At 41.3% G+C, this 72,089-nt stretch overlaps 1 protein-coding gene across 1 annotated transcript; it reads left to right on the top strand.

The window, feature by feature from the left end:
- Positions 1–18,438: 18,438 nt before the first annotated feature.
- Positions 18,439–38,065, top strand: LOC138883176 (uncharacterized). The gene is made up of 4 exons (XM_070163840.1): positions 18,439–18,684; positions 23,164–23,241; positions 24,246–24,356; positions 38,036–38,065. Exons 1-4 carry the CDS (start codon positions 18,439–18,441, stop codon positions 38,063–38,065), a joined length of 465 nt encoding a protein of 154 aa, XP_070019941.1.
- The last annotated feature ends 34,024 nt before the right edge of the window (positions 38,066–72,089 follow it).

Genomic DNA, 72,089 nt, shown 5'->3' with positions numbered 1-72,089 from the left:
CCTAAACTAAGGGTTATACGTATTGAACATCAAAATTTAAGTTAAATTGTGTATGTTGAACACATATTGCTGACATGGAACAATATATATAATACAATCTCCTCCTAGAGTGTGAAAAGCCATAAACTTCTATATTTTTTGCTTGTCTCCTCCAGCCTCAACCTGACACTACCATTTCCAACACTTTCGCCACCTCCGACCATCGTCTACTTTTCGTCTTTCTCCCCGTTATAATTGTGACCACTACCATCCAATTTTCCATTTCCTTTCTCTTTTCTCTCTATTACCAAATCTACCACAAACCACTACCACATGCTCCTCTTTCCTCGCCACCACCAGCACCTTTAGGCCATAATAGTCCATAGAAAGAAGAGGCATTGGCCAAAAATTGATTGCGTTAAATAATTTGATTGGGGAAAGAACATGAATGAGGATAATAACTCACATTAAGTTTCAGCATTCAAACACATGCAACCAAACAATGCTTTCCTTGATTTTGTGGTTAGTAAAAACTCATTATTTTGAGTTAATTTCTTAATTCTCAAATTGTCGATACACTAAATTTGGTGCCAAACCACCAGAATTAAACACATCCCAAAATAAAACAAATAGAAAATTAAATGGTAAATCAGTTTGCATAGTTTTTAATTTAGTAATTACAGTCCAGTCAAAATTGTGAGCACTCAAGAATACCAATAAGGGAAAAGAGTCAATAAGTAAGAAATGCCTCTTTTTTCTCCACTCAATACCCCGTCCACCCCATCTTGTCCCCACCATCCATATGCCACCGATGCTACCTCTCTGTCCATATAAACCTGTCACGACCCTAAAATGGACCCAGTCGTGATGGTGCCTATCATGAAACTAGGCAAGCCGACACAAATCCCAAAACCAGCCAAACAATTATAATAAGTCATTTAAAGTCATTAATAAGCTAACATCCCAAATTGTAAGGTATAATAGAACAGTGCGGAAACAAAACATGGCCCGACAACGGGGTTTCACCAATCATGAGTAACTACAACTCATCCAGAAATGTGAAAGGACAACATAGTCTGAAACAAAGCTAATACAAAGAGGAATAAAGATAGGAAGGAGAAGCACTAGGCTGCGAATGCTAAACAGCTACCTAGTCAAATCCGAAAGCCTGCTAGAAGACAAATCAGCACTCGCTAGCGTGACCCAAGACTCATAGATCTGCACACATGGTGCAGGGAGTAATGTGAGTACGCCAACTCAGTAAGTAATAAAAGTAAAGGCAGCTGAACAGTAAAAAAACACGTAAACCACATCATAACACTATATCAAAACAATATAAGTCTAAAACAATGTAGTAAAGCAGTAAAACACGCAAAAATATTTCAGTTCAACAAAACCTTTTTAAAACATCTTTCCATAGTTTCAAACGAGTGGTGAAAAACAGTGAGAAAAAGGAATGGAAAAATAAACAGCCCCTCGGGCAAAAACATATACCACAACCACCTATCGGGCAAAATATCAACCGAACCAGCCCCTCGGGCTACCTCACAATCACTCGTGTCAGCCCCTCAGACAACAACATGAAATAACAATAGCCCCTTGGGCAATATCACATCTCACACTGGGTATCCGTGCTCACTGGGGGTGTTCACACTCCGGAGGGACTCCTACAATCCAAACGCTATAACAAGCCATCTCATGTCATAATCAAACTGGCCCTCAGCCTCATAACAAGCCACCTCGTGGCATAACAAATTAGGCCCTCAGCCTCATAATCATGAATCAGTACAACTTGCTGCGGTGCGCAGCCCGATCCCATAATATCCTCACAACACGGGCCCTCGGCCTCACTCAGTCAGAAATCTCTCAAGCCACTCGGGCAATAGTAAAACATGATACTTAGCCCAAAATATCTTTTAAAATGTTAAAATGGAGTAAATATGGCTGAGGTATGAAAACAGTAGAATACAACATGATTGAGTACAAGTATGAAGTACAAACAATGAGGAATAGTAGTAAAAATCCCCTAAGGGTCCAAAACAGTTGGCATGAGGACCAAATAATGCATTCAACCCAAAAGATGATAATACTTTCCAAAACACAATGATATCAAAGAGTTTTCCAATAAATTACGTGACTTAACAATCATATGGGATGAACTAAATCACAATACCCAACGGTGCATGACCCCACGCTTGTCATCTCGTGTGTGCGTCACCTCGAAGTAGCACAACGATGTGAAATTCGGGGCTTCATACCCTCAGGACATCATTTACAGCATTACTTACCTCAATCCGGTCCAACCCGCGATGCCTTTTCCTTTCGACTTGGCCTCCGGATGCTCCAAATCTAACCAAAAATAGATTTATACCATCAAAATATGCTAAGGGAACAAAGCACACTAGAAAATAACCAATTTATATCTAAAATCTCGAAATTGGCCAAACCCGACCCCCGGGCCCACATCTCGAATTCTGATAAAAATCAACATACTAGAATCCTTACACTCTCATGAGTTCGTACATATCAAATACATAAAAATCCAACCACAAAGGGCCCCTCAAATCCTTAAATCAAAGTCTCCAATTTCAAGCCCTAACTCCCCAATTTTAGGCTTCAAATCCCATTATTTTCATGTTTAAACAAGTAGGAATCAACATAGGATCGAGTATTAAGTCCATAAATCTTACCTCAAAGAAGTTCTCTTGAATTCCCCTTCAATCTCCTCCAAGAAGCTCCAAAACCGACTCAAAAATGGTGAATTATGGCCAAAAATCGCGAAAAATGGCATTTTAAACCTTCTGCCCAAAGATTTAAATTCCTTAATCGTGATCGCAGAAAATGCCTCGCGATCGTGAAGCACAAAACTCCCTGTCCTCATTTTTACCCTACGCGATTGCATAAAACTCCACACTATCGCGTAGCACTACCTTAGCTACCTTCTGCGATCGCGGCCTTGCCCACGCGATCGCATAGAACAATCCTATACCCCTCTCACCAGCTCATTCCCTTCTACGCGAACACGACCCTGGCCATGCGTTGGCGAACAACCATTTCACAGCCTGATGCGATCGCGCCCTGACCTCTACGATCGCATAGAACAATTTTCACCCCTACCGAACTGAGCCTACGCGATCGCGAACACTCATGCGCAATCACGAAGAACAAAAATGCCTGCAACTGAAACCAGAAAATCTACAACGTTTCAAACATGAACTTGATCTGTTTAACCACCCGAAACTCACCCGAGGCCCCCAGGACCCCAACCAAACATGCCAACATATCCCATATCATCATTCAAACTTGTTCCAACCTTCGGAACAATCAAAACAACATCAAAACATCAAATCAACTACGGATTCAAGCCTAAGAACTCCAAAAACTTCCGAATTCCGATCAAAAAGTCTATCAAACCTCGTCCGAATGACCTGAAATTTTGCACACACGTCACAAGTGACATAACACACCTACTTCAACTTCTAGAATTTTATTCCAACCCATATATCAAATCTCCCCTATCAACTGGAAAGCACCAAAATTTCAATTTTGCCAATTCAAGCCTAAATCTATACCGGACCTCGAAAACGCATTCCGATCACGCTCCTAAGTCCCAAATCACCTCCCGAAGCTATCCGAATCATAAAAACCAAATTTCGAGATCGTTTACTCACAAGTCAACTTCTGGTTGACTTTTCCAGCTAAAAGGCCAACTTAAGAGACTAAGTGTCTCATTTCTCTATAAAACCACTTTGAACCCAACCTAACTAATACGATGCAATGACATACAGCCGAACGACATATAAAAAAGTAGAAATGGGGGAAACGAAGTGGTAACTGTGAGCACGTGATTTTTGCCCTACATGAAATACTCCCATAAATTCAAAACAAAGTAATTTCGTTTCATTATTTTCAATTTTGTGACATTTGCTGTTAATTATTTGCATTTTTTTCCTGTGCATTTTGTTTGTTAATTAATGAAAAATACAAAATATGCTGCATTTGCATTTAGGATTTAATTTTTTTTGCATGTTTGAAATAATTAGTAATTTAGTGTTTTATAAAACGGAAAAATCACAAAAATAGTTCATTTTTGCATTTTAATTTCTCGAATTTTTTTAGCTTTCTTTAATGTGGTATGTAATTAGTTATGGTAATTATTTTTAGAGTTTAATTAGTTCAATTTGATAGGATAATATTAGTTTTAATAATTAATTTAGGTTTTATTTCTAATTTTGAAAAGAAAAGAAATTTGGAAATTGGGAAAGAAAAAAGACTCAAAAACAAAGGGAAATTCGGATTTGGGCCATTAAATCTCCTTCAGCCCAATTGCCCCCCCAGATCTGTACAATTCCAGCCCAAACCCGCCTCTACCCAGTCCGGATCCCCCTTCAAGCGAAGCGACGCCGTTTCGACCAGTGTCAATCTGAGCCGTTGATCCCCACTTGATCGAACGGCTCGAAACTAAATCCTGTGGAGTATATATATGTCCGAACACACACACCCCCTCAGTTCATCGTCCCAACACCCCCAACTTCAGAACCCTGCCCCCAAATCCTAGTAGCCGCCCCAGAATTCCCCACCGTCTGGTGGTGGCGCCGACGTCCAAAATTCTGCGGTTAGCGCCTGAAACCCTAAAATTCCCAGATCCACCCAAAATCACACTATGCAACCCCTCATCTCCTTCCTGACTCAAATACGGGTTTGTTTCATTTCAAAATGGTCCGTCAGTGGTAGAGCAGAGGTCCGGATAGCTAAGTCTCTCCCTGGGTTCCTTTCAGGCTTAACAAGGTCAAGTGAACCCAAAACCGTCATTAATCGTTTGTCTTTTGTTAAGGACAACCGATTAATAATCGTCAAAGGTTCACTTTCTTCTTCAAGGTTGTTCGAGTTCATGCAGTTCTTGCCGAAGCAGGTTTGGGATAATTTCCTTTGCATCGATTGGTTTTCTTTTGATCTCTTCTGTTTGTTTGCTTGGTTGTTTGTTTTTTCAGTTTTCGTCCTTTAGAATTTTTGTTATTGCTTAATTGCATTATGTTCTGGTTGTAATTTCGTTAGTTGGCTTGTTTGCTTAATTGTCAATGACAATCGGTTTCGTAAGGTTTGAGTTTAATTTGGTTTCAATTCATGAGATTTTCTTCTTTCCGCTGGGTTTCATTTCACATTTGTGAATTAATTTTGGAACTAAAGCATTGAGATTAGTCAAGTATAGTTCATCGTTCGCATTAATTCTTGTTTCAAGAACATTTTCTGAATTCATGTTTATGTGTGAAGGGTATTCAATCTAGTTTCTCATAATTTCAATATTTGTTTTGAATTTTAATTTGTTTGAAAGTGTCAACCTGTTTGTTTACTGTTATTATGATTGTGAGCATTCGGAATTTGAGGGGGGTAAGTGAATAATGGGAACTTTAGGGGTAATTTTGGAGATTGTTTCAACTTGAAGAATCTTTAATAACTGATGGGAAGCTTCCTAAATGGACAGCTGTCGAAAATGGTTAGGGAAAACAGGCTTTAAATTGAAGGAAATGGACAACTGTCCAAAAATCAGTTTTAAAATATGCCCTATGAGGGTATTTTGAAAAAAATCTGGCTGCCTTGCCTTGGAAGGCACACAGCAGACCCTCAGCCTTTAAAAGAAAGCCTTCTTCTCATTCAAGACAATTTTTCTTTTTACACCTTAGAGAGACCAAAAAGGCTGAAAGTACAGGAGAAATCAGAACAACTGAAAAAAAAATACTGTTCCATTGAAAGTTTTCCTGTAATTCTTTAGGCTCTCACTTCTGAAATGATATATGAACAATCGAGGGCTAAAATGGCTTGAGACTTAGTCATTAAGTCTAGGTTTTGGGTGTTTTCTTTTTTGAAAGTGTGTTTGACACTGCAATCTGGTCTGCTGAATTGCATTTTCTAGGGTTTTGAGCTGTTTTGGTACACTGTTCCATTAGATTCGAGTTCCACTTTGCTGCTTGTTATTGCTGCTGGGTTTCTGATTATCTTGTTGTCGTTTTCTTCACATTTTCAGGTATGTAAGGACATTTGAACCTTGAGTAAATCTAGACCAGAAGCCTATGAAATCAAGCTGAAATGACTATTTTGTTCTTTCAAGCAGAGGCTATTGGTCTTCTTGTGATTTTTGCACATTTCTCTCGTTAATCATTATGAGTAGTTAGTCATATAGTTTGTAGTCTATTTCCTTTTCAGACTTGGGATTTGCACCAATGTGTTATAAATAATGTTGGACTATTGGACTATTACGGTGTTGTAAGTCAGTGCTAAGCTTAGCCACACTTATGTCTTGTTCATGAATATCACTCATGTCTTTGGGAAACTGTTAGAATGTGTAGAGTAGTTTGACCTTCCCTTTATCATGTTCACCTTTAATTGTTTAGCTGAAAATCTGCCCTGTTTCGCACTGTGCAAGCAGTGCATCTAGTCATTCTTCTGAGTGCAAATTCTGATTGTTGGCTCTCATTAGTTTGATTTGCTGGTTAGTCTCATTGGGACTGATTTCTTGCGTTCGTTTAACCTTTCCAAAATGTGAAAGTGTGGTTCAGTCCATGCTCCTCATGATATAGGTTTGGTTACTGAGAAGAATTTGCCCAGGACCTATCTGCATTTTCAGAGACTATGCATTTGTTTTAATGTGTTCATTGTAAGGTTTGGCTTAGCCATTTTAATGGGTGAATGGTTAGATAAGGTCCACCTTAAAGTTGCAGTTTTGTTTTGTTGTCTTTGTCCTTTCTTATATCGAGATTTTTTTTATTCCGCTAAAGTTTGCTGGATTCAGATTGTAGCTTAACTTTTAGTCTTCATGATTTAATCCTTAGTTCTAATACATACCCTGTGGTATGATTCTTTGCGAGGGCGTTTCAAATGAATTATTGGAGAAATAGCTTTGGGCTTTAAGAAATCAGGTTTTGGACAATGGTTTGTGCTGATTCTTGGGGATTATGTCCAGCCCGATTGGATCTTTGAACTGGTCATGTGGCCAAATTTAAGAGAGTAATTTCAAGCAAAAGACTATGGTCCCAACAAATGAGCTACCAGGCCCTTTCTCCACGTTAATATTTCTGGGCCGCGTATCCATATGCCTTGAGTTAGCCCGTTTGCTTTTCAGTGTAGTTAACCCGTAACTCATGGCCTTAGCAATCCCGACTCAATTTTAGGAATAATTGTTGAATGTTCGTAGAAAATCTTTAGGGTCGTTTACATTATTATCGTGGTTGTGGACACGTTCGCGTGACATGACTACGATCTTAAAAACATCACGAGGGATGCGTCCTCGCCACCTCAACCAATTTTACTTAAATAAATAAACAAGCGTTATTAATTATGGACATGTTCGCATGACATGATTCTTGACGCACCAAAGGAAAAGAGTATACATACGCGTAACTCAATCCTTTACGAATAATCAAGTGATTTAAAAGCGGTTAATAGACAAATGCACATAGGATGTAAAATCAGTAATTAAATAATTTTAATAAGCCAAGTATGATTAGAGTGACCGTGCTAGAACCACGGAACTCGGGAATGCCTAACACCTTCTCCCGGGTTAACAGAATTCCTTACTCTGATTTCTGGTTCGCAGACTGCAATACAGAGTCAATCTTTTCCTCAACTCAGGATTTTAACCGGTTACTTGGGACACCCTAAATTATCACAAGTGGCAACTCTAATTTTTAATAAATAAACGATCCCATTTTGATTGTCCTTTAATTGGAAAAACTCCCTTGTATTTATACCCTTTACGGGGTGTAGGTAAAAAGGAGGTGTGACAGCTCTGGCGACTCTGCTGGTGACCGAACCCAGAATCTCTGGTTCAGGTTCAAGAATTCGATCTTGTTAACATGATTTTTACTTGGCTTTATTTATTGTTGATATTACTGTATTATGTGAACCTTTTGTGCTAAATGCTATCTGTTTAAGGCTTTAATATTATTTGAATTGTATATAACTGTCCTCTTACGCCACCCCATCTGAGTCTTCTAGAAATGGTGCATACGTTCGCGTAGCCCGCTTTTTCTATAGAAATTATACCAAATAGAACGAGGTTGGGCAAGCGACAAGGCCGGGTAGACTTCAGTGCTCCCGGTACGTCGCCCCCTCTTTGGCCCCAGTTGTCTGCTCGGGTACCCCAAGTCTAGACCAAAACCCCAGGATTTAAACCTAGAAAAACATAGCCCCATGCCAGATCCCTAGTAGGAACGTTTGTTTGCATCATGTGCATTTGACTTAGGGGACTCAACACAAGGGTTGGGTCTGTCTAGGACAGGTGTGCCTGAAATAACAGACCATCCCGATATATCCTATGTGCTATGTGAACATTTATTTATTTTGGCTTGCATGCTGGCCGGCTAGGGAAAATAAAGCGAAAAAAAGAGAAGAGAGGAAAACCGAGAGTGATATAGGGAAGGCGATAAAACCCAGCCCTAAAACATCCCGGTATTTGAAAAACGTCCTGAAACTCTGCCCAAAATTTTCAAAAAAGGGTTATTTTTAAAAGAGTCAAACACTGTGTTCTTTCAAATGTGTCAAAACTGACAAAACTACGAAAGTCTGATTCTCACCGGATGTGGGATACGTAGGCAACCAACATAAGGTTCAGCCTTATTTTTGAAAATAAGAGAAAAGAAAAACAAGAAAAGAGAGTCGGTGGTCGAATGAATGCAGTCTTGATTTTGGTCAAAATAAACCGATCTAGCTTTAGCTATGTCTTAAACCGTTCTTGCCGAGGTATCCTCAAAGTATTCTTCAGTTGTCGAAAGGCTATTTTCATAAAAGAACGGATAAGCTTGTGAGGGGCCATAAAATAATTCCCCCAGCCTCAAAATTCGCGTGAAATTGGGAAGGGGCCGCATTTGCGAAAACAACCATTTGGCTAAAGTTGGCATACAAGGGAAGAGATTATGGTTCTTTTCTTCTTTTATTTGTTCTTTTTCTTTTCTTCTTCGGAAAACTGTTTACAAAAGGGTAAACTCGAGTCAAACCCTAACCTTAATCCTCCACAGGAATAATGAGTACCATCCAAGAACCACCAGAAGTGGTCAGGGAACAGGCTTGGCTACACTTGCGTATGTGGTGGAATGATCTAGACGAAGATGGTCAGAAATGGGTGAAAGAGCACTTAGGTTCTCTTATAGACATCTTTGAAATCAAACCACGGGAAGATCTGATCAAAGCTCTGGTAACGTTCTGGGATCCTGTCCACAATGTCTTTCGTTTCTCAGATTTTGAGATCACCCATATTTTGGAGGAGATAGCCGGGTACATTGAATTCGGACGGGACTTAGGAAGAAACAACTCATATTTCCAAGGGCTCCATCGGTGCACAAGTTCTTTGACCTCTTGAATATTAGTAAACAGACAAATAAGGAACGTGTGAGCAACGAGTTTTGTGCTTTCCATTTCTTGTACTTCAGGTTCGGGCATTCCTCTGGTTTTGAAACGCATGAAAAGGGCCTAAGCAACAAACAAAACAAGGGTCTTTGGCAAATTCATCGTCGGTTCGCATTTATTGTGGCATTCTTGGGGATCATGGTTTTTCCAAATGAGAAAGGAATGGTGGACATTCGTATGGCTAGAATTTCACAAATCCTCACTACCAAGGAAGATCATACACTTGCCCCGTTGGTGCTAGCAGATATCTATCGCGCATTGACTATATGCAAAGCAGGGGCTCGGTTTTTTGAGGGTTGCAGTATCATTCTGCAAATGTGGTTGATCGAGCATCTTCGCCATCATCCCAGATTCATGAGTTACGGTTCGAGCCCAAACAACTTCATCATTTGTTACAAGGAGAGGATAAAAGATTACAACACACCAGAAGGATTTGAAGCATGTGTTTCTCATTTGAAAGCTCTTGACGCAGGTCAGGTGGAGTGGACTATAGGATGGCTGCCGAGGACAGAAGCCATCTATATGACTGCTACCAAAGGATACTTGAGGATAATGCGCATAAGGAGTATTCAGCCATATGCACCACAGAGGGTCTTGAGGCAATTGGGGAGGTATCAGATTGTGCTTGAAGATGAAGACCTAAGCATCCAGGTCATTGAGTTGCATCCAGAAGCCACATTGCCTGAGGATGTAGTTTAGCAGGATTGGAATAGCTGCCGGTATCTCAAAAATGGCACCCAGGTTCCAGACATCGCCAAGGGGGAAGTAGATCCAAATTATGCTGCTTGGTTTGAGGAAATGTCTTATGTAAACAACGAGCCAAAGCTCGAGAGGCCCGCCAAAAGGCCTCATGTTCAAGCCTTTGATAATAAAATTCAAGAGAGGTTAGCTTAAGGGGAGAAGGAGAATGAATATAAGGTCATTATCCACGGTCTGCGATAAGAATTGAGAAATGTCACCTTCAACAATGATTTGCAGGCACAAGAGGCCGAAGGTGAAAGGAGAAGATTGGTGCGAGAAAACGAGGCCCTCAGAGCTCAGGTTCGATAGTTGAAAATTGAAGCCGAGAACCCAGGCCGAAGCAGGAAAGATGAGAGGCTCATTTACAACCTCACTCAAAAGGTACGTGACTACGAAGATGACCTACAGAAATCTGAGTATGAACTAGCAAAAGCACGGGCAAGGTTGGCCAAAAGCACCGAAGGGCGTGCAACTTTTGTTCAACAGATGAAAGAAAGATATGAAAGAGGGGCCACAGGTTGGGAAAAGGCAATCGGCAACCTCGAGGGTGAAATGGCTAAACAAACTAAAAGTTTTAAGGCTGAAAGAGAACATTGTTACGCCTTAATGGCACGGCTATAAAGGGACTTGCAACAACTCCAAGATCACAACCAGGTAGCCGAACAAACTTTGAAAGCCATAACCGAACAAATTGGGCGTTTGTTGCAAGAGAAGGGCATCATAAGAGAGTGAGTCAAAAGGGTTGCCAACTATATCGCAATGAAGTGCAGTAGCTGTGAGGATATGACGGGATCCATGTTCTTCGCCACTGTGATGATTTTTATTCGCCAGGTAATGGAAGATCTCTACCACCTTCAGGAGGATTTAGCAAGACGGCCCGCAGCAAGGCCGAATGACGCCCCGCGGGTCCCAGGGACAATTGAGGCATTGATGTATTTGTGATTTCTTGAGTCTGTGTTTTCTTTCCGTTAAAGTCTGCCAGTTGTTTTGGAGTCTGTATTTCTGTTATTAGAGCATGCGAGTTGTTTGTTTTTGAGTCTGTATCTCGAGTCTATTAGTTTCTTTCGAGTCTGTTAATTTTAGTCTTTGTAATAGCGTTTTTATATGAAAATTGAAAATCCCAAATGTTTTTACTTTATTTTACACTTATCCACAAGAACTACGCTTGATCTGATTCATGCGGGGTCATGATACGTAGGCAATCTCCATAGGATTCGATCGCAACCAAAAAAAAAGAGAGGAAAAGAGGGAAAGAAATTAAGAGGAAAAACAAGAGAGTAAAGAAAAGGAAAGAGCGGGAAAACAAGAAAGAAAAAAGAGAAAATAAGAGAGAGTAAAAACAAAGAGAGAACAGAGGCAAGAATGAAAGGAAAGGAAAGAAAAGAAAAGAAAAGGGGGGATGTTTGCAATTAAAAGAAAGAAAAGGCCGGGATGACGCATGCAACCGATCAAATACATAATAGAGACGGTTAACTGTTTAGGTGCATTCATGCCCAATGTGCGGTTGCCAACCTGTTAAAGCCTAATCGCTAACAAGGTTGTTTGTTTGATGCATTCAGTCCAGGCAGGTGGTTAGTTGACTGGAATTCTGGCAACTCACTCCTACAACACCCAATCGAAAGACATGCTAAATATGGTCGACCAGGAACCGGAAACTAGTATTGTTGATCCATCGAAAGAGATGGAAGAAATGGACATTAATGCAATGAGGGAAGAAATGTATAAGCTGAAACAATAGATGGCTGAAATGTACCAAGCTTGGGCGAAAGGGCATCCACCACCAGTTTATCCTGCCAATCCTGCTTATATCTTACCATCAGCCCAACCTTCGTAGCCTCCCACTGTGAACTCATCTCCAGCCTTCCCCCTCTACCAATAATGTCAAGGCACCACTTCCCATACTTCTCAAGCTCCACTACCCACACAAGTCCCATACCCTCTCCCACCAATTACACCTATTTTTGTGGCACCCCCACCTGCTACATTACACAGATCTTCTAGTGAACCCCTATTTCAAACTCATGACAACCAGTATTATCCCCCTGAACCCACCTTCAAAGTTCCAGAACCATATCCTTACACTCCTCATCTTGATATCCCGGCAGAGACCGAGAAACCGCCCGAAAATCCCGAGCATGAAGTGATGATCAGAAAGGTCAAAAGCTTAGAGCAATCGTTCCGAGATATTAAGGGGTTGGGAGGCCAAGTGAGTATGGCCTATAAGGATTTGTGTCTGTTCCCAGATATTCAGTTGCTAGGAGGGTTCAAAATGCCCAAGTTTGATCTGTACGATGGGCATGGCGACCCGGTAGCACACTTAAGGGGATTCTGTAGCAAGATGAGAGGGGCATGTGGAAGAGACAAATTGCTGATGGCATATTTTAGCCAAAGTTTGAGTGGGTTGGCGCTAGAATGGTACACCAGACAAGATCATAGTAGGTGGTACACATGAGACGTTTTGGCCCAAGCCTTCGCCTGTCATTTTCAGTATAATCTCGAAATCATCCCAGATCGTCTGTCATTGACGAAGATTAAGAAGAAGCCCGGTGAGAGTTTCTGAGAATATGGGTTCCGTTGGAGAGAGCAAGCAGCGAGGGTTGACCCCCCGATGAAAGAAAGCGAGATGGTTGATTATTTCTTGCAGGCTTTGGAGCCCACTTATTTTGGTCATTTGGTGTCAGCAGTGGGCAAGTCCTTTAATGAAGTTGTGAAAATGGGAGGCATGGTTTAGGAGAGACTCAAGTCCAATAAGATTATGAGTTATTCAGCAATCAAAGCAACCACTCAGGCCATTCAAAACGGTACTGGGGGTGTGCTCGGAAAGAAGAAGAAAAAGGATATTGCAACGATCGAGTCGGCTACTTGGGGTGGATACAAGAACCTTCCACCATTCTACAGCCAACCTCGACCCTATCCCCAAACATACCCCCATAATCCATATAGCCTACCACAACACTACTACCCACCGCCAGTTCCCCATTTTTCTGTCTATCACGCACAAACCTATACCCAACCTCCTGCTCACGCGCAATGGCATGTGCTAGCTCCAGAGAGTCCCTACCAAGCTCCACAAAATACTCATCCACCCCCAAAAGCCTACAAAACCCCCCTTGGAATAGGTTTTCGACCCAATCAAGCCTTTAAGAATGAAAGGGTGCAGAAGCAGAAGACTTTCACTCCATTGGGAGAATCATATACCAGCCTATTCCACAGGTTGAGACAGTTGGGCATGTTGAATCTGATCGAGGCCAAAACGCCGAATCCCCTTCCCAGAAATCTTGATCGCTCGGTAAATTGTGAGTATTGTTCAGGGGCCCTGGGCCATGACACAAAGAAATGATGGAAACTAAAAACATCTGTACAAGAGCTCATTGATACTCATCGGATCGAGGTTTAAGCCCCAGAAACACCAAACATCAACCAGAATCCGCTACCATCTCACCATGAGACCCATATGATTGAGTTGATACACAAAGGAGGGGAGGCTAAGAAACCCTCGCACGGTTATGATGATCCGCTCCAGTGAAACCAATTCAAAGGAAAAGGTAACCAGTGGGAAATCAGTGGTCCAGTGGAAAGAGGTAGACAGCAAGCTAGCTGTGGTAGCCGAGAAAGGGGCATCAAGTACTGTTGCAGTAAAACCAGAGAAAGCTAAAGTTGTGGTACCAGGGTTTATAAGTAAACATGTCGTGGTCGTGAAGGGTGCTTGCACAGAGCCTGTTATTATAAAACCAGTAACTCAGCTTCCAGTGATCAGCAGCAAGGCGGTCCCGTGGAATTATGAACGAGTGACAGTAACTTACCAGGGGAAAGAGGTTAGAGAAGAAGTGTGTGAGACCCATGGTTTGACTCGATCGGGGAGATGCTTTGCCCCCGAAGAGTTGATAAAAGCTAAAACTTCCAAAGACAATCCAGTGTCGGTGAAGAAAGCTGTGTCCGAGTAAGAAGTAGAGGAATTTTTGAAAAAGATGAAAGTACATGACTATTCCATTGTGGAGCAGTTGAGGAAAACACCGGCTCAGATATCGCTCTTGTCATTACTGATCCATTTCGGCGAGCACCGTCGAGCTTTGATGAAGATCTTGAACGAAGCCCATGTTCCTGACAAAATCTCAGTAAACCACTTAGAAAAGATAGCTAACAAGATATTTGAGGTAAATCGAGTCACCTTTTCCGATGATGAGTTGCCCGTGGAGGGAACCGAGCACAATAGAGCCCTCTATCTAACGGTGAAATGCAAAGACTCTGTGGTTACTCAGGTACTGGTTGACAGTGGGTCTAGCACGAACATCTGTCCTCTCGCCACATTGAACAAGCTGCAAGTGGAGGATGAAAGAATTCACAAGAACAGTATTTGCGTTCGGGGATTCGACGGTGGAGGGAAGGATTCAGTCGGGGACATAGTGCTTGAGCTCACAATAGGGCCAGTTGAATTTACTATGGAATTTCAGGTGCTCGATGTGGCTGTTTTATACAATCTGTTGTTGGGACGACCCTGGATCCATGCTGCCAAAGTAGTCCCTTCTACTCTGCATCAAATGGTCAAGTTTGAATGGGATCGACAGGAAATTGTTGTACATGGCGAAGATAATTTGTGTGTGCCCAATGGTGCTATTGTGCCGTTAATAGAGGTTGACGATGGCAAGGGACCATGGGTTTATAAAGTTTCTGACACAGTATCGGTAGAGAAAATTCCGGAAGGAAAGTGCGTACCAACTCCAAAGATGGCTGCGGCATCAGTCATGGTAGCTGTCAAAATGTTGAAAAATGGTTTCGTACTGGTCAAAGGTTTGGGTACATCTCTTCAAGGTATTGTGCAGCCAGTCTCCCTTCCAAGGAATCTAGATACTTTTGGTCTAGGGTTCAACCCTACCGTTGTAGACATGAGAAGAGCTAGGAAAATGAAAAAGAAAGCATGGGCATTGCCAAAGCCAGTCCCGCATCTGTCTAGGTCATTCGTCAGGCGGGGTATCAGAAAGCAACTATTGTCAAGGATCCCTGGACCACTGATTGGAGCTGATGGAGATTTGGAGAAGGGGTTCGAAAGGTTATTCGCCGAGGTCAATATGGTTCAGGCTGGGGAAGGGTCCAGCAAGGCAGATGTGCAATTTGTGGGACCACGTGCAAAAGTCAACAATTGGGAAGCTACTCCTCTTCCTATCCGGAAGGAGTCTTGGTAGTGGGTTTTGATTTTCTTTTAGTTGTCTGGATTATTCCGGGGTCTGTATTTCAGATATTATGTTCTGTCCAGTTGGATGTGTTAAAACCCTATTATCTTTATATTCAATGAAATGCAATTGTTCCTTTTCCTTCATTTCTTCTAATTCTATTTTTGTTTTCTTCTTTTGTAAAGTCCTTTTTATGCTGGTATCAATGACATGACATGAATGAGGAATCTTCGGCCCAGTTTTAAAAGACAATCTAACTCTGAAGTAATAATACAAGAAATTGAGTGTGATGATGAGTTGGAATTTGAGGATGATAAGGCCTATAAAGAAATTAGTAAGGAACTAAGTCATTTTGAGGAAAAGCCCAAACCTAATTTGAAAGATACAGAAGCAGTTAATCTAGGGGGCCAAGAAAATGTCCGTGAAATAAAATAAGTGTCCATCTGGAACCTCAACTCAGGGAGGAGATAATCAAAGCATTGTTCAAATACAAAGACGTTTTTGTATGGTCCTATGATGACATGCTGGGTCTAAGCACTAATTTAGTGGTTCACAAGTTGCCCACTGGCCCGGTATTCCCTCCTGTCAAACAAAAGCTGAGAAAGTTCAAAACGGATATGAGTGTAAAGATCAAAGAAGAGGTCACGAAGCAGTTCAATGCGAAAGTTGTTCGGGTCATGCGGTATCTTACCTGGTTAGCCAATGTTTGTGCCTGTGCCAAAGAAGGATGGCAAGACCAGGGTGTGCGTTGATTATCGGGATCTCAACAAAGCAAGTCCGAAGGATAATTTTCCCCTGCCAAACATCCATATATTGATTGACAATTATGCCAAACATGAGATTGGTTCTTTTGTGGATTGTTATGCGGGTTATCATCAGATCTTAATGGATAAGAAAGATGCTGAAAAGACGGCATTCATCACGCCATGGGGAACGTACTGCTATTGGGTCATGCCATTCGGCTTGAAAAATGCTGGGGCAACCTATATGAGGGCAATGAAAACAATATTCCATGATATGATACACCAGGAAATCGAGGTGTACGTGGATGATGTGATTGTGAAGTCTAGGAAGCAGTCTGACCATGTCAGGGATCTGAAGAAGTTCTTCCGGAGGCTTCGCAGGTACAATCTCAAGCTTAATCCTGCAAAGTGTGCTTTTGGGGGTACCATCTGGAAAGTTGTTGGGGCTCGTAGTCAGCCGCCGGGGTATCGAACTGGATCCATCGAAAGTCAAGGCCATCCAGGAATTGCCACCTCCAAGCAACAAGACCGAGGTGATGAGTTTGTTGGGCAGATTGAATTATATCAGCAGGTTCATCGCTCAGCTCACGACAACTTGTTAGACCATCTTCAAGCTGTTAAAGAAAGATACCACGGTCAGGTGGATAGATGAATGTCAGGAGGCGTTTGATAGGATAAAGGGGTATTTGTCAAATCCACCCATGTTGGTCCCGCCAGAACCAGGGCGACCTTTGATTCTATATTTGACGATATTGGACAATTTATTTGGCTGTGTATTGGGTCAACATGATATCACTGGCAGGAAGGAACAGGCCATATATTATCTCAGCAAGAAATTCACACCGTACAAGGTCAAGTACACTTAGCTCGAGAGGACATGTTGCGCCCTAACCTGGGTGGCACAGAAACTGAAACATTATTTGTCATCTTACACTACCTATCTCATATCTCGCTTGGATCCATTGAAGTATATCTTTGAGAAGCCGATGCCCATAGGGAGGCTTGGAAAGTGGCAGATCTTGCTCACAGAGTTTGACATTTTCTACGAGACCCGAATTGCAATGAAAGTATAGGCCTTGGCGGACCATTTGGCTGAGAACCCGGTTGATGAAGATTATGAACCTTTGAAAACTTATTTCCCGGATGAAGAGGTGATGAACATTGATGAGTTAGAACAAGTCGAGAAGCCTGGATGGAAACTTTTCTTTGATGGAGCCGCAAACATGAAGGGCGTAGGGATATGAGTAGTACTTATTTCTGAAACAGGGCAGCATTACCTTGTTACGGCTCAGCTTTGTTTTTACTGTACCAATGACATGGCTAAGTACGAGGCATGAATTTTGGGGTTAAGGTTAGCTGTGGATATGGGTGTCCAGGAAGTCTTGGTCTTGGGTGACTCGGACCTCCTAGTGTACCAAATTCAGGGAGAATGGGAAACACGAGATTTGAAACTCATACTATACAGACAGTGTTTGCATGATCTTTGTCAACGATTTTAGTCAATAGAGTTCATACATATCCCAAGAATACATAATGAAGTCGCCGATGCTTTGGCCACTATGGTGTCAATGTTACATCATCCAGATAAGGCTTATATGGACTCTTTGCAGATTCAGGTCCGTGATCAGCATGCTTACTGTAATATGGTAGAAGAAGAACTTGATGTGGAGCCATGGTTCCATGATATTAAAGAATACCTACGGATGGGGGTATATCCGGTACATGCCACAGGTGATCAGAAAAGAACAATTCGACGATTGGCAAGCGGATTTTTCTTCAGCGAAGGGGTGTTATACAAAAGAACTCCAGATCTTGGATTGTTAAGATGCATAGATGCAAGACAGGCCATAATAATCATGACTGAGGTACACTCTAGAGTTTGTGGACCGCATATGAGTAGGTACGTTCTGGCAAAGAAGATTCTCCGAGCAGGTTATTACTGGCTCACTATGGAGCGAGATTGCATCAGTTTTGTGCTCAAGTGCCATCAATGCCAGGTACACGGAGATTTGATTCACTTCCCACAATCTGAATTGCATACAATGTCGGCACCATGGCCCTTTGTTGCCTGGGGCATGGATGTTATTGGGCCGATCGAGCTAGCAGCATCAAACGGACACAAGTTTATTCTGGTAGCCATTGATTATTTCACCTAGTGGGTTGAAGCGAAAACTTTCAAATCTGTGACCAAGAAAGCAATGATCGATTTTGTGCATTCAAATATCATCTGTCGGTTCGAGATTCTGAAGGTAATCATCACGGACAATGGTGCCAATCTCAACAGTCATCTGATGACAGAGACATGTCAACAGTTTAAGATTATACTTCGCAATTCCACCCCATATCTCCCTAAGGCGAATGGAGCAATCGAGGAAGCCAACAAGAATATAAAGAAGGTACTTCGAAAAATGGTGGAAGGTTCTAGGCAGTGGCATGAAAAGCTGCCATTTATGTTGCTGGGTTATCACACTACTGTCCGCACTTCAGTAAGAGCTACTCCTTATTTGTTGGTATATGGCACGGAGGCAGTAATACCCACAGAAATTGAAATCTTATCCATTCGAATTGTTGCTGAGGCAGAAATTGATGACGTTGAATGGGTCAAAACCCGCTTAGAGCAGTTAAGTCTGATTGACAAAAAGAGATTGGAAGCAGTATGTCATGGCCAATTGTACCAATAGAGAATGGCAAGAGCATATAACAAGAAGGTACGTACACGGAAGTTCGAAGTAGGTCAACTAGTGTTGCGACGTATCTTGCCTCATCAGGCTGAAGCAAAAGGAAAGTTCGCCCCAAACTGGCAGGGGCCATTTGTTGTAACTAGAGTGTTGTCCAATGGCGCGTTTTATTTGACAGATGTAGAAGGTAAATGTGTAGAAATGGCGATCAATTCCGATGTAGTCAAAAGATACTATGTATGATTTATTCCTTTGATTGTACTTGTTTGTATTTAGCATATTTGAAGATTGAAATGACGAAGACATTTTGTTCTGCTATCTAAACACTTTATCCTTTGTTACCCCCTTTTGAGCCTTATTTATTGTCTTTCATACCTCTCTTCCGGGATCAAGACACAATTCAGAAACACAAGTACGAAGGATAAGCAAGTGAAAAGAAAATAAAGAATGAACAAGAAAGGAAAGGGAAAAGAAAAATAAAAAGAAAGAAGAAAGAGAAAGAAAAGAAAAGAAAAAAAAGAAGAAAAAAAAAAGAGAAGAACAACAAGAGAAAAAGAAAGCAAAAAGAGAAAGAAAAGAAAGAGAAAAGAGAAAATCACAACAATAAAGTAATTCACATGCCATGAACTACGTTCGACCTGATTCGTTTTAAGGATACGTAGGCAGCCTCACGGTTCGGTCTCATCAAAACAAAAATCCAAAAGTCCCCAAACAAGTAACTGGGGCAGAAGCTGTGGTTGTTGTTAGAAATCCGATTCCGAAAGTTGTAACTTTGAACCCATTTGATTTGTTTCGAGCCTTTGATATCCTTTCTTCTTAACCCTGTCCAGAAGTCCACATTACGATCCAAAGAAAGACCTTCTGATCAGTCTTTGAGAAATGCCAAGTCAAGCAGGTAAAGGTAATTCATGTCAGGGGAAACAATCTGGTTCAAGTAGAAAAATAAAAATGAGATAGTCTTATTGGTGAAAATCTTCAAAGGCACCGTAAGGCGATGGAAGTTGAGAGAAATAAAAATGAGAGAGTCTTATTGGTGAAAACCCTTGCGGGCACCGTAAAGCGACGGGAGTTGAAAAAAGAAAAAATGAGAGGGTCTTATCAGTGAAAACTCTTAAGGGCACCTTGAGGCGAAAGTGAGTTGAAAAATCAACAAGTGAGAAAGGTCTGTTGGTGGGAAAACTGTTTCAAGGCACCGCAGGATGAACAAGGCCGAGGTTTGGGTAAAGTAATCAAATCATGGAAATTCTGGAGCAACAAAGTACGGCAACTGAAAGTTGATTGGTTGGGCAGATTGGTCCGATTAATCCAAAATGCATGTCATGATCATTGGTACCAGCTGTTCCACCCAGATAAGTTTCTTTTTCCTTCTTCTTCGGTAGCAGTCATCTGGTTTTGGATTCTTCTTATCATTAACCCGCAAAGTCATTGCATTTCATTTTATTTTGGGTATTTATCTAAAGATGTTTCAATGTCAGTCTTGTTCAAATCGAGTGAAAAGGATTTCAAAGTTCACTACCAACTTCCAAAATTGCAAAGCACGGAGTGGTCAAAGCATACTAAGGATGACACGATGTAAGGGGAGGGTACAAGGAATCACCGGAAGTCTCATCGGTGAAAGGGACTTGTAATGCCATGGGGGATGAAAAGGTTCAGATAAAGGGTCATAGGCAAAACAACAACACGGGTATAGAACACTCGGTTTGTCAAAGGTCATGGGGTTTGAAAATCAGTCAGAAAGTCAAAGCAGTTCAGGGCCAGTTCGGGGAAGCCAGTCAGAACAAAACAATGTAGCGAAAAGATCTTCAGCAAGAATGCCATCGGCTAACCACCATTTTAAACTGACAAAATTTTCTTTGATTGAAACAGGGGCAGAAAATTTCGGTTGTTTCGGAGAAACCCTCCATAAATAAAGGAAGTCACCAAACAGTTTGATTTTTCATTTTCAGGACCCTCCTGGAAAATGGGACCTAGTTTAAAGTTCAGAAATAGCATAATCTAGCATAAATGTATCCCAAAGGAATATAAGTTGGCTTAGAAGTTTGCATGTTCGATATAGGATTCAATTAGGAGTTTCCAGGACCCTCCTGAATAATGGGACTTAACTTTAAAATTTTGATTAGATAAAACATTTAGCGTAAACTCTGTTGTAGGGTAGTAGAATTCAGACATGAAAGTTGTCACCCTTAAGATAAAATTTGACCTTTGATTTTCAGGACCCTCCTGGATAATGGGGAGTAGTTTAAAGATTCTCTTAGATAGCAAGATTTAGCAGAAGTCACATCTGTAGAAGATATAACTTAGATTTAAAATTATCGTTTAGTTAAGAGTTGTCAGGACCCCCCTGCATAATGGGATCTAGCTTTCATTCTTAGTAATACTTGGTAATATGATTTAGTTTTACAATCACATCTGTCCCCAGCCGCCGAACTGGGGCAGAAAATTTTCTTTGTTTTTGTTTGTTTTGTTGAAGTCAGGAGCCCGCTTGGAGAGCAGGGAATACATTTCAAGTTGAAGTCAGGAGCCCGCCTGGAGAGCAGGGAATACTTTCAAGCGCAGCAGTCAGGAGCTCGCCTGGAGAACAAGGGAGTATCATTTAAGTTTAGCTTTCAAATTCTTCGCTTTGTTTATTTTGAAGTCAGGAGCCCGCCTGAAGAGCAGAGAATACATTTCAAGTCAGCAATCAGGTGCCCGCCTGGAGAACAAGGGAGTACAATTTATGTTTGAGCTTTCAAGTCCTTTGTTTTGCCTATTTTGTAGTCAGGAGCCCGCCTGGAGAGCAGGGAATACATTTCAAGTTGAAGTCAGGAGCCCGCCTGGAGAGCAGGGAATACTTTCAAGTCAGCAGTCAGGAGCCCGCCTGGAGAGCAGGGAATACATATCAAGTTTAGCAGTCAGGCACCCACCTGAAGAAGGGGAAAAACATCTCAGTTTACAATTCAAGGTGGCAACAAACGGATGTCTCCGAAAGACTGGAGAACAACAAAGCAACAAGAAGCACAAGATCAAGTTTGAAGATATAGATAGGACTTTTGTAATCCACAGATCATAGTCTAGTATAGCTTCTGGTTTTATTCTGACATGAGGTAATAAGGAGGTTCAGTAAGCAGTAGCAGCAACAGCAATAGTGAAATCACAGCTTCATGGTAGTCCCAGCTACCAAAACTTCCCGAACTACACTGACCTGATTCCTTTTTAGCCAAGGATATGTAGGCAACCTCAGAGGCAGGGTGCGGTCAAATCTTTCAAAAATGCTTCCCACGGAGTATTCAAACTGGCAAAAATCGCTCGTATCCGCTCACTTTATCTTTGCACGAAAACTCTTCGTGTTTCCAAACAAAGAGGGGCAGCTGTGAGCACGTGATTTTTGCCCTACATGAAATACTCCCATAAATTCAAAACAAAGTAATTTCGTTTCATTATTTGCAATTTTGTGGAATTTGTGGCATTTGCTGTTAATTATTTGCATTTTTTGTCTGTGCATTTCGTTTGTTAATTAATGAAAAATACAAAATATGCTGAATTTGCATTTAGGATTTAATTTTTTTGCATCTTTGAAATAATTAGTAATTTAGTGTTTTATAAGACGGAAAAATCACAAAAATAGTTCATTTTTGCACTTTAACTTTAATTTCTCGAATTTTGTTAGCTTTCTTTAATGTGGTATGTAATTAGTTATGGTAATTTTTTTTAGAGTTTAATTAGTTCAATTTGATAGCATAATATTAGTTTTAATAATTAATTTAGGTTTTATTTCTAATTTTGAAAAGAAAAGAAATTTGGAAATTGGGAAAGAAAAAAGACTCAAAAACAAAGGGAAATTCGGATTTGGGCCATTAAATCTCCTTCAGCCCAATTGCCCCCAGATCTGTACAATTCCATCCCAAACCCGCCTCTACCCGGTCCGGATCCCCCTAAAAGCGAAACGACGCCGTTTCGACTAGTGTCAATCTGAGCCGTTGATCCCCACTTGATCGAACAGCTCAGAACTAAAGCCTGGGAGTATATATATGTCCGAACACACACCCCCGCCCTTAGTTCATCGTCCCAAAACCCCCAACTTCAGAACCCTGCCCCCAAACCCTAGTATCCGCCCCAGAATTCCCCACCGTCCGGTGGCGGCGCCGGCATTCAATCGCCACCGAATTAACACCATGAACTCCTTTACACCTCTCCATCCCAAATCTCCAAACAGTTCCTCCCAAATCCCCCTCCATTGCCTCGAATCTCAGATCTGCGGTTAGCGCCTAAAACCCTAAAATTCCCAGATTCACCCAAAATCACACCATGCAACCCCTCATCTCCTTCCTGCCTCAAATACGGGTTTGTTTCATTTCAAAATGGTCCGTCAGTGGTAGATCAGAGGTCCGGATAGCCAAGTCTCTCCCTGGGTTCCTTTCTAGCTTAGCATGGTCAAGTGAACCCAAAACCTTCGTTAATCATTTGTCTTTTGTTCAGGACAACCGATTAATGACCGTCAAAGGTTCACTTTCTTCTTCAAGGTTGTTCGAGTTCATGCAGTTCTTGCCGAAGCAGGTTTGGGATAATTTCCTTTGCATCGATTGTTTTCCTTTTGATCTCTTCTGTTTGTTTTCTTAGTTGTTTGTTTTTCCAGGTTTCGTCCTTTAGAATTTTTGTTCTTGCTTAATTGCATTATGTTCTGGTTGTAAGTTCGTTAGTTAGCTTGTTTGCTTAATTGTCAATGACAATCGGCTTCGTAAGGTTTGAGTTTAATTTATTTTCAATTCATGAGATTTTCTTCTTTCCGTTGGGTTTCATTTCACATTTGTGAATTAATTTTGGAATTAAAGCATTGAGATTAGTCAAGTATAGTTCATCGTTCGCATTAATTCTTGTTTCAAGAACATTTTTTGAATTCATGTTTATGTGAAGGGTATTCAAGCTAGTTTCTCATAATTTCAATAGTTTTTTTGAATTTCAATTTGTTTGAAAGTGTCAGCCTGTTTGTTTACTGTTATTATGATTGTGAGAATTCAGAATTTGAGGGGGGTAAATGAATAATGGGAACTTTAGGAGTAATTTTGGAGATTGTTTCAACTTGAAGAATCTTTAATAACTGATGGGAAGCTTCCTAAATGGACAGCTGCCCAAAATGGTTAGGGAAAACAGGCTGTAAATTGAAGGAAATGGACAGCTGTCCCAAAATCAGTTTTAAAAGATATCCTATGAGGGTATTTTGGAAAAAATCTGACTGCCTTGCCTTGAAAGTCACACAGCAGACCCTCAGCCTTTAAAAGAAAGCCTTCTTCTCATTCAAAACAGTTTTTCTTTTTACACCTTAGAGAGACCAAAAAGGCTGAAAGTACAGGAGAAATCAGAATAACTGGAAAAAAAACAAAAATCACTGTTCCATTGAAAGTTTTTCTGTAATTCTTGAGGCTCTCACTTATGAAATGATCTATGAACAATCGAGGGCTAAAATGGCTTGAGACTTAGTCAGTAAGGCTAGGTTTTGGGTGTTTGCATGTTTGAAAGTATGTTTGACACTGCAATCTGGTCTGCTGAATTGCATTTTCTAGGGTTTTGAGCTGTTTTGGTACACTGTTCCCTTGGATTCGAGTTCCACTTTGCTGCTTGTTACTGTTGCTGGGTTTCTGATTATCTCGTTGTCGTTTTCTTCACATTTTCAGGTATGTAAGGTTATTTGAACCTTGAGTAAATCTAGACTAGAAGCCTATGAAATCAAGCTGAAAAGGTTGTTTTGTTCTTTCGAGTAGAGGCTACTGGTCTTCTTGTGATTTCTTCACATTTCTCTCGTTAATCATTATTAGTAGTTAGTCATATAGTTTGTAGTCTATTTCCTTTTCAGACTTGGGATTTGCACCAATGTGTTATAAATAATGTTGGACTATTGGACTATTACGGTGCTGTAAGTCAGTGCTAAGCTTAGCCACACTTATGTCTTGTTCATGAATGTCACTCATGTCTTTGGGAAACTGTTAGAATGTGTAGAGTAGTTTGACCTTCCCTTTATCATGTTCACCTTTAATTGTTTAGCTGAAAATCTGCCCTGTTTCGCACGTGCAAGCAATGCATCTACTCATTCTTCTGAGTGCAAATTCTGATTGTTGGCTCTCATTGGTTTGATTTGCTGGTTAGTCTCATTGGGCCTGATTTTTTGCGCTCGTTTAACATTTCCAAAATGTAAAAGTGTGGTTCAGTCCATGCTCCTCATGATATAGGTTTGGTTACTGAGAAGAATTTGCCCAGGACCTATCTGCATTTTTAGAGACTATGCATTTGTTTTAATGTGTTCATTGTAAGGTTTGGCTTAACCATTTTAATGGGTGAATGGTTAGATAAGGTCCACCTTAAAGTTGCAGTTTTGTTTTGTTGTCTTTGTCCGTTCTTATATCGAGATTTTATTATTCCGCTAAAGTTTGCTGGATTCAGATTGTAGCTTAAATTTTAGTCTTCATGATTTAATCCTTAGTTCTAATACATACCCTGTGGTATGATTCTTTGCGAGGGCGTTTCAAATGAATTATTGGAGAAATAGCTTTGGGCTTTAAGAAATCAGGTTTTGGACAATGGTTTGTGCTGATTCTTGGGGATTATGTCCAACTCGCTTGGATCTTTGAATTGGTCATGTGGCTAAATTTAAGAGAGTAATTTCAAGAAAAAGACTATGGGGCCAGCAAATGAGTTTCCAGGCCCTTTCTCCACGTTAATATTTCTGGGCCGCGTATCCATGTGCCTTGAGTTAGCCCGTTTGCTTTTCAGTGTAGTTAGCCCATAACTTGTGGCCTTAGAAATCCCGACTCGATTTTAGGAATAATTGTTGAATATTCGTAGAAAAGCCTTTAGGGCCATTTACACTATTATTGTGGTTGTGGACACGTTCGCGAGACATGACTACGATCTTAAAAACAACACGAGGGATGCGTCCGCGCCACCTCAACCAATTTTTCTTAAACAAATAAACAAAGGTGTTATTAATTATGGACACGTTCACGTGACATGATTCCTGACGCGCCAAAGGAAAAGAGTATACATATGCGTAACTCAATCCTTTACGAATAATCAAGTGATTTAAAAGCGTTTAATAGACAAATGAACATAGGATCTAACATCAGTAATTAAATAATTTTAATAAGCCAAGTATGATCAGAGCGACCGTGCTAGAACCACGGAACTTGGGAATGCCTAACACCTTCTCCCGGGTTAACAGAATTCCTTACTCGGATTTCTGGTTCGCAGACTGTAATACAGAGTCAATATTTTCCTTGACTCGGGATTTAAACCGGTGACTTGGGACACCCTAAATTATCCCAAGTGGCGACTCTGATTTTTAATAAATAAACGATCCCGTTTCGATTGTCCTTTATTTGGACAAACTCCCTTGTATTTATACCCTTTACGGGGTGTAGGTAAAAAGGAGGTGTGACAGTAACTCATGAAACGACCGGCCGGGTCATTACATCCTCCCCCTCTTAAACAAACGTTCCTCCTCGAACGAGTCAAGAAACATACCTGAAGTCTCAAATAGGTGAGGATATCTTCTCCGCATCTCCCGCTCGGTCTCCCAAGTAGCCTCCTCCATGGGCCGACCTCTCCACTGCACTTTCACTGAAGCTATATCCTTTGACCTCAACTTTCAAACATGTCTCTCCAAAATGGCTACTAGCTCCACATCATAAGTCAAATCATTATCTAACTGGACCGTGCTAAAATCCAAAACATGAGACGGATCGCCAATATACTTCCGGATCATAGAAACATGAAATAACGGATGCACACTCGATAAGCTGGGTGGAAAAGCAAGCTCATAAGCCATCTCTTCAATTCTCTGAAGCACCTCAAAAGGCCCAATGAACTGAGGACTCAATTTACACTTCTTCCCAAATCTCAAAACACCCTTCATGGGTGCAACCTCCAATAGAACCTTCTAACCAACCATGTAGGACACATCACGAACATTCCTGTTAGCATAACTCTTTTGTCTCGACTTCGCTGTACGAAGACACTCCTGGATCACCTTCACCCTGTCTAAAGCATCCTACACCAAGTCTGTACCCAAAAATCCTAGCCTCACCCGGCTCAAACCAACCGACCAGAGATATACACCGTCTCCCATACAAAGCCTCATATGGAGTCATCTGAATACTCGACTGATAACTGTTGTTATAAGCAAACTCTACGAGCGGTAGAAAATGATCCCATGACCTTTCTAAATCAAAGGCACAAGCGCACAACATGTCCTCTATTATCTAAATAGTACGCTCGGACTGCCCATCCGTTTGAGGGTGAAAAGCTATGCTCAACTCAACATGAGTACCTAATTCCCTTTGCACGACTCTCTAAAACTGTGAAGTAAACTGAGTAACTCTATCTGAATGATGGAAACTGGGACACCATGCAAACAAACAATCTCTCGGATATAGATCTCTACCAACTGCTCTAAGGAATAGGTAGTACACATAGGAATAAAGTTTGCAGACTTGGTCAGTTGATCCACAATCACCCAAATAACATCGAACTTCTTCAAAGTCTGTGGGAGCCCAACTGCAAAGTCCATGGTGATCCGCTCCCACTTCTACTCTGGAATATCCATCTGCTGAAGCAAGCCACCCTGTCTCTGATGCTCATATTTCACCTGCTGACAATTGAGACACCGAGCTATAAATCCTACAATGTCCTTCTTCATTCTCCTCCACCAATAATGCTGTCTCAGATCCTGATACATCTTCGTGGAACCCGGACGAATGGAATACCACGAGCTGTGGACCTCCACTAGAATCAACTCCCGAATCCCATCCACATTGGGCACACATATCCGCCCCTACATCCTCAACACCCCATCATCACCAATAGTCACATCTCTGGCATCATCGTGCTGAACTCTGTCCTTAAGGACAGGCAAATGAGGATCATCATATTGACGCTCTCTGATGCAATCAAATAAGAAAGACCGAGAGATCACACATGCCAATACCTAACTGGACTCCAAAATATCCAACCTTACGAATCGATTGGCCAAGGCCTGAACATCAACTGCAAGAGGTCTCTCACCAACAGGAATAAATGAAAGACTGCCCATACTCACTGCCTTCCTACTGAAGGCATCAGCCACTACATTGGCCTTCCCTAGATGGTACAAAATAGTAATATCATAGTGCTTTAGTAGCTCCATCCATCTCCGCTGCCTCAAATTGAGATCCTTATGCTTGAACAAGTGTTGGAGGATACGATGATCGGTAAACACCTCACAAGACACACCATACAAATAATGCCTCCAAATCTTCAATGCGTGAATAATGGCAGCCAACTCTAGATCATGAATATGGTAGTTTTTCTCATGGGGATTCAATTGACGAGAAGCATAAGCAATAACTCTACCCTTCTGTATCAACACACACCCTATAACAACTCTTGAAACATCACAATACACGGTGTATGAACCTGAAGCTGATGGCAGAACTAACACTAGACATGTGGTCAAGGCAGTCTTGAGCTTTTGAAAGCTCTCCTCACACTCATCCGACCACTTAAATGGAGCACCCTTTTGAGTCAATTTGGCCAAGGGTGATGCAATAGATGAAAATCCCTGAACAAATCAATGGTAATAACCTTCAAAACCAAGAAAGCTGCGAATCTCTGTGGCTGAGGACGGTCTGGGCCAACTCTGAACCGCCTATGTCTTCTTCGGATCAACCTCAATACCCTCACTGGACACCACGTTCCCTAAGAAAGCCACTGAACTGAGCCAAAACTCACACTAGGAGAAGTTTGCATAAAGCTTCTCGTCCCTCAATCTATGCAACACAACACTCAAATGCTCCGCATGCTCCTCATAAGTATGCGAGTATACCAGAATATCATCCATAAAAACAATCACGAACTAGTCAAGATAAGGCTAAACACGTTGTTCATCAAATGCATGAACGTTGCTGGGGCATTGGTCAACCCAAAAGACATCACCAGGAACTCACAATGGCCATATCGGGTCCTAAAAGCTGTCTTAAGAATATTCGAGTCCCTGATCTTCAACTGGTGATAACCTGAACAGAGATCAATCTTGGAGAACACTCTCGCTCCCTGAAGCTAGTCAAATAAATCGTCGATACGAGGCAAATGATACTTGTTCTTGACTATAACTTTGTTCAACTACCTATAATTAATGCATATCCTCATCGTGCCATCCTTCTTCTTCACAAATAGAACATGCTCACCCCAAGGCGACACACTAGGATGAATAAACCCCTTATCAAGGAGTTCCTGTAGCTTCTCCTTCAACTCTGCTGGTGCCATACGATACGGTGGAATAGAAATGGGTTGAGTGCCCGACACCAGATCAATACCAAAATCAATATCCCTATCTAGTGACATGCCTTACAGGTCTGCAGGAAACACATCGGGAAAATCCCTCACTATAGGAACAGAATCAATACTAGGAGTCTCTGCACCGACATCCTTCAAGAAGGCTAAGTATGAAAGACAACCATTTCCAACCATCCGTTGGGCCTTTAAGAATGAAATCACCCTACTGGGGACAAAATCAGTCGAACCTCGCCACTCAATCCGTGGCACACCCGGCATAGCCAACGTCACTATCTTAGCATGATAGTCCAAAATAGCACGACATGAAGATATCCAATCCATGCTTAATATCACATCAAAGTCCACCATACACAACTACAAAAGGTCCACTTGGGTCTCCAAACCCTCAATAGTCACCACACACGACCTGTACACATGGTCCACAATAATAGTATCGCCCACCGGAGTAGATATGCGAAAAGATGAAATAAGAGACTCACGTGGCATATCGAAATAACGAGCAAAATATGATAACACATATGAAAAAATGGAACCGGGATCAAATAACACAGAGGCATCTCTGTGGCAGACTGAGACAATACCTGTAATCATAGCATCTGAAGCAATATCATCGGGTCTAGATGGGAGTGCATAGAAATGGGCCTGACCACCACCTGATCGACCTCCTCCTCTAGGGTGACCCCTAGCTAACTGTCATCCACCGCTAGCTGGCTGGGTGGTGGGTGGTGAATAATTGGTGCTGAAGTCGATGGCTGACTCCTCTGCTGAGATGAACCCCCAAGACGACGAGGACATTGCCTCTACATGTGCCCCAACTCTCCACACTCATAACAACTCCCTAGTGTTGAAGACGGGGACTAAAGGGAACCCCTAGCACCGGGATGACTAGCAAAAGAACCTGGCATAGAAGAGCCCTGAACTGATGGAGCATGGGATGAACTCTAGGCTGGAAGGGCACTGAGTGATGAATGGCCCTGATGAGAACTGTGAGAAACATGACCCGATGATGCCCCACGATAACCTGGGCAAGCTGAATGAGCATGCTTGAATGGACGACCTCTGTCGTGCTGAAACTGACCCCCATGAGGAGTACCACTGAATCCACTCTGACCACGAGGCCTCTTAGCCTCCCTCTCAATCCTCTTCTGAACATGAACCATCTCAATATGTCGTGCTATGTCATCAACCTCATCAAAAGTAGCACAAGATACTCTCTCTCTAGTCATAAGCAACCGAAGCTGAAAATCGAGGCCATCTATAAACCTCCTAATCCTCTATCGATTTATGGGAACCAACCAGACCGTATGACGATCCAACTCAGAGAACTACATCTCATACTGTGTAAAAGATCTATCACCTTAAAGAAGCTGCTCGAATTTCCTGCGCAGCTCCTTACGGTGAGACTCAGGCACAAACTTCTCCAGAAAGAGAATGGAGAACTTCTGCCAAGAAAGGGATGCTACGTCAACCAGCCTACACCTCTCGTAAGCCTCCCACCATCTAAGTGCGGCCCTGGAGAACTAAAAAGTAGACCCCATTGGTCTCCAGAATACCTGTGGTCCAAAGTATCCTCTGACACTTGTCCAAGAAACCCTGGGCATCCTCGCCCTCTACACCACTGAAAATCGGAGGCTGAAGTCTACCAAACCTTTCCAACCTACAATACTTGTCCTTTGGAATAATAGGAGCTACATAGTCCTAAGTAGCTGCAATCGGCTGGGCTAGAGGTGCCCCCTGTCACACCTCCTTTTTACCATCTGAGGGGGATATAAGGGAGTGCTTAGAATTAAAGTGACATAAATCGATATGGGATTATTTTTATTTAATTTCGAGTCGCCACTTGGAATAGTTTATTTAGTGTTCCAAGTCACCGGTTTATTTTAAAATCCCAAATCGAGGATATTTGACCTTATTTAAAAGTTTGCGAACCAGAAATTCTAGATAAGGAATTCTGTTAACCCGAAAGAAGGTGTTAGGCATTCCCGGGTTCCGTGGTTCTAGCACGATCACTTTAAATATTAATGATATGCCTATTATCTGATTTACTACACATTTTAAACCTATTGTGCATTTTAACTTTATAACCGCTTTTAATTATTTTATGGAATTATTCTGGAACAAGTTACGATTGTTGTACACTTGTTTGTTTGATACACATTGTGAATCATGTCATGGGAACCGTGCCCACGATCTACAACATATTTAATTTTTTAAAGTTATTAGAAGTTGGTGCCGGGTCACATAAATGTACCCCCGAATTTGGAAATTAGGTATCACAACTATGTCACGAGAACCCTACCTGTAGCTATGATGATTTTATTACAATTGCGCCTAAAGCAAACTACGTGTGTTCAAAGTGTTTTCTACACTAAGTTATAACATTAGTACGAGGGCCATAGATTAGGTGATTCAATTGTGAATGGCACGCCTCGATTTATTTTAAAAAATTTGTACTTAACTAAATCAAGCTAACGGATGTCCCTATTTAAGACTAATTCAATAAGAAACTTTTAATTATGGACAAGCTTAGGGTGAAGATCTTTTAAAACAATTTGGATAAGGGGTTTGGGCCAGCAGTAGCCCATTGCTCATTTAATTAAGGGTTGATCAACAATTTTAAAGTTGTATTGGGCTGGAGTTTGGCCCAGAAGTCAAGAGACTCAAAGACTCTTGCTGAGTCCGATTTTAACCAAAGGCTGGCCCATGTTGGGCTTATATTAGGTGGGCCCAGTTGTGGTTATCTACTGGTTGGTCCTATCTACCTCTATATTCTAAGCTACGACTTGCATGATACATGCTTGACAAAACCAAATCACTTTAAGTAGGAAATTTAGAATCTGAAAAAAAATAACCCAAGTTTGGAGATTAATTTGCCCTATTACGATTTTTGCAAAGAAACATAAAAACATGTATGCATACTAGAATTCAAAAGAGAAATTTTTTAACAAAGTCAACCTATTTGGGTTTAATGCCCAGGAGCACTGGCCTGAGCCCAAACTTGTCAAGATTGGCTTTTGCAAGTCTGACCCAATTTGTATTCAAACAGTTCTACAAATATGGGGGTTATGCTTATTACAAAATAAATCATCCTGTTATGAACTTAAATTAGTAGTCATGCATAATCAAGCTCGAAATTAAGACATTCTAAACAGTCGATTTGACAGTCCATCAATTACAATATACTTCTAAATACAACTATGTGTCTAAGAAAGAAAAGTTTAAGGTAAGAGTAATTTTCTTCTTAATTCTGAGCCTTCCAGCTATTACAAAATCTTTCGACCCAGCTTCAGATTGCAAGAAGTTTACCTGTAGAGCATCTTCCCACAAGCCAAGCCTTCAATTCCGGCTCTGAAACATCTTTGCCTTATTTCCACTCACATACAAGCATCATAAATAAAGGGAAAATTTCAGTAGTTATAAAGAATCCATTTAAAAATATATTATCAACTAAAAGAAAGGCAAAGCAGGCAGAAAGAAAACAACAAAAAAAAACTTCAAATAGTCAAGCTTCAGATTCAGTTAAGTCAGAAATAGACTCATAAGTATAATGTAGACATACTAGTTCAAGACACATAGTAGAGCCATAAACTTTTGATCTTGTCATATCAACACATTAATTAACAGAAGAGAAACTCAGGAGTTTAATTGAAATAAAGTTTATTAATTAGCATGCTAAATGTGAAGGAATCAACACATGACAAAAGATGATCAAGACTTCATAGAACAGATGAAAGCTATCTGCTTGTTCATGCCAAAATTGAATCTTAGATTCAAGGCAAATACCTGATTACAGTAAAATATACCAAGCCAAGAAAAATAGGTCTATTAAACAACAAAAAACCAGTCACAATACAAGTGAAATAGCTGGTTGGAATCTAAAGATGGAGCAGCCAGGAAACCCAAACAGCAGCAGTGTAAAACCAAACCCAGAAAACCAAAATCAATACTCAATATTTCCAAAATCAGAGTATCAGAAACTTAGCCTAGAAGCTTAATCAGAAAAACAGAAGTTTTCAAGAAAAAGGTTTCAGGGAGTTTTTCTCTTTTGTTTGTAGAGCTTTTGGGTGCAGAAAAATGCTAATCAATGTCTGTCATTTTCAGAATGATAGTATCTATATATAGGCTGCCTAGGGTGAGTATTTTTTTATGAATATTTCTTATCCTAATTCTGAAAATAGTACTGTCCTTCCTAACAGCCTTGGTACAGCTGTCCTTCTTATCCTATTTTTAACATTTTTTTTACAACAGCTAGGACAACTGTACACTTTTCTCGAAACTTCTTTTATTTTTATACCCTTTTACTTTTGAAATTTTACTGTTTACCAAGAAATTCTGACTTAATAGCTTTTCTTATTTTATTTTGGTCCCTTATCTTAATTCTAGAAGTTTCTTAGGCAGTTACAACTGAGATTCTTCAGCTAGAATTCTAAACTACCCTGAAATACCCCTATATCCCTTTGTGATTCAGGGTCTGTGCTACATAGTTGGATAATTTTGGGCCTCCTTTGCCAAGAATCAGCTGTTAATGAGTTCCTGAAATCAGGCAACTCGAAACAGCTTATATTAAACACCTATGAGATTACTAAGTTGACTAATTTGATCTAATTAGGCAATTAAGCTTATTTAGTTAACATTAATGGGTTGAACTGAACTTTGAAATGCTTCAAAAGTAGCAGTAGTAATCCTAAATGGGTATAGTTAACTACTCATTTAAGATTAACTAATAATCCACTAACTAACAAAATCAGAATTCAAGTAATTCAATTTTAAAACATACATGATTACTAACAATTTAGGATAAATTAATTGGGTCAGGAATTAAACTCAAACAAATAGTTCCGACATCTAACATGCATGATTACTTATAATGAGAATAGACTAATTAATACATATTAGGAAACAATAGGAAAAATAAGATAGCATGAAACCATAGGCTAACAAATCAGTGTCAATTAGCTAGAAATTAAACCAAACAAAGCAAAAAAAAAAGATAAAAAAATTAAACATAGTAGAAGACCTAATTACTGGTGATTTAAGATAAAGGCTATTTGCACATGAAAGAAATAGACAAAGACGACGACAGAGATTAGGAATAAAAGAAAAGGAAGAAGAAACAACCTGAGGTTTGGGGTAGACAGTTATGAACTCGGCCAACTCTCAAAGGGGAAGATATGAACTTGTTCATCCATTAATCTACTGTTCTTTGTCAAGAATAATCGATTAATGGGCGATTTGGGTTCATATAACCCAACCTTAACCAAAAATCAAAAAGGGGAAATTAGGGTTTCTGGAACCTCATATTCAATATTCCAAGAGATCGGGATTGATTCAAAAGAAATTGTGGGGATATTTGGGGAGAGGATGAGAAGGTGATTACATGGTGTGAATTTGGTAGGGTTTGAAGCACCGGAGCTGCCGTGAGGTGATTTCCGGCGGTTGTCAACGGCAGAGGTGGTGATGGAATAAATGAGCGGCTAGGGTTTTGTCTTAGAAGAGGGGGGGGACTGAATGAGAGGGTAATGGGGGGTCAGACTTGGTTCTGACACTCTTATACTAATTGGATGGCCAGTTCCGAGCCGTTGGATCACAATGATCCAACGATTGTGATGAAGGAAAGCCGAAACATGGTCGTTAGGTTTAAACAGGGGTGGACCGGGTATGCAAGGTTTTGGGCCTGGGTTTGGGGGCGGATTTGGGTATAAAAAATCAGCCCAAGTTCAAATTACACTCTTTGGTTCAATTCCTTTTTTTATTTCCTTTTTCTTTGTTTTTTTCTTTTTCTTTAATTAAAAATCCTAGATTAGTCTAAATTATAAAATTAAGCTAATAACAATTCATTGATCCTAAATTAAAAGTGAAAAATTACTAATCTAAAATTAAAAGCTAAAAAATGTATAAATGAGCCATTTTTTATTTTCATTTTAATAAAGCAATTAATTAACTAATTAATCCTAAAAATATAAAAACAAAATCTAAATGCAATGCATGGTGTTTTTGACATTTTTGGGGTATTTTGATGATTTTTTATAAAAATTAAAATTGCACAAAAATTCAAACAATTGATAAAATCCTACCAAAATCCTATAAAATGGCAAATAATTGGAAAAAATCTATTTCTTTGATTTTTATAGGAGTATTTCATATTGGGAAAAAATCACATGCTCACAGTTGACCCTCTTTGCTCGGGAACACGAAGAATTTTTGGGCAAAGATAAAATGAGCAATTACGAGCGATTTTTGCCCGTTTGAAACTCCATGGGAAGCATCTTTTGAAAAAAGTCTGACCGAACCTTGTTTCGGAGGTTGCGTATATATCCTTGGCTATAAAGGAATCATGTCAGTGTAGTTCTGGAAGTTTTGGTAGCTGGGACTACCGAGAAACTGTGATTTCACTGTTGTTGCTGCTATTTCTGCTTGCTGAGCTCCTTATTACACCGAAATAAAAGATGAAAAGCTAAACTAGCTAAGACTATCAGCTACGAGTTACAAGATTCCTATTTATAAACTTTATAAAGCTTGATCTTGAGTCTTGGTTGGTTCTTTTCACAAACTCTGATCTGAATCTTGATGCTCTTTAGCTGCAACCAATGGTTCATTCTTCTTCAGCCTTTCGGATCACGACGGGATATGCAAAGCTTAGGACTTCGATTATATCTTGAGCAGTCCGCATCTGTTCTCCGCTTCTATCCTTAGAGTTTACTTCTTTTCTTGTTTTCCTTTCTTTTATTTAAATCGAGACTTTTTTTTTGGTCACCTCAAAACTTATGCCTCAAGGTAAAAACCTGCTCAGGCACCAAAACAAACAAACAAATGAAAATTTCTGCCCCAGTTTTCACTAGGAAAATGTCTTGAGTTATTGTAACAAAATCTAACCTACTTCTTTATTGAAAGCAATAAAATCAGGATTGTGTATCCTTGATAAAAGAGATTAAGGAGTGGAGACCCTATATCTAAAAATGAAATCAAATGGGATCGGAGGCCCTGAGTTGGGAAGATTACCAGGTTATGCTGGAAAAATGACCGGGTTATGCCGGAAAGGTCCTCGGGTTATGCCGGGGAAGGTCCTCGGGTTATGCCGCGGAAAGTCATCAGGTTATGCTGGAAAGGGTCCACAGGTTATGCCGAGAAAGTCATTGGGTTATGCCAGAAAAGGTCCTCGGGTTATGCTGGGAAAGTTATCGGGTTATACCGGAAAAGGTCCACGGGTTATGCTGGAAAAGTCATTGGGTTATGCTAGAAAGGTCCATGGGTTATGCTGGGAAAGTCATCGGGTTATGCCGGAAAAGGTCCATGGGTTATGCTGGAAAAGGTCCACGGTTTATACCGAGAAAGTCATCGGGTTATGCCAGAAAAGGTCCACGGGTTATGCCGGAAAGGTCATCGGGTTATGCCGGAAAGGTCCATGGGTTATGCCGGGAAAGTCATCGGGTTATGCCGGAAAAGGTCCACGGGTTATGCCGGGAATCAACTAGAGAGTGGGACCCTATACTGGAAAAGACTAACAGGTTATGCTGGCATCGACTAGGGAATGGGATCCTAGGTTGGGAAAACGTTGCTACAGATTGGGGACCCTAGGCTATCATGATTTTGAATTTTTCTTCTACTTTTTCTTTACTTCTTTCTTTTTCTTCTTCCTATTTCTTACTTCACTTTTCATTTTATTTAGGAGAATGAATGAAGAGTTTAAAAAGAGACTTCCCTTTCCGGGTCAACTTTTGCTGCAAAACTATTTTGGTTTCTGGACACCTTGCTATTATTGCACCTGCTTCTTGCAAGGTTATTTTGAACTGCACCTATTTTCCTTCTTTCAAATCAAAGAACAATTTGTCAGTTTGAACTGATGGCTGGCATTGTGGCCTTGATTGATTTGATCACTTGATCTCGGCCCAATTCGTTCGATGAAAATCTCCATTGCTTGCTGGCTTTCTGGAAATTGGTTTCATTTCTAAACCCCGGGGAACTTGATCTTCCCCAAATTCCACCTAATTATTAACCCATGTAGGTCTTGGTCTTTTCTATCTAATTTTTCCATTGTGTGCACTTGATTTTGATTTCCTTTATTTTTTCAAGCGTTTGGACTCTGGAGCATCAGCCAACATGGCCAGTCGAGATCGATTTGATGCACCTGCTGAGGCTGGGTGCTTTTTCTTGAATTTTAACTTTTTGTCAGACAAAACCCTATAAACACAATCTTGTCATCTTTTATTTGTATTAGTTTCGAAGGAGAATTAGACTGAAAGGGATTCAAAGAAAAGTAAACAACGGACATGATAATGAATTTAAATGAGGAGTGTCCCTTTCGGGTAAAGGAAAGAAGGAATTATCTGGAGTGCATGAAGACTTCAATAGACATGACATGCTTCTTGGACTAGATACCCGATCTGTGTAAACCATCAAACTTTCATGAATCCATCATAACTCATACCTCAAAACCGAGAAAACTTTGCCCGGACTCTTATTAGTACCGATGGTTGTAAGTGATTCCCTTTTCGAACAGTGGCAACCTTTGCGGGTTTTCACCAATTGACCTCTCTCATTTCTCTTCTCACCATCGCCTTATAGTGCTCTTTGTGAATTTTCCCTAACAAGACTCTCTCATTTTCAATTTCTCTGCTCATCATCGCCTACGGTGCCCATGTGGGTTTTCACTAATAAGACTCTCTCATTTTATTTCTCTCATTTGATTGTATCAGATCCAAGTAACCAACATCCTCCCATTTTGAACATCTTTACAGATTGATCAGAAGGACTTTGAATAGGATTTATGTTAAAAGAGTTTGGATTAAATTACAACTTTGGAACCTTTCAGGCGAACCTTTGCTGAAGCATTATAAATTCTGCCCCAGTTTCAACTTTGGGGGGAATGTGGATTTTTGTTTTGGTGTGACTAAACCCCAGAGAGAGGCTGCCTACGTATTATTTCGAAATCAAGTCAAACATAGATCAGGAAACTTTGTTTTTGATTTTCTTTTTTTTTTGTTTTTGTTTTTGTTGTTTGGTTGTCTTTTTTTGTTATAAATATTTTCAGGTTCCAAAGAGGGTAATCAAAGAAAAGTAACCGGCTCAAAGGATTTACAAAGGGTTAACAGTGTTTGGGTAGCGAGAATGAAAGCCTTCATCATCCCAATCAGAGAATATCTGCATCGTAGAAGGGTTAAACGTAATAGATTTTGACTACGTCTGCATTGACAGCTGTTGCAGGGTCATTTCCTTCAATGTCTCCCAAGTACAATGCCCATTTAGGCAACAATTTTCTTATAATGTATGGACCTTTCCAGTTTGGAGCGAACTTTCCTTTTGCTTCCTTGCGATGCGGGAGAATACGTCTCAAAACGAGTTGCCCCACTTCAAAGTTCCTAGGTCGCACTTTCTTGTTGTAGGCACGGACCATTCTTTGTTGATACAACTGCCCATGGCATACTGCGGCCATCCGCTTTTCATCAATCAGGGTTAACTGTGCTAGACGGGTCTTGACCCATTCATTGTCTTCAATCTCAACTTCAACGATGATTCAAAGAGATGGAATTTCAACTTCTGCGGGTATTACGGCTTCAGTGCCATAAACCAATTGATAGGGTGTTGCCCCAACTGATGTGCGCACAGTTGTGCGATATTGCAACAATGAAAAAGGCAACTTTTCATGCTATTACCTGGAACTTTGGATCATTTTCCTGAGGATCTTCTTAATGTTTTTTTTTGCTGCTTCAACAACACCATTAGGCTTGGGCCAATAAGGGGTAGAATTCTGATGCATGACATAGGGTGTAATTCTGAAGGCGGTGCATGAATCAGGTCACCGTGTACCTGACACTGATGACACTTTCAGACAAAACTGAAGCAATCCTTTTCCATAGTCATCCAGTAGTAACATGGCCGAAGGATTTTCTTTGCAAGGACATATTCGTTCATATGGGGTACGCATACTCCTCCGTGCATGTCATTCATGATTCTTCCAGCCTCCTGGGCATCCACACATCTTGAAAGGTTCAGATCTAGAGTCCTTTTGTACAGGACTTCTCCGCTCAGGAAAAAACCACTGGCGAGCCTTCTAGTGGTTCTCTTTTGGTCTCCACTAGCTTGCTCGGGATATTCCTTTGTTTTCAAGAATCTTTTGATATCATGATACCATGACTGAACATCTGGTTCCACCTCAACTATATTGCAATAACCATGTCTTTCTCAGATTTGGATTTCCAATGGGTCAATGTGGACATTGCCTAGATACGGAAGCATCGAGGCCAAAGTAGCTAGTGCATCGACTAGCTCATTGTGAAACTGAGGAATGTGTCTGAACTCGACGGATTTGAACCACTTGCTAAGATCTTCCACATGTTGTCTGTATGGGATAAGCTTGATATCCCGAGTTTCCTATTCACCTAGAGCTTGTCAAATAATCAAGTCAGAATCTCCCATGATTAATAATTCTTCCACATCCTAGTCGATTGCCATATTCATGCCCATAATGCAGGATTCATACTTGGTAGTGTTGTTCATACAGAAAAATCGAAGTTGGGTTGTTGCTGGATAGTGCTGACCATTGGGCGAAATCAAAATTGCCCCAATCCCGACACCTTTTGCATTCACAGCTCCATCGAAGAATATTTTCCAAGCATTGGTGTCTTCTGGAATGACCTCAACTGAATTTACTTCCTCGTCTGGAAAGTAAGTACTCAAAGACTGATATGCATTATCAACAAGATTTTCAGCTAGGTGATCCGCCAAGGCTTGAGCTTTCATTGTCGTGGGGGTGACATATACTATGTCAAACTCGGTGAGCAGGATTTTTCATTTCGCTAACCTTCCTGTGGGAATCGGCTTTTGAAATATGTACTTCAAATGATCCAATCTAGTTATGAGGTAAGTGGTATAAGCCAACAAGTAATGCCTAAGCTTCTGAGCGACCCAAGTTAGGGCGCAACAAGTTATTTCCAACAAAGTGTACTTGGCTTCAAAACTAGTGAACTTCTTGCTCAAATAGTATATGGCTTGTTCTTTCTTCTTAGTCACATCATGTTGCCCGAGAACACATCCAATGGAATTCTCCAACACTGTCAAATACAAAAAAAAGGCCTTCCAAGTTCGGGTGGGACAAAGACTAGCAGATTCGACAGATATTCTTTGATTTTGTCGAAAGCTTCTTGACACTCATCTGTCCATCTAATCGCCGCATCATTCTTCAACAACTTGAATATGGGCTCACATGTGGAAGTCAATTGAGCAATGAATCTGCTGATGTAATTTAACCTTCCCAACAGGCTCATAACTTCTTTCTTGGTTATCGGAGGTGGAAAATCCCGAATAGATTTTATTTGTGTTGGATCTAACTCGATGCCTCTCTGACTGACTATAAACCCTGAGAGTTTCCCAGAAGGAACTCCAAATTAACATTTAGCTGGATTTAACTTCAAATCATACTTACGCAGGCGCTCAAAGAACTTTCTTAGATCCTGCACCTGGTCATCCTGTGTTCTTGATTTAATGATCACATCATCCACATACACCTCAATTTTCCTGGTGCATCATATCGTGAAATATGGCAGTCATAGCTCTCGTGTAAGTTGCCCTGGCGTTCTTCAAACCAAAAGGCATGACCCTGTAACAATAAGTACCCTAAGGTGTGGTGAAGGTTGTCTTTTATGCATTTTTTTCATCCATCAAGACTTGATGATATCCAGCATACCAATCCATGAAAGACTGTATCTCATGATTAACACAGTTGTCAACAAGTATATGGATGTTTGGTAAAGGAAAGATGTCCTTGGGGCTCGTTTTGTTCAAATCCCGATAGTCAACACACACTAGGGTTTTCCCATTGTTCTTTGGTACTAGGACTAGATTAGCCAACCATGTGGTGTATCGGACTACTCAGATCATACCCACTTTCAACTGTTTGGTGACTTCTTCTTTAATCTTGTCACTGATATCTGTTTTAAACTTTCTTTGCTTTTGTTGGACAGGGGGATAACCGGGGTAAGTTGGCAATTTATGTACTACTAAATCGTCACTCAGTCCTAGCATATCATCATAGGACTAGGCAAATACGTCTTTGAATTCAAAAAAAAGTTGGATCAATGCATCCTTAGTTCTTTCATCAGTGTGAATGCTTATCATGTTTCCTCGACCTCTTCTGAACTACCCAAATTAACTAGCTTCGTTTCATTTAAGTTTGGCTTAGGCTTATTCTAAAATTGTTCCAATTCTCGGTTTATTTCCCTAAAAGCCTCATCTTCATCTTCATCGTATTCTGGTTCTTGGTTCATTATTTCACAGTTAGACAGCGTGTTAGGACCTAGGCATGAAGTCTGCAAGCATGTCATGTTATTTAAGTTCACATTATTAGAACTGAAAGAAAAAAATAAGAAAAATAACAAAAATTAGAAAGAATAGAGAGAAAGATTCATAGACGATGAAGTATTGATTTCATTTAATTGAATTTGAAGGTAGAAGGGTTTACATTGGAATTTTAAAATAATAAACTAAGATACATTCGAGTTACACCCTGAAATAATTCGGAATGCAGAAAAGATGGCAAGACTGAACTACCGGGATTCCTGCCTGACTGGGAACATAGTAGCCTTCCAATTCTGAAGCTTGGCAGTGGGCCCCATATATTGCATCTCAGCAGTGCTTGAGCCTTCACCCGGTTGGACTATATGAGCCTCATATAACATTTGCCTCATTGCCCCACAAATTCTCATGCCCCAAAAATCGAGGAACACGACCGACGCTAAACTAAGTAAGCCCGACTGAGCAAGCCTGTTAGGTTTCATTCTACCCAAACTAGTTCATGAATAAAAAGGGAATGTTATCCCATTTAATCAAAACACTAAGCAATCTTTCATTGGCAACTTTCATTTCATCACTGTTAATGACTTCATTCATAGTTTTTAAAATATTACAAGTTTACAAGTTTAATGAAAAACAGGCTTATAAAGTACCAACATTTCTAGTCTAGACTCCCAACATCAACCACCACCCACAAACAGTCTACGGAGCATCTAAATACAATAGAAGATTAAAAGGAAAATGTTGGCAACAAGGCTCCAGCTATACCTCAAAACATGATGAGAAAATGAACAAAAGATACTGAAATGACCCAGGGATGGAGTGGGGCTCACCAAGACTGCTGGGAAGAGAATACCTCTATCACTGGCCAATGCCACCAGTTGTGGAACAACCTATATCATTAAACGATACAGCACCCCCGGCAAAAGGGACGTTAGCGCAGTTGAATAGTACTAGTATGTGAGTCTAAAGGTCCTCTTTCAGAATAGAATAACCATACAAACAAAGAAACATGAAATAGTAAGTCGAGTCAACAACATGCAAGCTTCCAATATGCAACATGTAAGTCTTCTAGTGTACGAAAATAATATATATAATTCTTGTCACACCTCCTTTTTTTCCTACACCCCCGGAAGAGGGTATAAGTATATAAGGGAGTTTTTCCAATTAAAGGACAATCGAAATGGGATTTATTATTAAAAGATTCAGAGTCGCCACTTGGGATAATTTTATGGTGTCCCAAGTCACCGGTTCAAATCCCGAATCCAGGAAAAGATTGACTCTGCATTACAGTCCGCGAACCAGAAATCCGAGTAAGGAATTTTGTTAACTCGGGAGAAGGTGTTAGGCATTCCCGAGTTCCATGGTTCTACCACGGTCACTCAACTGTTATATTTGGCTTAACTATTTGATTTTAGAAACACGTTTTAACCTATTATACCATTTTAAACTTTTAACTGCTTTTAATTATTTTTAGAAAAATTTCAACGTCATCCACGCCACATGAAATGCACCCGCAGTCCGAGACACATTTTATTTAACGTTGTTAAGATTTGGATTTGGGTCACATGAAATGCACACCCGAGTTTAGGAAGGTAATATTTAAATAGCACGCCTAAAGCAACTACGCATTTTCAACTTTGTGAAGGCCATGGAAAATTCAACTAAATGGCGCGCCTCGATTTCTAAGGATTCAGGTATTAATTAAGCGAGGGCCATGTATTTTGGTATTTTACTTGGCATGGCACACCTCAAATTGTTCTATCAAAGTATTTCTAACTTAGCTTTCGAGGGCCATAAATTATGACTTGTCTAACATGGCTTGCCTCAAATTACTAAAAGACATTTCCAATCTGTTTCTTAAATCCAAATCTTGTAACCCAATATTGTTTGCTGTTTTGATCCAAACCCCACAACATTTCAAATAATAGGTTTTTCTTTTTAATAAAACAAGTTAAAGACCATTTCAATAGATTTCACTCCAGTAATGTCACCAAATAGTTGTTGTTGCACCTACATTTCAACAATTTTGAACCCATCTAATTACATTTCACTCTAGTAACGTCACCAAAGACCCAAACTCCATTTCACTCGAGAACTAATTTCTTCAGCATACTTTAGCTCCATTTTTTTATTAGCTAATAACAAACAAGAAGGATCCTTAAGAAAGCCATCAAATGAAAACACCCATCTCTACTAAATGAGCCAAACATAAAACATAAGATTGCTCTTAATAGATACTTCTCCCAGAAAAACATGGAACCAAAATTGTTGAATTAACTTCAAATGAATTCGATGAACTGCAGATGATCCCAAACAACATATAAGAACAACATCAAATAGAACTAAGAGAAGCAGAAATCGACCTCTAGATCTCTGAACATTTGGATGCGCTACATGGCCGGAAAACAAAACCTCGAACAGAAACTAATGGCAACGGGAAACCCGAACACAGATTCGCCAACTCGAACCTCACTAGCGATCTCTGCGCAACCCGGTCACACCACAGTTTCGAACTTAAGTGAACTCCATGCACTTCACGATATTGTTTCGACGCTGGCCTAACAAACACAAACTTGAACAGAAAACATAGTAGCGCCGGAACCTCGCCGGAATCTCGAAAGGAACTAATAGCCAACAAACGAAGCTCTAGTTGAACCCGATCTCAATAGAAACATTACCTTTGTTGCAACATTAATAGAGAAGAGACAAGACGACTCAATGTATGTGTGTGTTTTGTGTGTCTGTCCGTATGAGTTCCGACGAGTGGGTTCCCGACTGAAGTAAGGTTGCTGGGTTCGAGCGTGCTGCTTTTGGGTGGAGGAAACGAGTATGGTGTTTGTTCAGAAACAAGCCATCGAAGGCTGCTTCATTTTCTTCTAAAAAGGAAGGTCGATAGGGGTCGTTGGTTAGAGATGTGGCTGGGGTCATCTCTTGGTTGAAGGTCATGAAGGTCACATGGCTGTTAGTGTTGGAGAAGGCCAACGGGGAGGGGAGTTGAAGAAGACAACGTCGGTAGGTAGGGGGGTGGGAGGGTGGTGGTCATTTTTGTAAAGCTAGGGTCGTTTGGAGAAGACGACGCGCAGGGGGGTGCTTGTGAAGAAAACGAAGTAGGGGGGGTCCGTTAAAAGCTGCACTCCCTTCTCCCTTTTTTTCAGCTACTAGACTTATGTATATATATATAGGTCTAGGTTATTTTTGTGTATTTGTCAATTAGTCCCTAGGTCTTTTTGTGTTAAGTCCTTAGGGTCTTTTGATTTTTTTTTATTCAAAAGAAGAGTGTAGAAGGGTCCCTAGGTTTAATGGAGTAATTGGAATTGGGCCAAGAACTGGGTTCTAAAACTCTTAAAATTATGATCCAACACCTTAATCGACTCCTTTTAAAATAAGATAAAAATACTACACAATGCGAGAGCTAACATAAAACTATGATATATTTTTTGTATTTTCAAAATTATTTAAAGATAAAAATAAGTACTATTTTTGTATATTTCTATTTGAATTTATGAAAGATATGTAAGCTAAAAATATATATTTTTTCCATTATTATGACGAAAATAAAGTAAAGAAGTTAAAAATAGTTGAAATAGCTATATTAGGCATAAATTAAATATTTACATGCTAAAATATAAAAAATTGTGGGGAGGGTCAAAAATCACATGTCTACAATTCTTGGTTGGGAGTTCATTAGTACCGATATGAGTTATACCATCGTCTTGTTAGCAATGAGTCCGATGACGACCTGATCGGCTAGGTCGTCCCTTTGGAGACATGTACCACAATGACAATTTCCAGTTTTGAATTTCCAATTGTTGATTCCCAGCGCAATACCACCATGTTTGCGGCATGGCGTCCGATCATGGCCAGATCGGCTAGGCTGCCTTCCCACATATGCCGTGTGGGTTGGCATTACCAATTTACAAATGTTACCAAGTTCATCCCAATTGTGGGTAATAACCACGATCCATCCCTACACCGACACGTGTAGTTTCAGGTATGAGCCTTATGACCCACCCTTCCTCGGTTTTGCTAATGATACTCCCAAAAACATTTTTGATTTGATTGGATATTGCACACAATTGTAGTACAAATACAAGTATACAAATATAACATAAACGCAACCATGCTTACCTCAATACCTTTCACCTTTTATAGTTTTATTAAGGTTCTCAATATCTCTCGATAATAGTATTTCTTTGGGCCTTTGGGCCTTTCACAAGGTTTATCTTTTTAATGGCACGAAGGCCGCATTTGCTTTTCCATATTTTCCTCTCCTTTATTTCCAAGAATCACCAACCAATGTCAATGTATGGAATACTCCAGGAATTATATATGTTCGAGTTCAATAGTAATAGAAACTTCAAACACAAAGGATTCTTCCCAAAGAGGAACATTCCAACCAACAATTGAAATACACATTGAAGTTATAAGCAAGCAATCACTTCAATTATCCTTGAATTACCCCTTTTTCCATCATGACAAAAGCACAATTTCAGCATCGGAATGTGTAAGAACTTACATTATATTGAATGTATTTATAAGGCAAAGCATTATCTAAAACAGCTACTTATGGGCATAGTTCAGGTACAAGACCATTAGGCCATTCTATTTTTTTGAAGTTAGTTCCTAACGGTTGGGTCAAGGCTTATTTCATAATTGTTTCACATTTTCTCATTCGATTCATTTCCATATATCTTTACAATTTATCAACAAGTAGACACATTCAATCGAGGCATTTAGTACACATAAGAGCAACTAGGAGCATTAAATAGATCAAATTCTTTTCACCCAATTAGTATACTAACCTTCATTTAAAATGCGACTCAAGGATATACCATTTTGGTAGACAAACTGCACTTAAACTTATGAAAACAATATGGAATTCACTTCCGAGAGAGAAAGTTTAGCCTACATACCTCAATTGAGCTTTTCTTAAGTCCTACTATACTCCGAGACTCTTAGCAACGTCAATCTCTTAGGAATATGATAAATCGAACCATAAATTAGAGAGGTGATCATAGTTATAGCTTATTTGAGCATATTTTCAAACACTAAGTGTGAATTATGATTTTAAAACCATTTTGTGAAAGATCCCACCATCCCTCATCCCATCCTTAGCTCAATACCTCACCAAATACTTTAAGAACTCATGCATGCAAGACATCCACTCCCATCCTCATGAATTATCCTTCTAATGGTCCATCCTAGTTATATCTAGTAATTTAAGAGCTTGGGTAATAGAACATTACCTCTTAGGAAGAAGACCTAGGTGACTTTGTTGACAAATCTTCAAGGTTCAAGCAATATCTTAGGAGAAATGTTGATGAAGAACCCCTTCTCTCTCTAGGACCCTCCCTCTCTCTCTAAATACCTTCGAAAAAGGCCTAAAATTAAGGGTAGCATATAATATATCGACATGGGGGCGGGTCAGAAAATTAGAAATTTAGGAGCCCCGACACAATCTGCAATCGCATACATGCGACCCGCAGAAGGGACCGCAAAATGGCCCCTAAAACATGAACAAACTACCCGAGTATGCGATAGCAATACGGTCCGCATACCTATTCTGCGGTCACACAATGCGCCGCAGAACTGCCCTTTGCAAAAATCACAATGAGGTTATGCAATGACTATACGGCTGCATATCGGTTATGCGATCGCATAGTCATCCGCACAGTTGAACTCAAAATTAGCCAACATACTGACTCACTCTGCGGCGACTATGCGATCCGCATAGCTATTATGCGACCGCATAATGGACCGAAGAAACATGCTCATCTGAAAAATATTATTCCTTAACTTTTTAATGCACAGATCAATCAAAAGGGTCTGAACCGCGATGAGCTTGCTCGCCGCAAAAAATATTACGAGTTTCTAACACATATTCCTAACTTGGCACTATGAGATCTCGGGTTTTTGAGCAAAATTTTCCCGGGGCCTTACATAGATGTCTTCAATTTCTTTGGCTGTGAAGGCCTCATCTTCTTCTTCTTCTGTGTACTTTGGCTTAATAAATGTTCTGGAGAGATCCGGGACCGACTGAAATAGAATCCACCCATCGTTCTTATGTTCTTTAGCCCATTTCACGTTGGCTTCTGTAGCTTGGAAACCAACACCAAAGAAGTTCTCACTGGAAGTCAAGGTGATAGACTCCGTAATGACTTGCAAAGATGCCCCGAGCCCTTTCCCGGGCTTGTAGACATGCTTGATCATCTCATTGGAAACCTTGATATACGTGTTAGACAAGAAGGGTTGAGGACACAGGGTTCCTTCCTCACGTTGGTCTGCAACCACTATCTCAAAAGCTTGGTAGACTATGTGCTCGCTTCCTTCTTTAGCCTCTAGGCATGGGACTGACGGGTCCCTGTAAATTGACTGCTCATCTTCTCCATGAACCATGATTTCTTGGTCTTCATGCTCAAACTTAACCATCTGGTGGAGAATAGAAGGTACGGCCCATGCCGCATGGATCCAAGGCATTCCTAGGAGAAAATTGTAGGAGGTGTCCATGTCCAAAACCTGAAATGTCACTTTAAAATCCACAGGGCCAATGGTTAGGATCACATCAATCTCCCCTATCGTGTCCCTTTTGATGCCGTCAAATGCACAATTTGGGCCTAATCCTTTCAGTCCCAATTTCCATTCTTTGTAGGGTCGAGAGAGGGAAAATGTCAACACCAGATCCGCCATCCAACATAACTCTTTTTACGTAATACCCTTCACACTTAACAGTCAGATGAAGAGCTTTATTGTGGGCAGCCCCTTCTGGTGGCAAGTCATTTCGGCTGAATGAGATTTGGTTTACTTCAAAAAATTGTTCCGCCATTCTTTCTAGTTGCTCAACAGTGGTTTTGATCGGAACGTATGCTTCATTAAGGGTCTTTACCAACACTTTCTGATGCCCATTCGAGCTTATCAGTAGAGACTAGAGTGAGATCTGAGAGGGAGATTTCCGGAGTTGGTCAATTACATCGTAGTCCGAGGCTTTCATTTTTTGGAAGAATTCCTCTGCCTACTCAACACTAACTGGCTTTTTAAGCGGAAAAAGCTTTTGTTTGGTTTTGTTCAATTCCTCCAAGTTGATGTATTTCCGAGACGAGTTTGTTTCATTCACTCCCCCTATGATTTCTTTTCCCTTGTATGTCACCACTGCTTTGTTGAAGTTCCAGGGGACTGCAGTGGGGTCCTTCATGGGCTTTTATGGTACACGGATGATAACCACGGGCTTATTCAGCCTGGGTGAACTTACCAGCCCCCGTGCCACATAAGTCCCCTTTGGTACGTACATCCTAGATCCATTATTTAACTCGAACCTTTTGGGGGGACTTAGCATGAACTGTTCTTTTCTGGGGGCCCTGGGAACATATAGAACGACATCTTTGGGAGGTACTACCTCGCTCTTGGTTTCCACAACCTTTTCTACTCTTTGAGGAGTGGGATTGTATTTCTTCTCATCTTTAGCTTGTTTTGCTGCTGTTTTGGGCTTCTTTTCAACATCGACAATATCAATGATAGCTTTCAAAGCCGGGTTAAACTCTTTATCTTCACAAATCATCCCAATAACCGGCCCGTTGTTGTGAGCCGGTAATGGGTTGTTGGTTACATTGGGGACCTCTTCATCCCTTAGCACTACCCGTTTTTTGTTCTATTATGTTTTCAACTACCCTTTTTAGGGTTCAACAATCCTCAGTGTTATGCCTTTCTGCCCCTGAATGATAAGCACATCGGGTACTGGGTAGGTAGGAGGGTGACTCTGGATTTTTCCTGTTTAGAGGTACGGGTTGCAACAAACCTATTTGGACCAACTTTGGGAAGAGGCTGGAATACGACGCACCAATGGGTGTGAAGTTGGCCTTTCTAGGTGGCTCACGGGCACAGGCATTATATGGAAAGTTTTTCTATGGGGGACGGGGATTGTATGGAGCTTTGTGAGGAGGGTGATTTCTGGGAGGTGGAGCTCATTTCTGGTTATACTGTTGTTGTGGCTGAGCATATGGTTGGGCACTCATCACTGCATAGGGGTGAGAAGTCATGGCGTATGCCGCATCTTGGTAGGGGTAATAATGTTGTGGGGTGTTTGAGGAGGAACGAAGTAACCTCAGGGTTGACGGGGCTTTCTCAGACATGAAGCCATCATTGCCACATCTTCTTTCTTTTTCCGGTTTGCTGCGCCCCCTGACCTACTCTAGATTGCTTGAGAAGTAGCTCTTATAGCCGACTGGCTTAGGACGCGACCCGTTTTCTAACCATTCTCGACTATCTCCCCAATTTTGATAACCTCAGCAAAAGGCTTTCCCATAGTAGACATCATGTTCATGAAGTAATCAGCCTCTTGGGATTGCAGAAAGACGCTGACCATCTCGGTCTCATCCAGCGGGGGTTTCACCCTGGCAGCTTGTTCGCGCCACTTGACAGCATACTTTCGAAATCTCTCCGAAGACTTCCTTTTGAAATTGGACAAAGAGTTTCTATCTAGAGTTATGTCCACGTTGTACTGGAATTGTCTGACAAAGTATCGGGCCAAGTCATCCCATATGTACCAGCAGGAAATGTCCTGATCCATATACCATTCAGATGCAATTCCGACTAAACTCTTCCCAAAGTAAGTCATTAGGAGCTCTTCTTTTCCACCCGCTCCCCTAAACTGGTTGCAATATCTTTTTAGGTGAGCTATTGGGTCCCCATGTTCATCATATTTCTCAAATTTGGGAGTTTTGAAACTGAGGGGTAGATGAACATGCGAGAACATGCACAAGTCAGCGTAGGATACACTCTTCTGGCCACTCAGGCCTTGTATGTTCTTTAGGCTTTGCTCTATGCTCTTTATTTTCCGAGTGATCTCCTCCTACTCGAGATTCTTTGCAGTTCTCTCTTGTCCCGCGGTAAACTTATACCAAGGTTGTTGAGGGTAAGAGTTTGTGGTGAAATAAGCTGTGTCTGATGGGAATGGTGGTATTTGAAAAGTAAAGAATGACGGGTCGAAGTTTGGCCTGGGCAAAGTTGGTTGTGTCGTAGCCGAGGTTGGTGGTGCGATGAATATGTTAGAAGTCACTCCCAAAATCAATTCCTGGCGATGAACCTCAAAAGGCGTTCCGGTGAATTGGGCTGACATGGTAGGTATCCGAGTGGGGTGTTCGGGTAATTTATTGGGATGTTGGAAGTTCCACTTGTTCTGGGAAGTAGCTCGGGGAAACCAAGTATTGAACTAGGCGGCTCTCTACCGTTAGACCAAGCATCCCACATTTCCAATGCGCGGAGGAGCAATGCCCTATTCTCTTCAGCAGCCGCTGACTCTGATGTTGAAATAATCGACAATCGGCTTTCCTCTTGGATGGGAATTGTTGGTAGATGACTCTCTGATGACATTTCGACACTTCCCTTGGATCTTGAAAAGTAATAGTGTGAAGCCAGGTTACCACAAAACCAACCACTTTAAAAACAGAACTTGGTCTAAAAACATACATAACAAACCGATTAGTTTGAGACAATTAACACATAGGTTATCGCACGTTGGGGAATGCAATGCACCTAACTAGGTAAATGTGTTTCTACATGTTTTGTAACAGTTGCGTGTCTCATCCCGACTTTTGTTTATCTCTCAGGTCTTTGTATCTTTCTTTTCTTTTGCACTTTCCATTTACCCTCTTTTATTGCACTCTCTCTTGCATTGTTTTCTCTCTTATTCTTGTTATCTAAAACCATGACCGGATCCGATGGGGATTGCCTACATATCACGACGGCGCATGAATCAGATCATCATGTAGTTCAAGGGATAAATGCAAAATAAAAACAATAAATAATTTTTAGGGGTTTTCAAATTTTCATTAAAATAAAAACTTCGAATTTTTCTCTATTACAAAGACTCCATCATACATACTTAAGAACTTGGAAAACTAAAACAGACTCTAAAAGGAAACTGAAATACAGACTCGAAAAGAAACGTCAGGAATATATAAGTGCTTCGAAAACTACTCCAGGGGCCCGTGGGACATCCATCGGTCTCGCCACGGGCCTGCATGCAATATCTCTTTAGAGACGATCTAGATCATCCATTATCTGGCGAATAAAGGTCATCATTGCGGCGAAGAATGTGGATCTAGTCATGTCCTCACATTCATGGCATTTCATGACAATGTAGTCAGCAATTGCTCTAACCCTTTCCCTAATGATGCCTTTCTCTTGGAGCAAGCGTCCAATTTGTTGAGACCTAGCTTCCAGAACTTGGGTGTCATGATAGCTTTGCGCCTACAACTGTTGCATGTCCTCTTCAAGCCAAGACATCAGTGCATAACAATGTTCCCTCTCTGCATTAAAGTTATTTATTTGTTTAGCCATTTCATTCTCGAGGGTAGTCAGCTTTTTCTTTAGGTTTGCGACTTCTCTATCATATTTCCCTTTTAATTGCCGAACAAAATCTGCTTGTCCCTCTGTGTTCTTCGCCAATTGTGCCCAGGCTCTTGCTAGACTACCTTCAGATTTTTCCAAATCATTCCCGTACTCACATATTTTCCTCTTGAGACAGTTTATGAGTCTTTCATCTATTTGGATCCTTTCCGGATTCTCAGCAGCTACCTTTATTCTTTGAATCTAGGCTCGGAGGACTTCATTTTCTTAGGCCAACTTCTTCTTTTCACCCTCATCTGCAGCGGCTTGTAAACCATTATCAAATTTAAGATACCTGATTTTCCCTTGCAACTTTATTATGGTAGCTCTGTATTCATTCTCTTTGGTCAACCAGGCCCATTGTTCTTGTGATGCTTCAACAAATTCCTGGATGTGAGGCCTTTTGGTTGGCCTTTTAGGTTCGAGCCTTGCAGTGAACTTCTTTCTATACCAAGCAAGATAACTAGGCGAGATCTCGCCTCTAGACAGGTCTTGTACTCTGGTGTTTGCTATCAAATATTGGCACTCGCTACAAATATGATGAACCACTTCTTCATGAAATTGACCATCAGAGCGGATCTCAACTGCATGAACACTAAAATCCTCATCTTGGGGAACTACCTAACATCTTCCCAACTATCTTAAAACCCAGTATGGGGCATAAGGCTGGATGCCTCGAAGGCCCATTAGGAGGAAGTAAGGACATGTGGTAGGCATGTACACAATTTCTTTAACATGAAGCCAACCCAATGCCCACTCTATCTGCCCTACAGTTAGGGAACGAAAGCGGGTTATCCAATTTCTAACCCCTTCTGGCATTTTGAACTCTAAAACCCTTGTGTCAAACTCTTCAATGCAACTTTTCCATGTAGATCCGTAATTCATATATTGAGGCCAATGACACAGATTCTCAATCATCCACATTTGTAACAGCAAATTGCATCCTTCGAAAAAATCTGCCCCGTCTTTGCAAGCCGTCAGAGCTCGGAATATCTCAGTTACTATCATAGGGGCAAGGGGTGCTTTTGGCATTGGTAATCAAGACTTTGACGACTTCAGCTACCTGCATATCAATATTCCCGTCCTTCTTGGGAAAAACTAGAAGACCTAAGAATGCCACCATAAAAGCGAAGCATCTATGCTCTTCCCACTTTGACCGGTTATCCTTACTACAGATTCCACTTTCCGGATTGTCAAATCCTCTTACATGCCCGTACTGCTGGTATATGAAGAATAGAGTGGAAAACCCACTTGCCAAGTCTGCATACTGAACCTGCCTGCTTATTTTTAACAAATCCAGAAACTTGTGAGGGGTGACGGCCCTTGGAGAGACCAAGTACTTATGTCTTAGACCCTCGGTACTCCCACCATAACCTACTATCTCCTACAAAGTAGGTGTGAGTTTGAAGTTCGAGAAATGCAGAACGTTTTGAGGTGGGTCCCAAATGTAACCGATGCTTTTATTATTTCTCCCAAAGGCCTGATCTTTAGTAATCCAATGAGCACCCCCAAATAATGGTTGACCCTATCTCGTCCTTGCTTACCCAGATCCTCCCACCACATATGCAGTTCCACCGGAATATTGGTCATAACCGTTATTGGTAAATTTTGACTCGTCCTCATTTTGCACATTTAGTTTAAAGTGATTGATTTAAAACAAAGTGGAATTTATTAAAATTGATAAAAGGGGTCATTTTTACAAAATTTTAAGGTTAAAAGGAAACACGACCACTTTTGCAAATACGACCCTTCAGCACTTTGAAAGGGAAGATTTTAGGGCTGTACTTGCTAGGTAGCCAAAAATTGGCAAAGAAACCGTCGGTGGCTATTCTTGCAAAAACGGTCATCTGGCGCACGCTTGAAACAATTTTTGCCTTCTTTTCTTTTTTCTTTTTCCCCTTTTTCAAAATTTCGGCAAGTTTCGGTATATTTTGGACACCAGGTTTTAAAAAAAATGGGAAATTATGTCTCTCATACCTCAATTTTCTTTTTAAGTTTTTCTCTCTATTCTAGAAACCGGTCAACATGCAAACCGAGGCAAATAATTGTACAAGTAGCACGTAAGATGCATCAGGATAATCTTTTTTAATTTGGGTACACCTATCCTAGACAGACCCAACCCATGTGTTGAGTCCCCAAAGTCAAATGCACATGATGCAAATAAGCGTTCCTACTAGAGATCCAACATGAGGCTGAGTTATTATAAGTTTATAACCTGGGTGTGTTGTTCTAAACCTAGCTTACCCGAACGGACAACCCGAGCCAAGAGGGGCAGCGTACCGGTAACCTAAAGATCATCCGGCTTTGCAACTTGTCCGAACCTCGTTCTAACTTAAAGGTCGTGCAACGACTAACATGACGAATAGCGGCTCTGGGAAGATTCATATCAAGATCATCCGACTGGAGCCATCACTTCTTCTCCTTACTCAAAAGGAAAAACATCTTCGAATGGACTCTAGAATGCCAAACGTGCCTTAAAAGAGTTGAAGCAATATCTGACTAGCCCACCTCTGCTCAACACGCCAAAGGAGGATGAAACACTATATCTATACTTTGCCATATCCGAGATAGCGGTAAGCGGCGTGCTAGTTCGAGAAGAGCAAGGTATGCAATTCCCTGTTTATTATGTAAGTCGGACCCTAGGGGTTGCCGAAACTAAGTATCCACAGCTTGAAAAACTAGATCTTGCGTCAATAAGCGCATTGCAAAAGTTGAACCCTATTTCCAATGACACTATATTTGCGTTCTGACGACATACCCCCTCCGAAGCATATTACACAAACCCGAACTATCGGGTCGATTGGCGAAATGGGCCATCAAGTCCCAGATACTGGGGACTTCGTGGTCGATTTCTTGCCCTCCCTCGTGCTCGAGGTAGAAAGGGAACTTTTACTGAAATCAGGCACGTCTTCTGGGGTATGGACCCTGTTCACTGACGGCGCCACAAATGTGAGAGGTTCCAGACTCGGTATAGTCCTTAAGCCACCTACGGGCGGCACGATTAGACAATCTATAAAAGCTACAAAATTGACTAGCAATGAAGCAGAGTATGAGGCTATGATTGCAGGTATAGAACTGGCCAAAAGCCTAGGAGCCGAGACCATCGAAGCAAAATACGATTCACTCCTGGTAGTGAACCAGGTGAATGGGAGCTATGAGTTCCAAGAAGACAAGATGTAGAGGTATTTGGATAAGATCCAAGTCACATTACGTCACTTCAAAGAATAGAATTTAGTCCATGTACCCCGAGAGCAGAATAGCGAGGCTGATGCCCTCGCAAACCTGGGATCGTCTGTTGAAGAAGATGACCTACTGCCCGGGGCTGTTATTCAGCGATCAAAATCAGTGATCGAGGAAGGTCACGCGGAGATTAATTCCACCAGCCTAACATGGGACTGGAGAAATAAATATATTGATTAGCTGAAAGAGACAAAATTGCCCGCGGATCCAAAGGAATCGAGGGCCCTGCCAACCAAAGCAGCCCGGTTCTCGCTCGATGAAAACAAGACTCTATACCGAAGAACTTTTGATGGCCCCCTAGCAGTGTTTTTGGGGCCAGGGATACATATTACGTACTCCAAGAAATCCACGAGGGTACTTGCGTAAATCACTCTGGCGCCGACTCCTTGGTCCGAAAAATAATCAGGGTAGGCTACTAATGGGACAACATGGAAAAACATACTAAGGAGTTCGTCCGAAAATGTGATAAATGCCAAAGATTTGCCCCTGTGATTCACCAACCCAATGAACAACTACATTCGATCTTATCACCATGGCCATTCATGAAATGGGGGATAGACATCCTCAGGCCCCTACCGACGACACCAGGTAAAGCTAAACTCATTTTATTTATGACTGACTATTTCTCGAAATGGGTGGAAGCGCATGCCTTCGAGAAGGTAAGAGAAAATGAAGTTATTAACTTCATCTGGGACCACATTATGTGCCGATTCGAGATTCCTTCCGAGATAACATGCGATAACGGGAGGCAGTTCATCGGGAGCAAGGTAACACAATTCCTTAAGGATCACAAAACTAAGAGAATCCTATCGATGCCTTACCACCCATGTGCAAATGGCCAGGCCGAGTCCACAAATAAAACCATCATCTAAAACTTGAAAAAGAAGCTGGAAAGCACCAAGGGAAAGTGGAGAGAAATATTGCCCGAAGTGCTGTGGGGATACCGAACAACTTCAAAATCAAGCACAGGGGAAACACCTTTCTCTCTAGTATATGACACCGAGGCTTTGATACCAGTGGAGGTCGGGGAGCCGAGCGCCAAATTCCAACACTCCACTGAAAGCTTGAACAATGAGGCCATGACAATGGCCCTCAAACTATTAGATGAAAAATGAGACTTGGTAGATTAGGATTATAAGATATTATAACAGGAGAAAAAACCTCCAACATTTCGGAGTCGAGGACTTGGTTCTAAGAAAAGTCACCCTTAACACCCGAAACCCTAATGAAGGAAAGCTAGGCCAAAATTGGGAAGGACCGTACCGCGTCCTCGGAGTAGACGGCAAAGGGTCTTACAAGCTCGGTACCATGGAGGGCGAATAACTTCCAAGCAAATGCAACATATCAATGCTAAAACAATATTATTGCTAGGGCATCCGATTGAAAATTTTGAGAACATCCTCGAGCATGTGTTGCACTCTTTTCCTTTGACCGGATTTTGTCCCTAGAAGGGTGTTATCGGCAAGGTTTTTAACGAGGCAACGGCCATACGGCAACTAAGTAGACTCAACAAGTATTTGAGATTTCTTTTACAATCCACCTCGAATACTAGGGGGCCTCCCCCGGAAGGTCACCTACTCAGGAAAGCCAAGACACCCAAATGGGACCTCGATAGTAAAAGTAATGTACCAGGCCAAATGGTCGAACGAACCGTGCCCATATAGAGCAACAAAGTTTTTAATAGCAAAAACATGTATACTTGCACCAAGTAATCGAAGAACACTTTTTGCCCAAGCATTTCATTATTCAAAAGAAACTCGACGTTTTAGCAAAAAGGGCTCCTCTGTCAAAAATGTCTCGAACACTCGGAGACTAGCATCAACAATTCGACACCTGAACGACCCCCTGGCCGAAACTCCAAACTCATAAGCCCTCAATAAGGCAATATCAAGATCATAAAACGTCTCCAAAACCAAAGGTATCCCGAACACTTGGAGACTAATGCCAAAATCTCAAAACTTGCATGACCTCAGGGTCGGAATCACCAAAATCGTAAGCCCCCAATGAGGCAAATACCAAGTTCGCAAGTAATGGCTCCCGAGTCAAGAAACCCTCGACAACTCGGGGACTGCCGTTAAGCACCATCTCCATCGATTAATCAAAACCCGAGGTCGTAAGACCACACGCGAGTAGCCTCAGTCTCGTAAGACCTATATATAGCAACAACAATATCTGTAAGACCTCAAGCACGGCATGAACCATACTTTTACCAAGTATCCAAAACTATAAGACCTCAAAGGCATGAAAAACTTGTAAGACCTTACTAAAGGCATCAACTCGATCTTAAAATCTTGTCTATATATCGAACTTGTAAGACCCCTCAAAAGGCATACCCTCGATATAGATGCAAAAATTACTTCACTCGGGACTTAAAGGCTCCGGCCAAACACAAATGACTCCAGTCACAAGGCTGTACAAGCCAAACTAACGTGACTCAGGGACACCTGACCATCGCTACAAAATCACAGGCCTTCAATTACTTTGAATCTACTTCCAAAAGAACTGGTTAAACAGGCTACCCTCGATATAGGCAAAAAAGCTTCGACCATGTCAGCTCCTAAACATCGGCTTCGAGATACTCAGCCTCCGAGCCAAACCTTCTGCGGTGCTCGATCATTGCCATATAACGACTCATAATCGAGGTTATTTATTAAGCCGTCGAAGAGTCAAAAAAACACTATTTCAAAAAATCCTTATCGAGGGAAATATAAAGCCTACATAAAAGGTCACTTCTACCCAAGGCATAAGAGCCATTGTCGCCATCCCACACTAAAAGGCCACATTGGCCCAAGGCATAAGAGCCATTGTCGCCAGGCCTCATAAATCCGAAAACTTGAGGGTCAAATGAGCTCAAGTCGTAACCCGATTCGGAGACTAAACCCAAAATAGTTAACTGAAATATTCCTAAGAGCAAAGCGTAAGAGCCATTGTCGCCAGCCTAATGAGACCCAGGGCCACCCACATAAAAGGTCGCTTCGACCCAAGGCGTAAGAGCCATTGTCGCCAGCCCACATAAAAGGTCGCTTCGACCCAAGGCATAAGAGCCATAGTCACCAGCCTACACATACGAATGCTCTGACCCAATGCGTAAGAGCCTAAGGTCCAACTCGTAATTCTAAAAACTTGAGGGTTAGATGAACTCAAGTCAAAATCCAATTTGGAGACTGAGCTCAATCTCACAAAAACGTTTGAGAGAAAAAGCATAAAAGCTCAAATGCCAGCTTACTCTGAAAAGGCGAGCCGAACCAGTATGTATAAGTCATTGTCACCAACGCTAAGATCAAAGGTCATGCCGGCCGGATACATAAAAGCCAAGTCGCCCAACGATAGCAAAGCCCGAGGGTCTAACCCTAAGTCCGGGACCTTGGGTCGAAAGTCAAAGTATATCACATAGTACTTCTGAAAAACAAAAGGGAAGGAAGGTATAGGAAATAAAAAGCCTTCTTAAAACCTCTAAGGGGATGTTTAAAAGTCTTGAACCCTTACAAAGAGAGAACCGAACAGAATCCTAATCTACCATCGAACCTACATCTTCGATGTCTCCACCAAAGGTTGCACCCCAATAACTACGGGTCCTTCAACGGCCCCTATTTGATGGACTCTTCCCCTCCGGGGGCTCCGCCTTCATTTTTATCACCTCTTGAGCCACTGCTCGGTGCGCCTCCGAAAGCAAGCAAGGCAGCATCTCTCTTCTCTAGGGTCTTCACCCTCTCAAACTCGGTATGCAAAATGATATCTCCTGCAGGTATGTCCCCAAAAGTCTGCCTCCGAGATCCCAATTTATCATGCTCCACTACCCGAGTCAATCTCGGCTCGGCCCCCTCAGGTTCCCCCTGGCTTGAGTACTTGTCGCAATAGCATCCTCTCCATGCAAAGATAAAAGCGCCTCGGCTTCAGTTTTGATCCTAGATAATGCAGCCACCAACACAAAATGGAGACCTCTGTACTTGTTACTATCCTCCTTCTCCTCACTAAGCTGACGCCCAACTAAGATCACTTTCTCCTTGAGGGCATCCCTCTCAGAAATTACCTTTCTCTCACGCTATTTGAGTTCGGAGACTTCTGAGTCTCTGGCCTGAAGCTCATCCCTTAGCAGGGCACTTTCCTTCTCAAACTGCACAAATCAGATCCAAGATGTTAAAACACTGGGATCTAGCAAAACATTCAGATAATGGAAAACGGGGACTAGATAACTTGTTCAGTAAGGAGAGCCTTCGCACACTCGAGACGGGTCACCTCGACCTAATACCGGGTGAAAGTGTGATTGTAAAGCGCCTTGGCCTGAAGCCACAAAAAAAGACTGTATACGGCGAAATCAGAAGGCCTAATTTCTTGCTATCGAGTCACTTCAGAAGAATACCTCGAGACCCCGAGGACGCAAAGCTGTGACCAAGTTCCCTCCCTCGGAACTCGTCGAGGTCCGACTCAACAAAGATACATATCGAGGCTAGAGTAAAATGGGGAACTCCCCAGGCACACAGCTGAATCTGACAAAACAGACCTACACGGAACCTGCACCAAGGCATCACGTCTAGTCGTCCCATCACCCTGCCTTTACAATTAATGTATTTTGTACTACAACAGGATCCCCCTCATATATAAAAGGGATCTTTACTGTCACGCCCCGACCTCAAGAGGTGCGACCGACTCTCAATCGAGTGAACCCAACTGAGCAAGCCTTATCAAACACTACCCATCCAACTCAATATGAATAAGGAAACCATGCTTAAAGATAGTACATTCAACATTTTAGTTCATTTTATATCACAACATTAAATCGTAGTTAAGTGTCCAAGATTCCCATACAGTTATAGTTTAAAAGAAAGCAAGAGTACAAGGTTGCAACATGGTTCATTGGCCTATCCAATACCCATACATAACCCACACAAACGTCTACGGAGCCTCTAAGTATACAAAAGACAGTGATAACAACGCCGGTAACAAGGCCCCGGCTATACCTCAAAATGGATATCTATAACAAAAGGTGTACAACATGACCCCTTGAAGGAGGAAGGGGATCACCAAGATTTTGAGAAAAGGATGCTTTGCTACACACGATCGGCACTATCCTCTATGGAGCCACCTACATTCATTTAAAAATGTAGTTCCTCCGGCAAAAGGGACATTAGTACCATGGAATAGTACTAGTATATATAACTAAACACCATCTAGTTAGAAAGAACTATACAAGAACAAGAATTCCCAAATATAACTTAAAACTTCAAACGATCACCACATTATCAATCAAAAGAATCGTGCAACTTCCACATCATTTTTCCTTAGTTTTTAGTTGGGGGTATTCCATACTATTCATCATTTGTTCACAATACCACCGCTATCTTGAGCGGAGTCCGATCTCAACCCGATCGGCTAGGTCGCCTCATTTGAAACATATACTTCAATCACAATCTCATTTTCCTTCTTTTCCGGAATTCATTCACAATACCACCACTATCTTGAGCGGAGTCCGATCTCGACCCGATCGGCTAGGCCGCATTTCCAAGGCATTGTTCCCATTGCATTAATCACTTCGTTTCACATATATCATTTCATAGGCCCTTGGGGCCACAACCTATCACATTATCCTTGGCACTAGGCCACATTTTTACATTGTTCCCATATTCAACATTAGCTTTGCCAGTTAGGACAGTAGGTGCACACAAGAGCAGTTTAAATCATAAGCATAGATAAGACTTCATGTAGATGGCACAACAATGCAACTTCAATCTAAATTTAAGGTCTAAGCATTTCAATACATGATTCATATTCCATAATTCACGTTTCACATTGTTCCCATTTTCAACATTTACTTTGCCATTTAAGATCATAGGCGCATACGAATACTATTTAAATCATAAGCATAGAGAGGAATTCGTTAAGTTTGGCATATTAGTCCCAAAGTAACCTTGGCATGACATTTAGGCATTAGCACATAGACCATGTTCTCCACACATCCTCCATATACAAAGAATAACAAATTAAACACACAAAGAAGTACCTACCAAATAATTTTCACAATAATAATCCACTTAACATAACAAGTATTGTATCAATCACGTTTCGAACATACAACATTTACATGGGCACCATGGAAGCTCAATTTCTAAGTGACGGGGTTTTAGCCATACATACGTCAACCGAGCTTTATTTAATCCTATAACGTTCCGGAATGTTCGCACTTCAATATATTTAAGCAATATAGCCCAATTTAACTCATAATCAAGAAAAGATCATAATCTAAGCTCACTTTAGCATTTTACCGAGCAATTAGTGTTCATTAAGGCCTTATGGTTCTTTTATGCAATATTACATTAGCCCATTACCCATGCCTTCTCTATTATAATTCCTATACTCTTCAAGAACACATGCATGCAATGCAAACCTCCTTACCCCCATGTATTACCTCACTAACAAACCTTTGTAGCTATGTGTAAAAATGAGAGCTGAAGTGATGAAGCCTTACCTCCTGGGATGAGGGTTTAGGTCCCTCACTTGATTATCTTCAATGTTTTAACAAGGAATTTTGGATCAATATTGATGAAAGTCACTTCCCCTCTCTAAGACCCTCTCTCTCTCTCTCTCTAAAAGCATCAGGAAAACAGGCTCAAAATGAGCTATTACACCGTATATAATGATAGGAGGCCAGGTTTAAAATTTAGAAAATTGGAGCCCTGAGTCAGATCTGCGATCGCAAAGCTGACATGCAGCCCGCATAATGGACTGCAAAAATGCTCCCCAAAACCTGAACACACTGTCTGGGTATGTGGTAGAAATGCAGTCCGCATACCCGTTCTGCGGTCGCATAATATACCGCTGAACTGCCCCTTACAAAATCTCAAGGGAAATATGTGACGACTATGCGGTCCGCTTATTGGTTATGTGGCCACATAATTGACCGCATAGTTGACCTCAAATTTGACCAACATAATGACTCATTTTGCGGCAACTATGCGGTCCGCATATCTGATATGCGACCGCAGAATCGCACTTTTCTGGAAAATATTATTTCTTGACTTTTTAGAGCATAGATCAGTCCAAAAAGGACCTAACCGCGGCGAGCTTAAGAATTTTATGAATTTCTAACACATGTTCCTAACTTAGCACCACGAGATTCGGGATTTTGAGCAGAAATCTTCACGGGGCCTTACATCCTCCCCCACTTAAGATCATTCGTCCTCAAATGAGTATCAAGGCTCACTTATTAGGAATGTTTATGTAACCTCAGCTTTACACAAGATGAAACATATCCACAGCCCTAAATTTAGTTAATTCCTAAATTTCCAAAAATTTTGCCATAGTATCCTTTATAACTAGGCCTATCTACCTGGCAGAGAGCCCCAGAAACATATCGTAACAGCATAAACATATTCATAGATATAATATAACTTGTACAACATCAACCATGGCCGTATAGGCAACATATTACCAAAAACAGGACAACTTTACATAGATCAAGTCAGAAGATGATAGTTCATAGGGGCTAAATACACAAAAGCTATTACATGACTATTCAAACAAATGGGGGTACTGCTTCACTTCATCCTCGTCTTCCCGAGTGGCTTCCTCAACTTGCTGGTTCCGTCATAACACTTTCACGGATAGAATTTCCTTATTTCTCAATTTCCGAACTTGCCTATCAAGAATGGCAACTGGAACTTCTTCATACGACAACTCTTTATTAACCTCAATGGTTTCAACTGGCACAATAGTGGACGGATCTCCCACTACCTTTCTAAACATGGACACATGAAAGACCGGGTGTAGTAGTGATATCTCAGGTGGAAGCTCAAGCTTGTATGCCACCGGACCAATCCTCTGAATGATTCGGTATGGTCCGACATATTTCGGACTCAATTTCCCTTTTCTTTCCAAATCGCATGATACCCTTCATGGGGGAAACCTTCAAAAATACCCAATCATCCTCCTTGAACTCCAAATCTCTGCGACACACATCCGAATAAGATTTTTGGTGACTCTGAGCAGTTTTCAACCTCTCCTTGATAATCATGACTTTCTCCATGTCCTGATGCATGAGGTCCAGCCCTATCAATTCCGCTTCTCCAACCTAGAACCACCCAATGGGAGACCTACATCTCCTACCATACAATGCTTCAAATGGTGCCATCTAGATACTAGCATGGAAGCTATTGTTGTAATAAAATTCTATGAGTGGAGAATGATCATCCAATCTACCTTTGAAATCGAGAGTACAAGCACACAACATATCCTCAAGCGTCTGAATAGTCCGCTCTGCTTGCCCGTCGGTTTGGGGGTGAAAAGTTGTGCTAAGATTTATCTGCGTGACCAAACCTTGGTGAAATTTCTTTCAAAAGTTGGCTGTGAACTGAGCCCCTCGATCGTAAATGATTGAGATGGGACTACCATACAACCTGACTATTTCCTTGATATACAACTGGGCATAATGTTTCACTATGGCGGTAGCTTTAACTGGAAAGAAGTGCGCTGATTTGGTGTGTCGATCCACGATTATCCAGATTGAGTCAAACTTGCGCGGAGTGCGTGGAAACCCTACCACAAAATCCATGTTAATCATCTTCCATTCCCACATTGGAATTTCTATGCTTTGAGCCAATCCACCGGGCCTTTGATGTTCGGCCTTCACTTGCTGACAATTCGGACATTTTGCCACAAAGTCTGCCACATCCTTCTTCATGTTGTTCCACCAATAAATTTCCTTGAGATCATGATACATTTTCGTAGAACCTGGGTGCACGGAATATGTGGAAGTGTGAGCTTCTACCATGATCCTTTCCTGAAGACCGTCAATATCAGGAACACATAGGCAGTCTTGGTACCGTAGGGTACCATCATCCATGCCTAGGGAAAAAGTTGTGGTCTTGTGTTTGTGAATCCCCTCTTTCAATTGTGCTAATAATAGATCATTGAATTATTTTTCTTTCACCTCCTCCACAAGCAATGATTCAGCCCTGTTCTATACAATTACCCCTCCTTCGTTAGAGTCCGCAAGGCGAACTGCCAAACAAGCCAACTGGTAAACCTCCCTGGCTAACGTCCTCTGATATGCCTCCAAATGAGCAGAACTTCCCATATATTTTCGACTAAGAGCGTCTTCCACGACATTAGCCTTTCCCAGGTGATAGAGAATATAAATGTCATAGTCCTTGAGTAACTCTAGCCATCTTCTTTGCGTCAGATTCAACTCTTTCTGCATGAAAATATATTGAAGGCTCTTATGATCCGTAAGCACATCCACTTGGACCCCATACAAATAATATCGCCAAAATTTTAGCGCAAACACCACTACCGCTAGCTCTAAGTCATGGGTTGGATAGTTCATTGCATGATTCTTTAGTTGCCTAGAAGCGTAGGCTATAACCTTACTATGCTGCATCAACACACACCCGAGCCCAATCCTGGAAACATCGCAATACACCACCAATCCCTCTGTACCCTCTGGCAAGGCTAACACCGATGTTGTTGTGAACCTTGATTTCAATTCTTGGAAACTCTTTTCACAAGCATCAGACCATTGGAATTTAACTGCTTTCTGCGTCAATTTAGTCAATGGAGAGGCAAGAGTAGAAAACCCCTCCACAAACCTCCTGTAGTACCCAGCCAAACCTGAGAAACTACGAATCTCCGTTGGGGTGGTAGGTCTAGGCCAATTCTTCAATGCTGCAATCTTTTGAGGATCAACCATAATTGCTTCCCCGAAAACAACATGACCCAAGAATGCGACAGATTCAAGACAAAATTCACATTTTGAAAATTTCGCATACAATTGATGTTGCTGAAGAGTCTGCAAAACTACCCTGAAATGGCCAGCATGGTCCTCTAGACTCCAGGAATACACAAGAATATCGTCAATGAACACTATCACAAAGGAGTCTAGAAAAGGCTTGAAGACTCGATTCATAAGATCCATGAAAGCTGCCGGGGCATTTGTTAGCCCAAAGGACATTACCGTAAATTCAAAGTGCCCATACCGGGTTATGAAAGCCGTGTTTGGAATATCCTGCTCCCTTATCTTCGATTGATGATACCCGAACAACAAGTCAATCTTTGAGAAACATGTAGCACCTTGCAATTGATCAAACAAGTCATCTATTCTTGGCAGAGGGTATTTGTTTTTGATTGTGACTTTGTTGAGTTGTCTGTAGTTAATACACATCCGCAATGACCCATCTTTCTTTCTTACAAACAAGACCGGTGCGCCCCATGGCGACACAATCGGCCGGATAAAAACCTTTTCTAGAAAATCCTTCAATTGTTCCTTTAGATTTTTTAGTTCTGTCGGTGCCATTCTATAATGTGGAATCGATATAGGTTGCGTGCCTGACATCACGTCGATCCCAAAATCAATCTCCTTGTCCGGAGGAATCCCAAGGAGCTCATCTGGAAAGACATCTTGAAATTCATTCACAACTGGTACAGACTCAAGGCTAAGCGCCTCAGCATCGGTGTTCGTAGCCCAAACTAAATGATAGATACACCCCTTCTTGATCATCTTCGTGACCTTAAGGTAGGAAATAAACCGACCTCTAGGCACTACATTATCTTCATCCCATACAATAGTGGGCTCATTAGGAAATTCAAGCCTCATAGTTCTAGTTTGACAATCAATCTTGGCAAAACATTAATAAAGCCAATCCATTCCCATTATTACATCAAAATCTACCATTCCCAATTCAATAAGATCGGCCCTGGTATCCCTACCGCACATAGCGACAACACAACTTCTATAAATTCGAGTAGCCAAAATTGACTCACTAACCAGAGTAGACATCGAGAATGGTTCATGAAGCTATTCTGGTTCTTTCCGGAATCCTATAGCAACAAAAGGGGTAACATAGGACAAGGTGGAACCGGGGTCAATAAGTGCATACACATTATGAGATTGAACAGTCAGAATACCTGTAACAACATCTAGGGAAGCCTCTGCAATCTAGCGTCCACTCATAGCATAGAACCGGTTGGGTCCTCCTGAACTCTGCGCACCACCCCAAGCACCACACCCTGGGGGTGTTGGGGTACCTCGAGCTGGAGAGGGGGCTGAACATATAGTAGCTGCTAGGCTGGCTGGTTGTGCGGTGCCCCTACCTGCTCCCTGGCGGAACGCACGACAATTCCTCTGAATATAGCCCCTCATCCTATATGCATAACATACGGGCAACTCCATGTAGCAAATCCCCGAGTGCATCTTCCCTAACCTAGGGCACAGGGACCTCTACTGCTATTGGAACCTCTCTCCTGACCTACCCCGCTGATGGGGTCCCCTATTTCCCTGTCCGGGCCTGAAACGACTCCACTACTGCTAGCTGGGCCCTGATGGCGGTGCACTAGCTGAAGACTATGCAACAGACTAGGAAGGACCTGATGATCCTCCCCTGAAAGCTGATCTTCCCCCACCTAGTGACTCTCCCATGTTGCCCGTAGATCGGGCCTTGCTGTTACCCTCTCTCTACATTCTGTTCTTCAGTTTACGGTTTTCTGTGGCCTGAGAAAATGCTACCATCTTCCCATAATTCATATCAGATTTCAATGCAGCCGTAGAAGCCTCATAATAGTCAAAGAATTAAGTCCCTGAACAAACCGGCACACCCTAGCCTCCATTGTGGGGAACATATGAATGGCATACTTGGACAAGCGAGCAAACTCCATATGGTACTCCCACACACTTCTGTTACCTTGCCTCAAATTTTCAAACTCTGGTGCACGGGTTGCCCTTGTCTCGGCTAGCAGGAAATGGTCTATAAATGCATCGGCAAACTCGCTCCACCTCTACAGAGAGCTCCCCTCCGTACGGAAATCTACCCACAACTCAAACCATGAATAGGCCACCCCTTTCAGATGGTAGGCAGCTAACTCTACTCCCACCGTCTCAGTAGCACGCATAGCCTTGAGGGTCTTGTGCATCTCATCAATGAAATCATGAGGGTCTTCTTCTGGATTGGCACCTGAAAACATTGGAGGGTCTAGCTGAAGAAATCTGTTCACCCTAGAACTAGTAGAATCCCATTGCTGGCTGGATGAACTAGGCACAACATTTGACCTCTAGGCCTGAGAGGCCACTATCTGAGTCAACATCTGAATAGCTCCCCTAAGATCCCCATCAGAAATACTAGAACCGGGAACTGGGGCAGGAGGAAGGATAGAGGTATCAATGGGAGGGATAGTGTACCCTCCGCAGGTGTAGGAATTGGGGTAGTCTACTCTGGAATAGGAGAATCTGGCAGAGTGATAGCAGGGCGACTACCCTCACCCCCAGTATCAAGCAGTGATTCATCAGCCACTCTTGTAGTGGCATTGGCTTCTTGGCCAATTCTCGCTTTCTTCTTAGGTGTCATTTACTGAAAAATGGAACAATACACTAGTTAGAAAGGGAACAGTCTCACCGCACGATCCAGAATATCAAAGAAGGGTGTTATTCTAAAATGCCCAAGTAGCCTCCAACTTATAAATGTGGTCGACTTCACACTGATAAGAAGGACTCTACTAGACATGGCTCTGAGACATCCTAGGACACTTTAAAACCTTAGGCTCTGATACCAAGTTTGTCTCAGCCTAACCTCGAGAGGCGCGACCGGCACTCAATCGAGTGAACCCAACCGAGCAAGCCTTATCAGACACTACCCATCCAACTCAAAATGAATAAAGAAACCATGCTTTCATTTATTTAGACCAGGAAAGATAGTACATTCAACATTTTAGTTCATTTTATATCACAACATTAAATCGTAGTTAAGTGTTCAAGATTCCATACAGTTATAGTTTAAAAGAAAGCAAGAGTACAAGGTTGCAACATGGTTCATTGACCTATCCAATACCCATACATAACCCACATAAACGTCTACGGAGCCTCTAAAGATACAAAAAATAGTGATAACAACGCCGGCAATAAGGCCCCGGTTATACCTCAAAATGGATATCTATAACAAAAGGTGTACAACATGACCCCTTGAAGGAGGAAGGGCCTCACCAAGATTTTGAGAAAAGGATGCTCTGCTACACACGATCGGCACTATCCGCTATGGAGCCATCTACATTCATTTAAAAATGTAGTGCCCTCGGAAAAAGGGACATTAGTACCATGGAATAGTACTAGTATGTATAACTAAACTCCATCTAGTTAGAAAGAACTATACAAGAACAGGAATTCACAAATATAACTGAAAACTTCAAACGATCACCACATTATCAATCAAAAGAATTGTGCAACTTCCACATCGTTTTTCCTTCTTTTTTTTGGCAATCCGCTAGGCAAGCGCCTAGGGCTAGTTTTTTATTAATAAAAGAAAAGAAAATTACAACAATTAGGAAAAGTACAAATAAGGGAGACAATAGCACCAGTTTTGTTACCCATATGCCTTGGCTATATAATCACTCCTCTGCGCCTCGCATTGCATTATGATGGCAACCTCATGTAGAGGATTCACGGTGTAGCTGCCAGCAAAGTCTCACGAGGGAATATAATCTCATAGCCGTGTGGATATTTTCCAAAGGCATAGGACCAAGGCAACACAAACCGGGCTAAACCTTACCTTACTTATCCTATTGAGGCTTATAATAGCCTCGTCTACTAGTAAGCATGTAAAAAATATGAAGTTGAAAGGACCAAATATTCTATGATCATCACAAAGTTTATAACATACTCTATGATGATATTACAGGTGAGGATACTAAGAAAATGGTAAAATAAAATGTAGTACCAATGTTATTCTTGTCCCTTCTTTTCCAAACTTGAAAAATCTTCAATTTGTAATTCTTTGTCATTTTCCTCAACCCTGTGCAAAATGTATTCAAAAAACATCATTTCCTTTTTGAACGGTTGGACCTCGTAGAAGTAGTTGGGGCAGCCTTCTTTTGTGTGGCAACTCTCATTGGAAGTCGCCTAACAATTCCTTCCTCACTCACCTTGTTGTCCCAGCTTTTATCTCTTGTACGAATGTTGTGATTTGGTCTGATGCGCGAGAGTGATAAATCCTGTTGCTTACACAGTGCAAACATTGGATCGTCCTCTCTTGCTAAATTCATGTCAATGCCCAAATTCACATATTGTGGAGCATTGGCACTTAGAATTGATTCCAAATACATTCTCTCATTGTCTGACATAAATTGATTGGTTGTAGCAATTAGTTTCTGTCCATATATTGGTGTTGTGACTTGGACTAGCAGCTGGAATAAGTTGTTGTTGTCCAACATATGTCAAAGTTGATGCCAATTTGGACATTGTTGTTGCTTTTCGACCATAAGTATGTATAACAGGTGAATTGTTTGGATCATGTTGTTGCTGCCCAGATTGATTTGCGTCTAGAACTAAAATCGAGTTGGCTTCAGGTACATTTGTGCCATTTCGCTGCTGCATCGCGTCGAGCCAAATTCTTTCCTTGTGTTGCTGTCCATTTTTTGGCCCCTGACTTACTGACTGTGGACTGTTTTCAATTAGCTATTGATGTCCTGGATTTGGTGCTGCTTCATATCGATCACAAATAGCAGTAGGAGTGTTCACAATTTGCTGCTTCTGCCTTCCAGATTTCTTATTTGCTGCCTTTGCCTTTGAGCTAGTAACCATTGTGCTCGTTTCAATCTATATATTGCTTGTAGTCTGCTTATGCTGTCCAGCCATGAAGCTAGTAGGAAAATGTTGTTGTTTTCCTGCATTTGGATGCAGCAGTGCATCACATTGAGTGCGTACACGCTGTTGTTGCAGCCCAGGATAATGACCATGAGCATAAGAAGCTTCTTGACTCTGTCGCTGCTGCTGCCCAGATTGTTGTTCAATGGAATCATCAACCTCATCATCCACACCATTTTCCCAATGCTCCTCTTCTTCATACTCAACTTGATCTGCCCAGGTTTTACTCCTTGGCATCATTCGATCAAAATATTTCTCCTCTTGTCTAACTGTTATTTCATTGATCTTCTCCCTCAAGTCTTCACTTCTGTCCTTGATGACTTCCTTGTCATTACCTATAAATAGTAGAGGTTGCGCAGAACCACTTTGTTCACAAATCGACTTCACACTTTGAGAAGGAATTTCTTGCGCCGATGTATTCAAAGTGACCAAAGGTTGCTTGATCATGGGATTGGCATTCAACATCACTAAAACCTGAGCGTCTTTGATGATTTTCTCCACTTGAGGACTAGAGAATTGCATCTTGGAGGGGCTGAAAATAGGTTCACGAACATCCTTCACCACGTCGTCTAAATTTCATGTTGAAACATTTCGTCGAAAACTCATATTTTTCATCAGATTGTTATTGGGCTTATGTCCTTTGCTACTACTGGAGACTGGAACTATTTGCTGGGTTGAATGGAAATCTTTTAATGTTGTTGAATTAATTTCAACATCTTCCTCTGCTGTAAATGCTCCTGTCACTTCCATAGCCTTTAGATCATCGACAAGAACCATGTCTTTTGAGCCACTTACTGGAGCAGCTGAAACTTCTGGTTTGTGCTTTTGTTGTACACTTTGTGGTGTTTTTGAATGGCTGGTTCTTGGTGTTGCCTCACTTTCAAAGCCTGTAACATCTAAACTAACACCAGTATTAGCATTTGCCTGCATAGCTGTTGGAGTTAAATTTTGCTCATGATCAACATCTGCTACTGATGGTGTAGCATTTGGAGCTGTAGCATTTGACAAAACAATTGTAGAACTATTAACGTCCAGCTTGGTACAGATATCCTTCAACTTCTTATTATCTCCAGCTTCCTTTTTCTTCTCCACACCTACACCCTCAATCTTTTTCCCATCTTCAACTTGCCCTGAAGCATCAGTAAAGTCACCACCAACAGCAGTAGCTTCAGGTAATTCAGTAAGCTCAGTTTCAAATCTGAACCTTTAGGAAGTCCAGCTAAAATTCTACCACCCACAGCTTTGTAAATCATATCCAAAGCTCTACTAGCAGGAATATCACATGGAAAATTAGCTTGAGGCTTCTTAAAAGCCGGGGCATCTCCTGCATCTGCCACATGATGACTAGACAACATAGCATTGTCTGCATTCATGGCTTTGGAAACACTACTAGATGCATTTCGTCCAGCATCTATTTTCTGTTGTTTCTGTGAGTCCACCTGCTTTGTAAGTGATTTTCTAGATGTTACCATATTCCAGATTTCTGGCACCCTAGGATCAAAACCTGTAACTGGCACCCTAGGATCAAAACCTGTTCGATCAACAAAAGGAGTCGAAGGAACAATAGTTTTCCAAACACCAACATGTGAATGCAAAACTCTAGCTGATTGCAATGTAACTCCACCAGTATTTCGAACCCTCAAATGAGCCTCTTGAACAGGAGTAGTAGTCTGCTCGTCCACCACATCATTTTTCCTTAGCTTTTTAGTTTGGGGCATTCCATACTATTCATCATTTGTTCACAATACCACCGCTATCTTGAGCGGAGTCCGATCTCGACCCGATCGGCTAGGTCGCCTCATTTGAGACATATACTTCAATCACAATCTCATTTTACTTCTTTTCCAGAATTCATTCACAATACCACCGCTATCTTGAGTGGAGTCCGATCTCGACCCGATCGGCTAGGCCGCCTTTCCAAGGCATTGTTCCCATCGTATTAATCACTTCGTTTCACATATATAATTCCATAGGAACTTAAGGCCACAACTTATCTCATTATCCTTGGCACTAGGCCACATTTTTACATCGTTCCCATATTTAACATTAGCTTTTCCACTAAGGATAATAGGTGCACACAAGAGCAATTTAAATCATAAGCATAGATAAAACTTCACGTAGATGGCACAACAATGCAACTTCAATCTAAATTTAAGGTCTAAGCATTTCAATACATGATTCATATTCTATAATTCACATTTCACATTGTTCCCATTTTCAACATTTACTTTGCCACTTAAGATCATAGGCGCATACGAAGGCAATTTAAATCATAAGCATGGAGAGGAATTCATAAAGTTTGGCATATTAGTCCCAAAGTGACCTTGGCATGACATTTAGGTATTAGCATATAGACCATGTTCTCCACACATCCTCCATATACAAAGAATAACACATTAAACACATGAAGAAGTACCTACCACATATATTTTCACAATAATAATCCACTTAACATAACAAGTACTGTATCACTCACGTTTCAAACTTACAACATTTACACGGGCACCATGGAAGCTCAATTTCTAAGAGACGGGGTTTTAGCCATACATACCTCAAC

The sequence above is a fragment of the Nicotiana sylvestris genome, chromosome 12, assembly GCF_000393655.2.
Source record: "Nicotiana sylvestris chromosome 12, ASM39365v2, whole genome shotgun sequence".
NCBI classification, from domain to species: Eukaryota; Viridiplantae; Streptophyta; class Magnoliopsida; order Solanales; family Solanaceae; genus Nicotiana; species Nicotiana sylvestris.
Note: the sequence above shows the minus strand (reverse complement) of the source record. Positions and strands in the feature narration are given on the sequence as shown.

Coding starts and splice junctions, on each gene's coding strand:
- LOC138883176 (XM_070163840.1), top strand. CDS start 18,439: ATGGTGGAAGGTTCTAGGCAGTGGCATGAAAAGCTGCCATTTATGTTG. Junction 18,685..23,163: donor ACAAAAAGAGATTGGAAGCA/GTATGTCATGGC, acceptor TCTTTTGTTCAG/GACAACCGATTAATGACCGT. Junction 24,357..38,035: donor CGTTTTCTTCACATTTTCAG/GTATGTAAGGTT, acceptor AAATATTTTCAG/GTTCCAAAGAGGGTAATCAA.